The sequence below is a fragment of the Megascapheus bottae genome, chromosome 16 (genome assembly GCF_031878675.1).
Source record: "Megascapheus bottae isolate mThoBot1 chromosome 16, mThoBot2.hap1, whole genome shotgun sequence".
Classification (NCBI taxonomy): domain Eukaryota; kingdom Metazoa; phylum Chordata; class Mammalia; order Rodentia; family Geomyidae; genus Megascapheus; species Megascapheus bottae.
In genome coordinates this window covers 41,575,885-41,636,832 of record NC_143524.1, presented here as the reverse complement: position 1 = coordinate 41,636,832, position 60,948 = coordinate 41,575,885, and the positions used below count along the sequence as shown (strand labels likewise).

Genomic DNA, 60,948 nt, shown 5'->3' with positions numbered 1-60,948 from the left:
TACTCCACACTACAGTTTCCAGACATTCAATTAATGTTGCCTTGAATATACTTAGACCTACCTAACGTTTAGTATATTCAGATGACCTTTGATAAGATGTAAAAAGAAGCTATTTAATATATAATGTAAAAATATTTTACAAATATAGACTAAAAGTGAAAAGAATCTAGGAATCCTAAGCCAGAATGTTTAATTTTTGTTTACTAGAAATTTCAGAGTTTTTTCTTTCGGTGATGCTGAATAAAATCTTTAAGGACATAGTCATGGACAAAAGATAGAGGGTATAACTGCATAAAAATAGCCTTAGCATCCTATGATTTTGCAAAGTAATAAATACAATCAGTTAAAAAATAGCTAAGAGCTAAATTAGAAAGAAAAGATATCTGGGAAGTAGGGAAACTTGCCCTGAAATTTAAAAACTAAAGAAGGAAAACACAAAGAAAGAATTTCCTCTGGGTCTGAACTGGCATTAACTGCCACCAGAAGTAATAAGTTCTTTTGGCTATTTGGACAGGAACAAATAATGGTAGATGTGTCAGGCTGAGGGTTAAATGTCCTGTAATGTTTATAAAGCCCATGATTAAATATGTGCAGAAGGATGTGGAGAGAAAAAAGATAAAACAAGAAGGGCAAGCTGGGTACCAATATACACCTGTCATTCTAGCTACTCAAGAGGCCAAGAGCTGAGGAGGGAGGAGAAGAGACAGGAAGAGAGAGAGAGAGAGAGAGAGAGAGAGAGAGAGAGAGAGAGAGAGAGAGAGAGAGAGAGAGAGAGAGAGAGAGAGAGAGAGAGAGAGAGAGAGAGAAAGAGAGAGGAGCTCCCATAGGGCCTTGGGAGTGGCGGGCATGATAACAAGCCCTGAGCATCTGCCTGAGGGCTCAGGTAGGCCTTGTGGGGGCTCCACGGTGGTGAGTGGCAGGTTCTGTGAGATCGAGTCCCGGCCTGCTGCTGGCTGGTTAGGCATGATGTGGATCCTCTGGGCATGTGGAGACGCTCTGAGGGCTCTGGGGACATCTGGAGCTGAGCTGTGTACTGGCTGTGGGAGACGCCTGTGCTCACCCCACCTCTCAGTTTCGTGTATTTTCCAAAATGGTTTTCATCTATCTTGAGTATTTATCCCAAGAAACCTATGACTTCCTATCTTCAGTTTTCTCAAGTATTTAGAGCTCAGAACCCAGATGTGAAAAATAAAGAACTAATTCAACAAATTGTAGCGGCATGACAGGGACTTGCTGAGTCAAAAAACAAAACAAAAATATGAAGATGCTTATAAGACAGATGGGAAATATGCAAAGAAGAAATACACAGATTTCAAGAACAGCTTTCTGCAACTGAGTTGCTATCTTTAGAAAAAAGAAATCAAAGGAAAGCATAAAAAAAGAGGGAGTTAACATGTCTTGGAAACCCCCCCCAAAAAAATTCATTGAGCCTACAACATTTTTATAGCTGAAAACTTTCAACAAGCCGCAGGTGTTCCACCTAAGGAAAAACTGAGGACTTTAAATGATATGTGGGAAAATATGCCTGATTCTCAAAAGCAGGTATTTTCAGCTTTCTGAAGACAATAGCATTGGTTATGATAATGAAATGAAATCTTGGGAAGGACGAATGATAGAAGTTGGAAGAAGTGATCTTGTACGTCAAGGCAGGAAACAGTCATCCACATTTGCTACTGAGAAAGAAAACTTCAAGGAAGACTGAGTTGTGTTCATGATGATGAGGCACAAGAAGCCATAGGTCTCAATGCCTGATGTAACCTTAGAATAGATAAAGGTAGTAAGCATTTTGTATTCAGCTTCTTTTTCTTTAGCCCATGGATTTCAGCCAGTTGAACGTACTTTGTGTTAGTATTTGTAAAACCCAAACAGATGAAGGTCATGAAAAATTTTGTGTTTATAAGAGCCACAGCCTGGCACAGTGGCTCATGCCTATTTTCCTAATTTCTCAGGAGGCTGAGATCTGAGGATCACAGTTGAAAGCCAGCCCAGGGAACTAAAAAGTCCATTGAGAATCTTATCTCCAATTAATCACTAGAAAACCAGAAGTGGTACTGTGGCTCAATGGGGTAGGACGTTAGCCTTGTGCTGAAGAGCTCAGGGACAATGCATAGTCCCTGAGTTCAAGTCCCACAACCGACCAAAAAAAAAAAAACAGTCAAAATTCTTCCTGCAAATTTAGCAGGTAATTATTTTAGCTTGGTAAAGGTAAATCAGACTGTGAAGAGTTGTTTTTTTTTTTACACGGATGCTGATCATGTACAGGATAATCTCGCCTGTGCACCTCCCCACCATGGAGTCAGAGGCTTGTTTTCAGATAATTATATGCTTTAGACATAGACTGAAAGCCTCACTGCCCAATTGTACAGAAAGTACAAAGTGGGGGAAACATGGACTGTAGGTGATAGTTGAACCAGATGTTTGAAAGAGTTACTGACCCTGAAACAAAAACCTTTCTATTCACCATTGTAAAATATTGTTTAACAGTGAGGTGAATGCAGTCATCCAACTGGGTAGATGGTGCTCCTTGGATAGACATCCTTGGATAGACACCTGATTCGCCAAGAAGGATGTCAGACTTGAACAGCAGTGACAACGGCCTCCCCACCACAGTCTTCCTGACAGGGATCCCAGGCCTGGAGTCTGCCCACTTCTGGATTGCCATGCCATTCTGTGCCATGTATATCGTAGCACTTGTGGGCAACGCTGCCCTCGTGCTGGTCATCAGAACTGCCAGCACTCTCCACACCCCCATGTACCTCTTCCTTTGCCTCCTCTCACTCGCTGACTTGGCTCTCAGCTCCACCACTGTGCCCAAGACACTGGCAATCCTGTGGTTCCATGCCAGTGAGATTTCCTTCAGGGGGTGTCTGGCCCAGATGTTTTGTGTGCACGCAATCTATGCTCTAGAGTCCTCGATTCTTCTGGCCATGGCCTTTGATCGCTATGTGGCTATCTGCAACCCGCTGAGATACACGACCATTCTCAATCACACTGTCATAGGCCAGATTGTCTCCGTGGGGCTATTCTGTAGTATAGCTGTTGTCTCTCCCTTCATCTTTTTGCTGAGGCGACTGCCCTACTGTGGCCACCGTGTCATGGCTCACACATATTGTGAGCATATGGGCATTGCCCGGCTGGCCTGTGCCAACATCACTGTCAATATTATCTATGGGCTGACCGTGGCTCTGCTGGCTATGGGCATGGACTCCATCCTCATTGCCATTTCCTATGGCTTTATCCTCCGAGCCATCTTCAGTCTCCCATCCCATGATGCCCGACACAAGGCCTTAAGTACATGTGGCTCTCACCTAGGTGTCATCCTTGTCTTCTATATCCCTGCCTTCTTCTCCTTCCTCACCCACCGCTTTGGCCACCAGCGAGTCCCCAAGCATGTGCACATCTTCCTGGCTAACCTCTATGTGCTGGTGCCTCCTGTACTCAACCCTGTCATCTATGGGGTGAGAACCAAAGAGATTCGGGGTCGACTTCTGAGGCTGCTTCGTTTAGGAAAGACTTTAAGATGAACTCTGAACAAGAGTATGAGACACCCTCCCTGCCCCATAAAAATAGAACTGAAGATCTTGGCAAGGTAGTCATTACGAAAGTTAAACAGAGACCTCTGACAGGAGGTAGATGGCATCAGGTGGGAAAAAAATGCTGGACATTGTCATTTACATTTTATTTTTCATGTCACTCAAAACCTATTTCTTTTTGCCTACCAATCACAGTGGATTTTAGAGGGACTTGGCTTTAGTTTGTAGCTTTAATTTATTTATTATATTCAACCAATCTTTTCAAAACCCTCAGATTTACCAACAGCACTTGGCTGAGACGTCTGCCGAAGGTCGGTGCTGCTTTATGTCAGTAGCCTCTTGGAGCCTTGCTCAATCTTAGTTATGGACTAAATTCTTCACTGTAAAAACAAAGGTCATTCTGAAAGAAGTTATTCATGGAGCAAAGGAAGAAAATAAAGGTCCTATTTGTTTCATTAGAAAAATTATTTCTAAACATATTAAAATTATTTATGAAATGTATAGATTTTTCGCTTGCTCATTATTTGTGTGTCCTTACAAAAATTGTATTATTCTAGGATAGTAAGTCTTTCTAGGATATAAAATGGTTATATTGAAAATACTTATAAGAATGTTTAAATTTTCAATGTCAGTAGTTACAATATCAGGAAAATAATATCCATATTTCCCTGTTAAAATTTTTCTATTATGGTTTTTAGATGTCAAAATTTTTGAAGTCTTATATAACATTTTTAAATTATTTTAGGAAAACATACTTTTTTATATAGTATTGGAGTTTGACTTTGGGCTCTGTGCTTGCTTGACTGATGATCTACCATTTAGACGTATTACTCATACTTCCAATCCTGGTTTGTGTTTTTCCATTTTATTTTGAGGTTTACTTGTCATTGTTGTTATTGTTTGGGGTTTTTTTGTTTTATTTTGTTTTTGAGACCAAGTATCACAGACTTTCTACCTTTCAAACAAATATACCCTATGTCTCAGCCCACTGAGCAGCCAAGATTACAAGTGTGAGCCACTGGTGCCAAGCTCTTAAACATTTTTAAATGTCACTAGCTCACATTACTTTGAGAAGCTAAAATGTATTCCAACCTAACAAAATGCATTGTTCTGAAGTGAAAGATATGGAATTAGTTGATCCTCAAGGTATGCTTTAATGAAAATAAATCTTGAAACAACGACCTGATGGTTGACTGATGTCAAGGGAAACCAACAATCAGGACCACGTATTGCCTTATGAACCTGGAAGATAAATGAGCCATGGTTAGAAACACCCTGGGCTTTGCTTAATACCTGGTATCAGTGTCATGAAACCCTGCATTTCCTTGAACATGCACTTTATAAGTAAAGTCTAATTCTCTATATCCATGCCCAATACCATAATTTTTACTACCACTCACACAGAATGCTAATGCATCTAGAACAGGTAAGCAGTCATGAAGACTCATAAAAGGGAAGAAATCAGAAGGCAACAGGGAAAGAAGACAGAAAGTACCAGACCAGACTGAAAATATTTCCTTATTCATTTCTTCCTCATTCATGCATTAATCATTTTCTTTGTCTTCTATGACAGATACACTGCAAGTCAAATCCTTAGGGAAAGACACTTATGTTTTCACACCTTAGCTTTACATACAGTCAATAAATAACCCCATTGCCCAAGTCCCTTGACCAAAGGAGGAAGGAATATAGAGAGAGCTGAGCTGAAGGCATTCAGTGAACTCAGAAAACTGGGAAAGGAGCAGATGACTTAATACAATTGACACAGTACATTCGTGATCTTCTCTGCAAGGATACAACAGCATTTGTTCTCTTTCCTAAACTAGGCTCTGTGTTTAGACACAGAGTTGCTGCTATCGCACCAGCACACTCTTCCCCTAGACAACTCTGTGCCACACAATACAGCTTCTCTCAGAGCACCCGTGCATCTCCTAACTCAGAAAACACCACAGAAAATACGCGCCTTTCACACAGGTAAGTTCTTAAAATCGTGTTCCCTATGGTCTGAGTTCAAGTAAGTCAGAGTTCGGTCATGTATTGAATTGGAGGTTGACAGCTGAACCTTAAAAAGCCATCATTGTGACTAATAGGCAAGAGGAGAGAGTAAGACAAGTTTGGGAGAGTGCAGCCAGTGTGAAATGGCAGTAGCCAATACTCTTTTTCCACTGTTCCCAAAGTGAACATTTAAAAATTAAACGTGCTCTGACACCAATCATTCTGTTGTTTCCAGCTAAATAGATGCTGTCAGCATAGCAGGTATCTGGTGTTATCTGAAAATCTCCAAGCAAATAGGAAGGGGCTTCCTAGCTCTGTTTATCTCCTTGGAGTTCCAGTAATGTTGTATGTGGCATTAGAAACAGATACTAAATAAAAATGGTTGGTTTGGAAGAGATAGAAGTTCAGATATTGGGATGAGATGAAACACTGAAACCTGAATCTGAGCATATGAGACCCAGTTTTAGGTCTGCCAGTAACAAGCCTGAGGAGTTGCAATGGCATAAAGACATGGAGTCCACAGAGAGGGATTTCCTAAAGTATAGAAAAAATAGTTAAAGATCTCTGTAGAAAGGGACAAGAAGAATGCCTACCCTTAAAGAGAAAGACTAAATAATCAAGCAGGGGGAACCAAACAAAACAGAGTCCAAATCACAGGGGTCCATTCACATTGTTGTTGAATGATGAAAGAAATGGAAGATTCGTTTGATTAGATACAATAAAACTCTTCCCAGGTGCTTGAAAAAGCGGCAGATATTTGTGTCCATCTACAAAAATTATTTCCTGGAATGTTATTCTGATAAATCAGTCAGATGCCTAATGTCACAGGCAAGCATGCCCTCACCTGCTAGAGACCTTCATCTGTCAAGACAGATGTCAGCCGCTAACAGCAGTGACAACGGCCTCCCAGTCACAGTCTTCCTGACAGGGATCCCAGGCCTGGAGTCTGCCCACTTCTGGATTGCCATGCCATTCTGTGCCATGTATATCGTAGCACTTGTGGGCAACGCTGCCCTCGTGCTGGTCATCAGAACTGCCAGCACTCTCCACACCCCCATGTACCTCTTCCTTTGCCTCCTCTCACTCGCTGACTTGGCTCTCAGCTCCACCACTGTGCCCAAGACACTGGCAATCCTGTGGTTCCATGCCAGTGAGATTTCCTTCAGGGGGTGTCTGGCCCAGATGTTTTGTGTGCACGCAATCTATGCTCTAGAGTCCTCGATTCTTCTGGCCATGGCCTTTGATCGCTATGTGGCTATCTGCAACCCGCTGAGATACACGACCATTCTCAATCACACTGTCATAGGCCAGATTGTCTCCGTGGGGCTATTCCGTAGTATAGCTATTGTCTCTCCCTTCATCTTTTTGCTGAGGCGACTGCCCTACTGTGGTCACCGTGTCATGGCTCACACATATTGTGAGCATATGGGCATTGCCCGGCTGGCCTGTGCCAACATCACTGTCAATATTATCTATGGGCTGACCGTGGCTCTGCTGGCTATGGGCATGGACTCCATCCTCATTGCCATTTCCTATGGCTTTATCCTCCGAGCCATCTTCAGTCTCCCATCCCATGATGCCCGACACAAGGCCTTAAGTACATGTGGCTCTCACCTAGGTGTCATCCTTGTCTTCTATATCCCTGCCTTCTTCTCCTTCCTCACCCACCGCTTTGGCCACCAGCGAGTCCCCAAGCATGTGCACATCTTCCTGGCTAACCTCTATGTGCTGGTGCCTCCTGTACTCAACCCTGTCATCTATGGGGCGAGAACCAAAGAGATTCGGGGTCGACTTCTGAGGCTGCTTCATTTCGGGAAGCCTTCCGTGTAAACTGGGAGAAGTTGAAGAGAAGAAACCTAAAGGGTAAGATTACAACCATCTACATTTACCTGCATGGAAACCTACAATAGGAAAAGGCTAAAGCTCTGGGAGAAAGAGGAGTGGCCAGATTGTATAGAGAAAGGAATCATCTTAACACTATTTTGTTCTGAGACATGATTTACTAAGGACCCAGTTAGTTGTCAATCAAGAGAAGACTGAATATCATTATGTAACTGCTTTGCTGAGGGTCCAATGGGAAGAAAAATGAGTTGGGAGGGAATTTGATCCTGACTTACACAAATTCAGGTAACAGTTAAGAACACAAGCCATGGATGGTGTCAAAGTACCTAGACTTGAGTCTTACTTTTTTCACCAGTACATCTTTAATCTTGAGCATATTGCTAATATTTTTATACCTCATTTTGGCCAAACTGTTAAATGAGGATCAGAGTCCTGTCCATCTCTTTTTAAAAATGATATCTTTGTTATCTTTAAGTAGCTGTATAAGGGGATACTGAACTCTTAATGTTATAGTATGGAATGCAAATGTTGATTAGTGCAGAAAACTTAACACAGAGCTTTAGATATAAATTATTCAACAAAAAAATAAAATGAGAGGTCAAGGTAACATCTCTAAGCATTATGCATTATTATGCAAGTTATTTAACTTCCATAAAACTCTTAAAATACTATCTTGTATCACAGGGTTATTGTGATGAGTACCTTACTTAATGAAACTGTGTAATTAGTGTTCAGTGGAAATGTATTTTCTTCCATTCTTCTTCCAGACATGCATTTAGAGTTCTTTCTCTTTTGAACAAATAAAGTCATAATATTCAATGTACGTATGTATAAAAGGAAGTGGAAAACAATGGGACTGGTAGGGAAGCGGCATTTACGAAGGGAAAGGAGGGTGATGGAAGGGCTAAGTCTGATCAAAGGGCATTGTATATGTACATATATACATATATACACGCGTATATATGTAACTTTATTTTTATTTTAAGAGCCCGTAATTCAGAGAAACTGATTGTCTGAAGTGATAAAAGTCTACAAAAGAAGAAAAGATGCTACTAGTCTAAGGTTATACCCTTTAATAGACATTATTCTGCACAAATATCCTGCCTTTTAGATTGGAAATGATAGAAGATCTGAATCTAAATAGCCTTGAACTTAAGTATCATTTTTCTTTTTTCCTTCTTTCCTTCCTTTCTGCCTTCCTTCCTGATTTGGGTTGTTTTTTTTTTTTTTTGCCAGTCCTGGGGCTTGAACTCAGGGTCTGAGCATTGTCCTTGGGCTTTCTCAAGGCTAGAACTTTACCACTTGAGCCACAGCACCACTTCCAGTTTTTACTATATATATGGTACCAAGGAATGAAACCTGGGTCTTTGTGCAGGCTAGGCAAGCACTCTACCATTAGGCCACACTCCTGGCCCCAGTATCATCTTTCTTATCTACTACATTCATGAATTAGGTCATCCCACTTAACTATCTCCAGACTTGACAAAGTGTTTATTATAAGTAGCTGAAACAAAGTCAGTTCTCAGTGTTGGCAACCTATAGGTAGTAAATCTTTAATTCATAAAGTATATATGTCTCATTGTGTCTATATAACTTGGTATATATTATTTGTTTTCTGATTAGCTCATTCTTACTCTAAAACTTTATCACAGCAGACATTTCATCTGTGCCTTATACATCATTAGTAAACACATAGTAAATATTATGATAAAAATTATGGGTCAAAATGGTATGTATCATATTGTTTATTGAATTAAGAGTATCACTATTATGCTATTTTAATGAGTAATGAAAATGTATGCTCAGCATAGTGTCTGTTACTTAGGAACTTGTTTTGTGCTTGTTTGTATTACCCGGAGGGAGTTCATATAGAGGCATATCCATAAACTTGGGATAGAGGTTTGCCTGAGTTTTAATAAAAAAAAAAAAAAGAAAAACAAAAAAACAGGAAAGCAATGATAAATCTGATACCAAAGCCACAAGTGACTCAGGAAGTATCAGCTTTGGCTTTGCCAGTTCAAACTTATGCTGGGCTTTCTCCTTTGAGCTCTTTTGTGTGAAAACTCCTAGCTCTTGATGGATTCTTGTCAAGAATCTGCCCCTCCAGCTGACTTTGAACCACAATCCTCAGATCTCAGCCTCCTGAATAGCTAGAATTACAGAATTATGCCATTGGCACCTGGCAGAATAAAGCATTTTGTAGGATAAAGGAAACTTGAATAGAAGGAGAGAATGGTGTTCAGAGGACTAGCAGTTAACCAGGATTCTTAAACAAATACCAAAGAAAAACTCTAGTTCAGTGGGAGGTTACATGTATTTTCAATCCTATAAGAGACTGGTCTTATAACCAGAGAAATACAAATGCAAAACTGTGCCACAAAGAGGCCTTTTGGGGTGATCAACAACTAGGATTCCTTCCTGGCTACTCTGGAAGACAGTAGGAATGGCATTGCTGATTGAGCATGAGTAATAAAAACAAGAAACTTTAACTTTACCTGTGATTAAAACTTCAAGAAGATTCTGTTGTTAGAGATAGGATAATAGACAGAGCCCATTTTTGAAACCACATAACATGATCAATACCTCTCCATGTAATGTTCCCTTTGTCTACTCACCCCCCCAAAATGACGACACACGTGAGGATCCAAGCAATCTTTTTTTTTTTTTTTAATTTAGAACAGTCTTGGGCGATGTAGAGGGAGGAATTCCTAAAAGTGAATTCCCCCTCCTCCCTTTCCTCTCTGTCTTCACAGATTGGTGCACTGTGAGCACAGCCCTAGGCCAGTGGCACCCCTAGAAGCCTCTCAATGGCAGCATGGATGTCTCCATCTGTGGCTATGAGGGCCTGCAAGTTTGCGTCATGATCAGCAAAACCTAGGGCCTTCAGCTGCTCCAGTTCTTGTTGGTAGCGACTTTCAGTAAAGAGGAATGAAGGGACTGTAGATTGGGTAGACTGGGAACAGGCATTGGCCAGTGCATGGAGGAGCTGGAGAACAGCCAGTGTGGGTTGTATGGGGTCTTCTCTAAGACCTTGCCTTCTAGCCCTGGCTTCTGGGACTCCTCTAGCCACACGTGGTCTAGCTGGATCTCTAAAGAATGGTCCCAGTCCAGGCACCTCCTTGGACAGTATCTGGAGGCCTTGTTCAATCTGGATCAATGCCTGCAGTGCACGTGGGTTGGTGAGAATGGGAAGAAGTGGAATATGATGTAGCAGGGGGCTGCTGGTGGCCAGCTGGTGTAACAGAGATGGATTCTGCTGCAGGACATGTAAGGCTCGGCGCAGAACAGGGGGTGAAAGTGTCTGCTGACTGGCTAGGTAGCCTTTCTCTATGTGTTGCTGGCTGTCCTGGGAGGGAAAATCTTGCCCTGGGTATAAGTCTGGTATACCAATTTTGTACCCCGAACTGACCTGATTTGGGGCCAGGCCCCTGGCATGGGCGCCTCCTCCTGAACTAACCTCTTGTACCAGTGGCCTGGTAGGTGCAGAGGTGGTAGGGATGCTTGTGGTGGTGGTGGTGATAGTATCAGAATTGCTTTGAGCATTGGCTTCTCCTCTGAAAGAGTCAGAACTTGAAACGTAGCCTTTGGAGGCAACCAGTAGAGCCAGAGGAGAGAACATGAGCTGTTGTATATCAGAGTAGACAGGGTGCATAGCATTATCACCACCTGGTACTGCATTTAAAGAGTCCAGGCTCCGCTTTTTTTCCGGCAGTAGTACATGTTGCCGGATTGGCTTCTGAAAGGTTTCCAAAGTCTTGAGGGCCGGGTCACGTCTCTGGACCTGTCTTGAAGCTTCAGGAACATTGGCTTGTTTCTCACTTGCCAGGCCTTGAATTAAAGGGTCTTCCAAGAACTGCACCAAAGATTCTGGTGCCATCATCAGCAAGGGAGCCAGCTGGCAGAAGATATCAACCAGTTCGGGTAAATTCCGGGCCAGCCGGCCCAGCCTAGTTGGAATGCCTGCACTCTCAGAAGCTGGTGGTTCAGAACGATGGGTGCCGTGGCCTGTGGGACCTGGCAGAGTTCCTGGACAGGTTGGCCCTTTCAAACGAGTTCTCACCACCAGGTGAACTGTCGATCCATCCAGGATGCCACGCTGGCTCAGGATGTCTTGATCACGAAGGATCTTTCCAGTGAAGATGAGAACCAGTCGGTCAGGGTCACAGTGAAGGCGTTTGGCAATCTGCTTCTTAAAGTGGCAAACATTGCTATTTTCCGCCAGCAAAAAATCCTGATAGTCCTGTGGGGTCTTGACAGACACGCGAATGGTCTGTGATGATGTCTCCCGACCAGATACCAGCTGACTGTCTCCTGCTTCTTCTCTAGCCCGTGCCATCCTTCCTTGCAAACAGAATGCTGGGTTAGTTGAGGGTACTATGGAGCACAAACCTGTAGAAGCCTAGGTCTGGCACTGAGCACACCTGGGTGCAGGGACCAGTGGGTGTCCAGCGATGTCCTTTCACCCACGTCCTGCAGATGCCACCTCCCAGTGTAGCCCTGCAGCCACCTGGTTCCATAAGAGGGGCAGCTTGCTCCTGCCTTAGACCAGCCTTTGGGGGTATGATGTCAGTGATGAGGTCATAGTTAGAAGTCAGGCTTGAATGGGGGAAAGGTAGAGAGCTTACCACCAGCTTAGGGCTAGGCTCTCTTCATGGTTTGGTTTAAGCAGCAGGAGAAAAATGTCTCCACTGTCTAGAAACCTTTTGCCCAGAACTTTGTTCCACCATTGACAAGCCTAACATTTGTGTTTGATAAATGTTTGAACATGGTAGAATTGAAAAGGTACTAATCTGAGCATTCGGGAGCATGGATGCCAGTCATTAAGCCCTCAATAAATTACTGAAGACTGAACCGTGGTCAAGCCAAGTCCTCAAGTCCCTGTGCCGTCAGAGCAGTATGGAGATATGTATAATTAGTCCATACAGACTTAAAGGGGTCTATAGTTATCTTTCCTCTGAGGTCCTGTAGGCTGAAGACCTCTGTAGTTTTAAAGACATCAGTATATTCCCCAAAATTTGTCAGCCAGGTTGCTCTCAAAGGGAGCCGATAACCTTGACTCAGGTTCAAAGACAATAAAAATAATCTGAATTTGGCTGCCTAGAATGTCACCTTATAGAAAACACCTAGAATTCATGAGTGTCATGAGCATCTAGATCTTTCTGTGCTATCACACATTGATACATGCTCCTAAACATTGTTTGCATGAGGATCTCGTGTCCAACCTACATCAAGACCTGCAAACTTGTCATTTCTCAGACTGAAAGAAGTTCCCACTCCCAGGAGCTTTTAAGGCAGCTGGGCCTCTCCTCGTGGGCATACCTCAATGCAGCATCGACATGTAAGTATTCCTGCATGGCCAATTCCTTTGGAGATTCTCTTTGGATGGCCCTCCAAAGAATCAGATACTCTTAGTGTCTGGCTTTCTCTCAGGAGATACAATAGGAACAAGAATTAAGAAATAGTCCAGGTAATTGATCACAAACTACCTTTGCAGTCAGATGTTGGTAGCTCATAGTTGTAACTCTAGCTTAGGAGGCTTATATCAGACAATGGTAGTTTGAGTTTTCAGTCCATGCAGAAAAGTCCCTGAAGCGTTGTCTCCAAAATAACCATCACAAAGCCAGCCTGAAGGTATGGCTCAAGTGATAGAGTTCCAGGCAAATAAGCAATAAGAAGGACACATGCTCACTTCAAATCCTGAAACTGTCCAAAATATATTCATTAGCTCTTTAATTAATAAAAGCTTGGTTTATTGAATGTGAAATGACAAGAAACTTGACTTATATGTAAACATTGTATTACATGATATATATGAATATAAAATTATTCTATGCTTTTCATAAACCTTTTGAAACTCTGATAAAGATTCTTTGTTCATGACATGTGTCTTTGTTTATGATGTATATAGTTTTACAATTTTCTTTCTGGAAACATTTTTTACCAATTTTATTAAATTTATTCTCATAAAATGAAAACAAAAGATTTTTTTACCTTGCTAATTGTTCTTAAAGGCAAAATTGTTCTTAAAAGGCAGGTGCGGTGGCTCATGCCTGTAATCCTACCTACTCAAGAGGCTGAGATCTGAGGATGGGGTTCAAAACCAACCCGGGCACTAAAGTCCGTGAGACTCTTACCTCCAGATAACCACTACAAAACCGGAAGTGGCGCTGTGGCTGAAGGGATAGGGTGGTAGCCTTGAGCTGAAGACCTCAGGGACAGCTCCCAGGCCCACCTAGAATCCAAGTCCCCATGACTGACAAAAAAAAAAGGCAAAACAAACAAAAGAAATAGAATCACTTTTTTATTTTTGCAGGTATTATTTTCCCTCTTATAGATTCTAAGGTGAACCATCTGTCAGGTACCTTTTCTAAAAGGTTGCATTGGCAGAGCCTGAATAATTAAAAAGAAGCAGGTGATCTGACAGAAATGAATAATACCATCATGGCCATATTTAATTTGGGGTCTATTTTAGATTTCATGAATGCCTGTTCAAGCTAGAGATGCAGACCTGCTATTCCTTAGTATGCACAGGCCTTGAAAACCACAGAGTTACAGCAACTAAGCCTAGAGCCAAACCAAATTTATTAATCTTTTACCTCAATGTGCACTACAGAATTGTTCTTGTGCAAGTCTTTCCCGCTTCAAAGCTTACTGCTGACACTCTTCAAGTCTTATCCCTGCAAATACTCTGAGAAGACTTTTCTATCTCCCTGGGCTGGGCTAGCAACAACCTGTTTATACTGTTTGTGGCTTTTCATATTTTTCTTCATAGCACTTATAGTTTGTCATGGTGCATAATGAGTGTCATCATGCATTCAATTTGAACAATTCATGTTACCCTATCATAAATTGCTGAAGTAGGGTTGTCTCTATCTCATTAACATTAAATTCCTAATAGCTAGCAGATGCTGAGCACAAGAAAGGCATAGGATTTTGAACAGGAAGTTGCAAGAAATCAAATCTCTAAATCCTGCTACCAGGGCTGTTATGAACTAAGAGGTTTGGAAAATTAGAAGGCAGCTGTGTATCTATATACATAGAACTCGGCATGGAAGCTTGAAAATGACAGCCTTTGGAGGAAATAACTATAAGAAACTGTGTCAGTCATTCATTAAGGGAACCCCAAATTAAGAAAAACTAAACACAGACTACAAAAGCACTATTTCTACAGTATGCAAGGTCTGGAAGACTTCTAGAAAGAAGACCAAGAATTGCAGCAAAACATCTTCCTCCTCATCTCTGTTTGTCTCTTTCTCACTCCGTGTGTGAATTTTTGTGTCTCACTCAGCTATCTGATTCTGTGTGTGTGTGTGTGTGTGTGTGTGTGTGTGTGTGTGTATGTGAGTGAGTGTGTGTGTGTGTGCATGTGTATGTGTACGCATGTGTATGTGTGCTTCTTTCTGGTTTCTCTCTGTCTCTCACTCGGCTGTCTGACTCTGTGTGCATGTGTTGTGTGTGTGTGTGTGTGTGTGTGTGAGTGAGTGTGTGTGTGTGTGCATGTGTATGTGTGCGCATGTGTATGTGTGCTTCTTTCTGGTTTCTCTCTGTCTCTCACTCGGCTGTCTGACTCTGTGTGCATGTGTTGTGTGTGTGTGTGTGTGTGTGTGTTTCCCTCTGTGTCTCACTTGGTTCCATCTGTCTTTGTCTCTGTGTCTTTGTCTTCAGACTAAACATTTTACTAGAAATAGCCCTTATCACTAACTTCTCCCATATTCTCTTTTTCCTGTGTGCACACCAGTATTGGGGCTTAAACAAATTATCTGGATGCTGTCCTTTAACTGTTTTGCTCAAGGCTAGTGCTCTGTCACTTGAGCCACAGCTCTACTTCCAGATTTTTTGCTGATTAACTATAGTCAAGGGACTCTTGGACTTTGCTGCCAAGGCTGGCTTCTAGCTGCCATCCTCAGATCTCAGCCTCCTGAGTAGCTAGGATTATGGACAGGAGCCACCATCACTCAGTACTCTCCCCTTTTTTTGTAATCCCCCCCCTTTTTTTTTTAAGAATCAGACTCAGGCAGCAGGTGACACTGGAGAATGGATGTAATTGCATCTCAAGGTAAACACACACAGAGCTCAGACAGGGGCCCTATGGCAGGAAAGTGGAAGGAATGATTGGGTCACAAACAGTACCCCTACCCTATTTCTGGCTCTTTAGTCTTCCTCAATGACTCTGGACCAACATTGTCTCCTCAGTAAAGAGCATTATAGTAAATTTGGTTTATAGTACAGCTGTATTCAAGAGCAGGAGAGCTAGGTAATCGGATGAGGGATGGGGCAAGGCACAGAGGAAAAGATGTGGTCTGAGTAGCTAGGACTCCTATGACTGCCTCAGTTTCTCCACAGCAGCATCAATGTCACCCCCTGTAGCAATGAGGGCCTGGAGATTGGCTTCAGAATTCAGAAAGCCCATGGCCCTCAGCTGTTCAAGTTGTACCCGGAAGTGAGCTTCAGGTTGCAGCTGCTGAGGACTGGTGGTAGATAAGGCTTGGAACATCTGGAGGAAGGGAGAGGAATGAAGACCTTGCTCTGCAGACCCCTGTGCTGGGGACACCTGAGGATCTGGGGCTGGGTGGGGATCCTGAGATATAAGGATATCTTCTCTAGACTCTGTACCTCCTGCTGCACCACCAAGTCCTACGAGCCAAGGCATGAACCAGAGTAAGAGGCGAGGTGATTCGGTAGCCAGGACCTGCAGACCCTGCTCGATCTGCAGCAGGGCTTGCATGGCCCGAGGGTTTTCCATGGCTGCCTGAAGGTGCAGTAGTAATGGAAGCTGTTGGTGAATCTCATCCTGCAACTGTGGGACCTGATTCATGCCAGCTGTCCTCAGAGATCTTGGGTAACCCGATGAAGACAGCCAGGGAGATTCAGGGACTCTAGGAATGGCAGTCATAGGGGAAGATGGTGAAGGAACAAACGGGGACCTATTGGCAGAGTCTCCAGACACCAGATCTGGCAAGCTAGGGCTGTGGCCAGGACAGTCCTCCCCTATGCCATTTTGGCCTCCACCCTGTCCTGCATTGCTCTCTGGGGGGTACCTCCGGAAAGATGGGCAGGTGGACTTGCCCTTGACCGCTACTGACTCTGTGGGAAGAGGCTGTCCTGAGCCAGGTTCCTGGGGTGACGGTGACACTGGGGGACCTCTGGTAACTGGTGGTGGTAGTTGTCTTTGGATGGGGTTGGAGGAAGATGCAGACCCCTGAAGATAGGACCCCAGGGATGGGCCTGTCTCATGTAATTGCTGGAAATAATCAAACAGCCCTATATTACCCAGAAAGTTTGGAACCCTATTTCTAATTTCAGATGTCTCTTGGTCCTCAGGCTGCCTTCCTTGCCTACCACCTGAGCCTCCTCTGTACATGGAAGTCCAGGGGTTGGGGAGAGGATCACAGTTCTCTGTCCTTGAAGGTTGACTGCTACTGGGGGTGGCAGTTGCACTGGCGGTAGCAAAAGGGTTGCCACCAAACTGCTCCTGGACTGCATTCAGCATTGGGTCCATAATATCTGTGTACATGGTGCGAAGCACATTGTAGCCACCTGGGATGCTCTCCAGGTTACTGAGTGCCCGATCCTGGCTACGCATCATCTCTTGCATCATGGCCGGGTTACGTAGAAACTCCAGCGTCTGGCGCATGATTTCAGGGTTGTTGAGAATATGCCCAATCTCAGGGTTGTGCTGAATCAGCTGCTGTATATGAGGGTTGTCCAGAACCAACTGGCGCACCAGGCCCGTGTTGGAGAGCAGGCCTTGGATGAAGGGGTCATCAATGAGCTGAGCCACAAACTCGGGCACTGATACATGCTGCCACATCAGTGAGTTCGGCTGGTCAGGAAAGCTACCAGAGGTCAGGCCCAGCCCATTGAGGCCTGTGAGGACACCTAAGCTGAAGGTGGGTGGCCCATCTGTTGGGTAAATAGAGGTTGGCTGAGCGAGTGACCCAGGACTTGGGCCTGGGGCAGGGACTACAGCTGGTGGGCATTCTGTGCCAATGGTACGGCGCTGCATCTTGATGACCAGGTGAACGGTGAGACCATCTTGTACTCCACACTGTGCCAATGAGTCCGAGTCCTTGAGGATTTTTCCAGCAAAGATTAGGACCAGCTGATCGGGATGGGCCTTAAAGCGCTGTGAGATCTCTTGCTTCAGCTGCCAGATGGTGCATGTGTCAGTAACTGAGAAATCTTCCTTGTCCTTGGGTGTCTTCACTGTCACCTTGATGAGGTGAGGATCCTGGGCTGGCGCTGAGCTGTCCTGTGGCAGAGCCTCTCCACTTTTGGCCATGATGGGCAACAGAAGGCCCAGATCTGTGGGGACACAGCTGGGGAGGGGGGATGGGGATGGGAGACTGATGAGATCAACCCTTGGGGCAGTGGTTAAGAGCAGGGAAAATTGAGCACGAAGAGCGTCTTGACTCTTGGGGCTGGGAAAGCTATCAGGCTCACACGGAGGAGGCCACGCAGGTCCTAGGACAGGTTGTTTAGAGGTGTATGATGGGATTCAGAGATGTGGGGATCATGGGAGGAAAACCTGGGGCTAGGGACTTCAGTTGATGAATGAGGAGGCAAAGGTACAAAGAATGGTCTAATCCTGGGGATACGTACCAGTCAGCTGTGGCCCCGTCCTTCCTCTTATGCAGGGCTCCAAACCGCCCTCATCTTGCTGCACAGCCACCCCTTAGGCCTTCTGGGCCGGAATCCCCTCCATCAAGTCGCCTCTGTGACCTCAGGCCTGACATCACAGCCTCCTTCAATGGATTCTGGAAATGCCTGCAAGGTGTTCTGGATCCCTGGGAACTCCTACCCCTATTCCGTTCCCTGTTCCTCAACTGTCTTCTTTACAGAAGACAATTGGGCTGAACATTCCTCAGGCTAAGAGGCCTGACCCAGCTCCGGTGGTATATGGAGAGAGATACTGGGGTTGGATAGCTACACAAAGCTGCTTGAGGTTCGTGTCTCCATTAATAACTGAGTTCAGCTCCTTCTTGTTTTAGAGTTTTCTTCTGACATCCTGTGTTCCTAGTTTCTGCTTTGTCTTGGGGATTTGTTATTGTTGTTGTCATTTGTTATTGTTGTCATTGTCATCGTCGGTCCTGAGGCTTGAACTCACAGCCTGGGTGCTGTCCCTGAGCTTTTGTGCTCAGGCCTATCACTCTAGCACTTTGAGCCACAGCTCCACTTGATTTCTAGTGGGGAATTAGAGAAAAGAGTCTCAAGGACTTTCCTGTCCAGGCTACCTTTGAACTAGGAGCCTCAAATCTCAGCTTCCTGTGTCCCTATTTTCTGCCTCAGTGAACATTAACCATAGATCTCTTTCTATAAGCACAGGGAAACAGGCTTTTATGATATGGAAATATTTGTGCTTACAAAAGAGGGGGTGGTAGGTACGGGGCTGGCCCAACCCAATTCCTGAAGTGAGAAACTGGTTTTCACAATCTTTACAAAGCCACCTTCTGTGATTTCTCATTAACATGGTACCTTAGGATCCTTCTTTTTTTAATTAACAAAAAAAAAAAAACCATGAAAAAGCAGTTTAGGAATACAATGCATTTTGATCAGTGAAGTAAAACAGATCGAGAGTTACACAGGTTACCTGGATTCCTTCATTTGTGTCCAACGTATCCATAAATGCAGAGTAAACACTTGGGATGGAGTGAATTGCCTTTAGTTTAATATACCAGGAGGTGATACATTTATTCTGGGTGGGGCCAATAGGGTAAACAAAGAGGAAGAGGGCAAAATACAGTCAAGAATTCATTGCATATACCGCAAATTCAAAAACAAATTTAAAAAGGAAGGGAAGGAGTGGGTGGAAAGAGGTGAGAATGTTGAAGGAGGTGACATAGGTAAAGATGTATGAATCTTTATATGTTTTCAAAATATTGATTTGCTGATGAATAGAATTTGGGGGATCAGAGAGGGGTCAAGGATGACAATATGTTTGGCTTTCAAAAAATACTATTCCTGCTTGTATATCACCTTCATAATAACAATAAAAAACTAAAACATAAATTTTCCAATTAAAAAAACTATGCCCGTGGGCTGGGAGTTTGGCCTAGTGGTAGAGTGCTTGCCTAGCATGCACGAAGACCCGGGTTCAATTCCTTGGTACCACATATATAGAAAAAAGTCAGAAGTGGTGCTGAGGCTCAAGTGGTAGAGCTCTAGCCTTGAGAAAGTCCAAGGATATGGCTCAGGGAATATGATGAGGGGTGGGGGTGGGGGCGAGGGAAATAGGGACCAAGACCTGAGAAAGGATATCAATGTATGTGAATTAATGCACCTTCTATCTGGCAAATATAATGTAACTCTTCTATTAATTACAATAAAAATATATGAAAAAAATTATAATGCCAGAAAATAAGCAAGTTGCTAAGCAGAAAATTAAATGTTCTCGAACACACACACACACACACACACACACACACACACACACACACAAAATGTCTGCTTTATATAAAAAAATGCAAAAAACAGAAAAGAAGAATGAATTGAATTTGACAAAGGAGAGAGTAAACAACTGCATCAATTTATGCTGATGGGAAGGTAGAATGAGGACTGAGAATTAACCATGGCATTAAATGAGAGAGTAAAAGAATCCCTTAAGACCAGCTTTGGAACACAATGGCTGAGAGAGAGAACCTAACTGGAACGTGTTTAAGAGCAAGTGAGCTGAAAAACAAGTGGCTAAAATAGTATGGTGAATGAGAAAGTAGATGTTAAGTGGAATACAGCTTAAACATGTGGGCATGTGTGTTTCTGCTTTACTTTTTTTAATATTTAGTATATTTTCAATGTTTTTGAATATTTTATTATATTTAAGTAATTGTACAAAGAAGTCACCATTCACCAAAGCAGTTCAGGAATACAGTGCATCTTGATCAACCACCTGTTTCAACATTCTCACCCACCCTGCCTCAGTGACCTCCTTACATATCTTAATTTTAGGCTATGTGTTGACTTTTTGCCATTTAAAAATGCAGTTTCTATATAGATGCATTTTGATATGTGTCATCACTTCAACCTCTTCATCCTTTGATCGCAGCAATCCAATGAGGAGAAACAAATGATAGAGGAGAAAAAGGATAAAGGGGAAGAAAGCTCAGGGTTATGGCTCAGTGGTAGAATATTTGTATAGCATGGTCCTAGGTTAATCCTTAATTAAAAATAAGTAAGCAATTTGGATTATGTTATAAAAACTAAATCCCAGTGATTGTATATAGAGATTCCCTTCTTGAACACTTGTTTGTTAAACTTGTCGGTTGAAATATGATGTAAAAATCAATGTTAATAAAGTCTTTAATAAAATTAAAAAATAAATAAATAAGCTAAGTCCCTGAGTAAATAGAGGTAGGGAGCAAATGCCTAAATCAGGGGCTTGATGACTTATGAACATGAGTTTATTCATTAGAACAGAATCTGGGGCAAGTAGATAAGGTACAGATGTTAACCAGTTGGCCATTTGGAAGCGAACCCTTGCAGAAGTCCCTTTACTTTCTTTAACCTGTTAAAAATAGGCAAAGAAAAATCACCTACTAAGATATAAAATAGAAAAGAGGGCACCAAAGATTTGAGAATGGTAAAGATAGAAAATGGCCCTCTCCAAGAATAAGACAGTGAATTGACCAGATCAGTAAAATGTCATATGTGTTACCACACCTATAGCAATTCTATATCACTTGTTAATTTATTAGAAATATGGGGCCCTACTCTAGACTGACTGAATAAAACATCCTTGGAATGCAGCTCAGTAAGCTACACTGCCGGCCAGTGACTGGTGTGGATTCGGCTGAGAGTGGATGGCTGGATATACTCAGAATTAATAGACCAACCAAGTCATTGGGGAATCAAGTTCAGTAAAATCATTGGACATATCTGTGGGCTCTTCTCTGCCTACAAAGAGACTCAGCAGGGTTGACTATGATCATGATAATTTTATAGATACTATGCAGAAGGATTCCTGAATAGATTGTGGAACAGCCTCAAGCAGCAGCAAGATGGGAGGCATGGGTGAGAATGTTGGCAGGGGTGACATTGATAATGATATATTACTGTGTTAGAAGATAAGTCCTCTGTGCAACTACATAAAGATAATAATAAAAAAAAAAAGAAGGAGCAAGATGAATGAACCACAGAGATTTAAAGAAAGCAGCCGCTGCTCTGGAGCAACAATACCCTCAGTGGACAGACACCTGCTATTGCAAACCGGGAAGGGAAGCTTTGGAAAGATTTTTATGTACATAGGGATTTTTGCTGCTGCTGAGTTATAAGCTCCAAATAGTAAAAATGGAAGGTTGGAGAATAATAGTAAGGATGAGTGGAAAATCAAAGGATTGTCACAGCATAAAAGAAAAGGACGAAAATAAAATTACACTGTGCTGAGAGTGGTCACGCACGCCTGTAATCTAAGCATAAATGACACGAAGGCAGGAAGGAGAACTGTGAGTCAGAGGCCAGCCTTGCCTGTAGAGTGAGACCAGAAAAAACTTGTCCAGGAAGAACAAATACATGGATAATTTTGGCTTTAAGTGGATCAAAAAGGTACAAGACTTAGAGAAATAAACATCTGTGATCATAGCCTTCTTGACTTACCTTTATGGCAAATTGTGGTGGTGCCACAGTTTCTATGATAGCTTGTCAGAAGCAGTGGGCTCTTTTGGTACTGAGCATGTTCTTCACTTGTGAACTGGCAATGTCAAGGATGGAAAAGGTGGTGTGAAGAATACATAAATCTTTGTGTATTTCCTTGCGTCCAAAACCTATTTCTCGCTATTTCTACCTAAGTCCCAGACATTACCATCCCTTGACTGCTCTGCTGCAAAACCCCCCTCACCTGGTTTCCTGGTTTCTCTGGTCCTCCATTACCATAGTCTATTCTTTACCCAGCAGCCAAACTGAAAGATTGAATTACAGTACCCCATTCTACCACACAAAACCTGCTGGCACCTGATTTTATTTCAGATTATATTGTTTGTTTATAAGGTTTAGAATTTTTAAGGTACAATGATTTGATGATTTAAGGATCTCATTTTCCTTTACAACTAAAAGCATAAAATGAAGTGGATATTAATTTTAATAAAATTATACAATAAATTTCATAATTACATTAGAAGTTCCATACAAATGTAAAGATGCAAAGAGCAGCCAAGGAAGAACATCAGAAGACAATGTGATTTCTATGAATATAAACATGGAAAAAGGGCTAGATAGCAATTGTTTACATCTGTAATCTTAGCTTCTCAGTGGTTGAGATGTGAGCATTACAGCTCAAAGCCAGCCTGGGCAAGTAAGTCCTTCAGACTCTCATCTTTGAATAACCAGCAAAATGCTGGAAGTGGAGATATGGCTCAAATCATCGACCACCAGCCTTGACAAAACAAAATCTAAGAGCAGAAAGCCCTGAATTCAAACCCCCAAACACACACACACACACACACACACACACACACACACACACACACACACACACAGAGAGAGAAAGAGAGAAATACCTAAGAGTTGTACAGAGAGCAAAGAGAAGAACCACAGAAAGAGGTTACTTAATCCTGAGATTTTGTTCTCAGGAAGTTTTCTGATCTTGTGATATATTTGAATGCCTGTAATTAATGTGTGGCACAGAAGGCAAAATCCTCACCAAACCTACAAAGTTCTGCACTGTCTCTCTGATCCCCTGCCCTTTCTTGTGTGTTTTACTTCCACTTCCTCATTATTCTTCAAACACCATGAGGGAAACCCCAATCTTGGTGAATTTTTGACTCTCATGCAGCTTTCTCTCCCCTTCCTGCAGGAACTGCACATGGAGAGCCCATGGCCTTCTGATTTCAGCTCAAATATCACTTTTTTCAAAGACGTCTGATAACTTGAATTAGAATAATTTATCCCAGTTCATTTTTCTTGATGGCACTGATCACTACCTACTACATTTTTATTGTATTTTATTGTAGGGATAACATATAGAGGGGTTACAGTTACATTCTCCAGGTAGTGGGTAAATTATTTTTCGAACATTGATATCCCTTTTCATATTTTTGTCCCCCTTTACCTTCCCTCACCCCTTTCCAACCATTTTGTTTTTCCCCTTCCCTTCCCTATCTCAAATAAACAAACCTATATACAATATACCAGGTAACAAAGTCAGATACAGTAACCACATGAGATTAACTATAAGGGGAAAAATACCTAATACATTCATAACTTAATTTGAACACTAATCCATATCTGCACAAAGGAAATGTCTCCCAAATAAAAGGTCTTTGTTTAGTCACAATTCTTTCTTCAGTGATTGAAAGGATGTTGACTTATTAAACAGGGTCTCAAGCTCATGAAGTTAATTGGTTCTATAGTCTGCTGAGATACACTGAGGTGAAAACAGAAGTGGGGCCTTGGCCTTGGTGGACAAGACAAGCTGCAGACATAAGACACAAAGGGCATGGATGGAGCACCTACCTAGGAATGCAAGAATCTGAGTTCAAACCTTAGGACTACCAAAAACATTATACACATTATATATATGCATCGTGTTTATATATACATACATATGTATACATGGTTTGTGTGTATATGTGTATTTGTGTATATATAAACATGTGTGTATATGTGTGTGCGTGTATATATACATACACACACACAAACTGGTGCCATGTAAGGCTGAGTTTGACTAAGATATTCAGTGAAAGAGGCAGTAGCTGCATTTCTGCATTTAACCTATCAAAGTCTCATAATCATGTCAGTGACAATAAGAGACTTTGCTTCTGTGTATTTAAGACCTAGTCAATATATTCATTCTCGCCCTGCTAAAACATTAGGTCATTCTTTGACTTTCAAACAAGGTAGATTTGAGTAAATTATGAAGAAATATCAATATTTACACCTAAATTTATGGGTCTCTATAGCAATCCTCTTCTGACTTCCACACATAGGTCTGTTTCTGAGTCTCTAGATATTTATGTGTATCTGTGCATATGTACTTGTTCTTAAATATGTGAGTATTCTACATGTAACTATTGTTCTTTTTTTTGCTGTTAATGTGTGTGTGTGTGTAAAAGTTAAGAATAATTTGCACATTCAACTACATTTCTGCAAAAGAAACAAAGCCAAACCTCAGGTGAGGACAAGTAGCCATTTTATTGACAGATTTTCCAGCCATGATCAGTGGTCTAATAATTAAATGAGAAAGCATTGGTTAGTTTCTCCTGTCCCAGGACTTCTGGACAGAAGTGTTGGGGAAGATGGAAACAGCAGATGAGATGATCAAATGAGTCAGCAGGCAGGTAGAAAACAAACAGATGGGTGTGGTGGTTAGAATCCCTGGGACCTCTTGAGTTGACGAATAGCAGCGTTGGTGTCACCCTTGTTAGCAATAAGTGCCTGTAGGTTGGCCTGGTGATTCACAAACCCCATGGCCTGGAGAGTTTCCATCTGCTTTTTGAAATGATTCTCAGGTCCTTGTAGAGGATGGGAAGGGTCTCCGGAGAGGGACTGTAGACTGTGCAGGGTTGCTCCAGGTCTGGTGCAGCACTCGGCCTTCTTGGGCTCAGCCATCTCTGGCACATTCCAAGGCCAGGGCACTGTGTCTGGGTAGCTACAGCTAGGAGCAGGAAGCCAACCCAGGCCCCATAGGTAAGGTGCAACCCAGGGCAAAAGAATAGGAGTCTCTGTGGCCAACAGCTGGAGACCTTGCTCAATCTGTAATATGGCTTGTGATGCTTTAGGGTTCGCTAGAGCTATGAGCAGATCTGAAGTCTGGGACTGTTGCAGAAATATGGGCAGCTGCTGCCTCCAGAGTTCACTCAGCTGGGGCATACTCAAGAACAGCATCATCTGAGCAGCCAGGTGAGGGTGGTTCATAAGCAGCTGAATCATGCCTCCTGTAATATGGGTTTTGGTCTGTTCATCCAGTAACTGGAGCCCCTGCAACTTCTGATCTAGGTCCTCTAGAGAGATGGAGGCATTTGTGACCTCTTCCTGGGGCTTGTGAGTGATGGTTATGCTCGATATAGATGGTATCCCGACAGAATGCTGAATAGCACCAGCCTGGCTTTGACCCTCGAGTGTGCCAGTATTCACTCTAGAAGCACAATGGATCTTGCTGGCATTGGCCTTGGTTGAGGCGACTGAAGATACACCACAAGGATTCGTATTTTTGACTGGTATCATAGGGTCTCGTTGTTCCTGGAGTGGCTGAGGTGGTAAGGGTATTGACTGGCTAGGTTCCTGCACTTGTTGTGCTGGGACAGCTGTAAAAGAGTTATCTCTGAAAGGATCTTGTATGCCGTTAACCATTTGGTTATGGAAATAAGCGTACGTGGGACCCAGGGCATCGATCCTATTTGGAATGATCTCTGAGTCCAGATAGGGTAGTGGGTTGAGTGGAGGCTCCAGGTTCTGGGCAGGTTGCTGAAGCTGCCTTATCTCTTGCATCATCGCCAGGTTCCGAGCCAGCTCAAGAGTCTGACCTAAGACCTCAGAATTGTCAAGGAGATGGGAGATTTCTGGGTTCTGCTGCATCAACAGATGCATGTCTGGATGACCCAAGACAAGCTGCTGTATGAACTCGGTATTGGACAGAAGCTGCTGGATGCTGGGATTCGCCAGAACCTGTGTGAGATACTGTGAACTATTTGCTTCCAGATTCTGCACCTTGGATGCGTTGGGCTCCACAGGGAGAGCTGGCTGTACTGGGGCTTGACTCACAGCAGCAGGTTGGCACACTCCACTGCTGTTTTCTTTGGTGTTTCTGTCCTGGTGGCAGGCCTCCTTGGTCAGCAGATTCTGAGGGACATTGGCCGGGGATCTGGAGCCATTCTTGGACTTGATGACCAGGTGGATGGTGTGGCCATCTGCAATGCCCCTCTGGCTCAGTGTTTCCTGGTCTTTGAGAAGGCGGCCCATGAAGACTAATACTATTTGATCCGTTCTGCAATTGAAGTGAGCTGACAGCTTCTCCTTGAGCTGCTTTATGGAGGTGTTGTCAGCTAAGGTGAAGTCTTTCAGTTTACCTGCTGTATTCACTTTCACTCGGGAGACACTTGGACCAATTTTCCTGATGGCCGGCAAAACAGGAGGCCCGATCTGGGGCACCCTGGGCGTGCGAAGGGCAGCATGCGGCGTGACCCCCCCTACTGGACAGGCCGATGGCAAGCAGGTAGAAGCAGGGGCAGAGGGGTGAGGGGGGACAATTGTTCCTGTGGGCCTTCGTTTTCTTGTTGCCATGGAAAGGGATGAGTGACCCCAGGCTGGGGGTCAGGAATTTGTGGTGGTGTCCCCTCACCCCCAGTTTTCCAGATGTGGCCCTGCTAAGGCCTGTGGTGGCTACTGATTCATACTCGACATAGGATGGACTAAGTGCTGACCTTCTCTCCTCTTGCCCCGCCCCACCCAAGTGCACTGCATGTTCAGAAAGGGGATATTGTGATGTCAACTCAAGCCTCATAGTACATCAGGACAAGCCAGGGAGGGAGACAGATTTGGGAGGAGGTGGAAGTTTCAATGAGAAAATATGACTGCTTTTCAGTAGCCAAAAATAATCAGAAACCAGATCTCTTTTGTTTTTAATGTGGGATCTGTGTTGCTGTAGGGTGCCAAGCATAGGCACCTTGTAGAGTTGGCAAACCTACTGTAGAAAAGGTTGGATTGCTGGGCACTGGTGGCTCAAACCTGTGATCCTCAGCAAGCTGAGATCTGAGAATCAGGGTTCAAAGACAGCCTGGGCAGGAAAGTCCTGTGACTCTTATCTCCGATTAACCACCAAAAAAGGGAAAAGGAAAAGAAAAAAGAAGGAGGGAAGGAAGGAAGGAAGAAAGGAAGGAAGGAAGGAAGGAAGGAAGAAAAGAAAGAAAAGAAAAGAAAGAAAGAAAGAAAGAAAGAAAGAAAGAAAGAAAGAAAGAAAGAAAGAAAAAGACAGTAGTCTGGAAGGGAAAAAAAGCTCAAGAAGCTCAAGAACAATGCTCAGATTGAGTTCAAGCTCTAAGAGTAGCATGTGCCCACACATGTGCATGCACACACATGCATACACACACACACAAAAAAAAAACCACTCTTCTGAGAGTACAAATGGGGTCTGTGCCACAGAGTGAAGTTGATTGGTTTTGCTTGTGGTCTGGAAAAGGTAAGGAATAAAAAAGAAATAAGAACGAAAGGTCTTATGTGGAAACCAAGGTCGTGAAAACATGACCTCTGGGTCTAGATTGTGGGATGGGATTCTAGATTTCTTTGAGAGTGTAGTAGGTTCAAGATTTCCACTTCAGGAAGCAGAATCATGGATGCCTAGGAAAGTTCCCGGTAAGGAAACCCCAAACTAAAGATGAGAGAGCTGTTAATCGTGTGTGTGTGTGTGTGTGTGTGTGTGTGTGTGTGTGTGTGTGTGTCTGTGTGTGTGTCTGTGTGTGTGTGTGTGCCCATACTAGGGTTTACACTCAGGGCACTCCTGCTTGGCTTTTTCTGCATACAGCTAATACAACTTAAATACCTCCAACAACAGCTTTTTGCTAGTTAACTAGAGTTAACTAGAGAGAAGAGACTTCTTTCTTTCTTTTTTTTTTAAGTCCTAAGCCTTGAACTCATGACCTGAGCACTGCCCTTGTACTTACTCAAGGCTAGAACACTACCACTTGAGCCACTGCACCACTTCTGGCTTTTTTTCTATGAATGTGGTACCAAGGAATTGAAACTAGGTCCTCATGAATGCTAGGCAAGCACTCTACCATTAGACCAAACTCCCAGCCCTCAATGATTCTTAACCTCCTGAGTACCAAGGATAACAGGTATGAGCCACCAGAGCCATTTCACAAATAGTGTGGTGTTTTCTGCATGCCATCCTAACAGAACATTCAGAGTGTTTGCCTTTATGTGAAATCGTTAAGGGGAAGAGAATCATACAAATCAAGAGGTAGCAGTGGCAGTGTTAGTAGTATCACAGTATGGAGGGGACGAACAGAAGCAAGAAACTACAAAGTCAGATTGCCAATGACTTGAAAACTTGAAACAAGTGTTTGAGTGATGGGAAGCTGATGAATTATTAATGGTATGTTAAATTATCTATGTTGATGTTTGTATGAAGATGGGAGAATTGTATTTGATGGTTGTTAGTTTGGTTTCGTTTTTGTTTTTTCACAGTCCCGGGGCTTGAACTAAGGGACTAGGCTCTGCTCCTGAGCCTCTCTGAAGGCTAGCACTCTACCACTTGAGCCACAGCACCACTTCCAGCTTTTTCTGTTTATGTGGTATTGAGGAATCCAACCCAGAGCTTCATGCATGCTAGACAAGTATGCTACCACTAAGCCACTGAATTGTATGTACCAGAAGGAGGCACTGTTTCAGTGGGTATAGATTTGCAAATGCATGTCACATCAAAGCATGTGCTCTATGTGACTGAAAGGACTTTGGTTCCTTATATATTTCATTTACCTGCCATTTTTGTTTTATTTTTAGTGCCAATCCTGGGGCTTGAACTTAGGGTCTAGGTGCTGTCCTTGAGCTTCTTTTGCTCAAGGCTAGCACTGTACCATTTGAATCACAGTGCCACTTCCAGCTTTTTTCTGAGTAGTTTGTTGAAGGTCAGAGTCTCTGGTCCTTTACTACCTGGGCTAGCTTTGAACCATGATTGTTAACAAGATCTCAGCCTCTGAGTAGCTAGGATTGTATGTATGAGCACCAGCATCCAGTTCCCCTGTCTTCTTATGGGCAAGAAGCCCTATGCAGATAGAAAAGGGGCATGAAAAAAGTTTAAACCTCTATGCTTGCAGAAGAAGAAAAACAACAACAAAAGTTGAAGCAGTTTAATAGGATACTTTCTGCAATCAAACCTTGGATTGTTTATTGAACATGTCTGGATCACCTTCCTTCCAGCCCAGTTCATATCAGATGCTACTCATACACCCCTGCCTACTAGTAACTACTAGTTACTCATTTCTTAAGAAAGAATTTGGGCTTACACACTTCCTTCTGCGGTGTTCAAAGTAGATACTAATTGCAAACAATAAAGTATGGGTCTTCAGACCAAGCTGATCTCCAGGAATCCCACAGGAAAGTGAGGCACTCGAAGGGAACCTCATACCCCATGCTAGTGGATCAACTTTTACAGAGCTTCTGCACTGGACTCAGAAGCTCTCAACTTGTCACCGAATTTGTGTAGCCATGATCCTAAAATCCTAGAAAACACATTGGCAGCCTTAAACGAAAGAACATGAGATGCCAAAGTATCAGAAAGAAAGGGGAACATTTCCCTAGCTAATTTAATCCTTTGGGTACTGGATAATTTCTTCTCCCACCCCCTGGGCTGGGTACATAACTTTATATTTCTCAATCAAATCCTCACAGATGAGTATTACAGAGAACCTTAATAAGAAGAACCTTACATAAGAAGCTGACTAGATAGAATCAATATCCCTCAATCATGAAGGTCAATGGCCATTTGCAAGAGTGACCCTTCTAGAAACGATTAAAAGGACACACTTCTCACACTGCCCTGTCCCAGCCCTGATGTGTCAGCCCTGGAGGGCTAATTGAGTCTGATAGATTTTTGAGGAGCATGAACCCTAGACAGCCTTTTGGCTGGTGTTCCTATGGGTAGCCGGGACTTAGTAGTCAGAAAGGTAAGGTCATAAGTGATTAGGAAGCCATCATTGTACACATAGAGCTTGTGGTCCCACGGGCAATAATTGATGCCACGCAGCGTTTCCAACATCTTGTCCAACAGGATGCTGAGGGTGTGTTCCTGCCCCGTGGCAGTATCAAATGCATAGAAGATCTCCTCCTGACGAGTGCTCAGTGAGCGCAAGGCATACAACACCCCACAAGCCATAAAGGCCCCTGACAAGGCTGGCTTGTACTGGCTGGTGTGCCAGGTTTTCTCTACTTCTAGAGTGCTGTCATTGAGACGACTTATCACAAGATTGCCTTTGCTCTGCTCCGTGGCATAGAGCACCCACAGTCCTTTCTCATCGCCAGAAAAATCAAAGTCCGTCCAAGGCACGCCAGCATAGGAGAAGCGGTTATCATAGGTGGCGCCAGGCAATGGGCGCCTCAGCACCAGGGTGTTGGAGGACAGGTCTACCCTGGCCATGTCATTGGTGCCGTAGTAGTTAAAATACATGAAGTTGTTGTACACTGTATTGCCACTGCCATCACCATAGCCCATCTTCCACTGCTTGTAGTTCTTCAGGAGCATCAAGTCATCGTAGGATTTGTATAGCCGATACAAGTCGAAGTACCTAAGCCAACACACACACATACACACACACATTAAAATTATTAACCACACAAAGCAGGATAATTGAAGTGCTATAAAAATAGATGGTTCAAATCATCCAGAAACAAGGACATACTAAATCCACTAGCACAACAATGTTCATTGCAGCACTATTTACCATAGCAAAGATATGGAACCAACCCACATGTCCCTCAGTTGATGAGTGGATCAACAAGATGTGGTATTTATACATCATGGAATTCTATGCTGCTGTCAGAAAGAACATCACCCCATTTGTAAGGAAATGGAAAGACTTAGGAAAAATCCTATTAAGTGAAGTAAGCCAGACTCAAAGGAACATAGGCTCAATGGTTTCCCTCATTTGTCATAATCAGTAGAAACCTTGGGCTCTCCTAGCAGAGATTTACAGTAGAACAAAACCTTGATACATAAGGCCATATAGTATGACGCTAAAATGAAAGGACCTCCAGGATATAGAAACAAAAGCCATATAATGAGTGATTGTTGTTCTTAATGTACTATGTTATCTCTCATGTCTTTTGCTGTCCCTTGGTTATCTCATATTGTTACAGTATTTCACCTGGTTATCTGATATATTGTATATATGCGTAATTGGCTATTTGAAATAGGATAGTGAAGGGGGAGGACAAAATGAGGGGCAGGGATGGGGGAAGGGAAATGGGCACCAAGACCAGAAAAAGGGTTTGTGAAGCAATGAACCTTCTATCTGGGGAATATAATGTAACCCTTCTATTAATTACAATAAAAAATATATGGAAAAAATGAAAAAAATTGATGGTTCATTAATATGTATCTATGACATACAAACCCTCAGCCTAATTTTAATTATGTTGTAAAATCTAAGTGCCAGTGATTTTATATAGGGTCCCTTCTTGAATACTTGTTTGTTAAACATGTCATTTGAAATATGATATAAAATCAATGTTAATAAATTTTTAATAAAAATAAAAAATGGACAGTTCTATATGCCCTTTAAAAACAAGAACTTTAGGGGTTAGGGGTTTGGCCTAATGGTAGAGTGCTTGTCTAGCGTGAATGAAGACCCAGGTTCAATTCCTCGGTACCACATACATAGAAAAAAGCCAGAAGTGGTGGTGTGGCTCAAGTGATAGAGCTCTAGCCTTGAGAAAACCAAGGACAGTGCTCAGGTACTGAGTTCAAGCCCCAGGACTGGCAAAAAAAAAAACTTTAAAAAAAGACACAATTCAGTTTTAATGTCACTGCTTTTTAACCACTATATATTGCAAGAAAATAGTTGTGGAAATAATAGTAACAGGGGATGGTGGCACCATTCTATTGATAGAATGCCTCCCTAGTAAAAATGAGACCCTGAGTTCAAATCTCAGTCTGACCATCGAAAATAAAAACAATGTAAAAAAATATATCAATAGGGCCAGGAGTTTGTCCTAGTGGTAGAATGCTTGCCTAGCATGCACAAAGACCAGGGTTCATTTCCTCAGTACCACATACATAGAAAAAAAAAAAAAAAGCCAAAAGTGGTGCTGTGGCTCAAGTGGTAGAGCTCTACCCTTGAGAAAACTCAAGGACAGGGCTCAGGCCCTGAGTTCAAGGCCTGGCAAAAAAAAATACCAAAAGCTGCAATGTCTGTTGGGCCTTATATGTAATTAATTTTTTAAAATGTAATAAAGATTTTATTCTTACAGACAATGGTCTAGATCTCAGAGAGGTTAAGTATTCTTTTGGGGGGGCGGGGGGTAGTGTGTATGCCAGTCCTGAGGCTTGAACTCATGTCCTGGGAACTCTTCTTGAACTTTTTTGTCCAACACTAGTGCTCTGCCACATGAGCCACTGTTCCACTTTCAGCTTTTGGTTGTTTTGTTGTTGTTGTTGTTGTTTTTGATAGTTTGAGATAAGAGTCTCATGGACTTTCCAGTCCAGATTTGTGGCTTCAAACGACAGTTCTCAGAGCTTATTCACCTGATTGCTAGGAATACAGGCAGTGGAGCCCTACATTATTTTCTTTTCTTAATACTGTGTGTTTGTGAAGTTTTAAATTAATAACTGCAACTTTGAAAGAATTCAGAGGGCAAAGGTATATTGATGTGCTTCATATTCTACAGAGTGTTTGCAGGAATTGTGCATTATTACCACAAATATTAACCTTTTTTGAGATGAGCTTCATTTCAGACTCTTGACAGCCTGGTTCTACCCACCGTACTCCCTCCTTCCTATGACCTTTTGCTCAAAGGAATCCATCCCATACTATCATGGAAACACTGTAAAGTACTCCTACTTTTCTAGCCAGGTTGGAATTGAAGGGTGGCTTGTCAATTCACTAAATCATTCAGCCATTCTTTTAACCAACAAATATTTGTCAGCACCTGTTATGTTCATCTAGACTTTCCGATTTCATGCACTCTTCCCATAGATTGAATATCCTCACTTCACAGATGGCAGGTCCTTTTCCCTTGACTTGAGTGAGAATCAAACTTAAATCAACTCCAAGTTTCAAAATAAGCGAGGGTTGTTGTCTAAACATCTTATCAGTAGGAAGTTAGGTTGTTCAGGGCAAAGTGATAGGATTAAACTAGAGACTAAAATCAACCCTGTCTCATAATATTTAAAATTTTCAAATGGGGTATTTAGGAGAAACTTGAGGCCCTCTAGGCTTATCCCACAAGAAGAATGTTAGGAAGAGACCTATTAGGTTAGATTGGCCTTAGGAACATGCTTAAAATGGGGAGAGGAATTGGGGATGTGCTACAAAGGCTAGGGCAAGGGAGGACACGTGGAATGGATCTGGATACAAAAAATATAATGTCATCTAGAACTCACCTGCCATCCGCACGCAGAGGGGCTACCCAGTAAAGAGAAGAGGCTGGTTTGGCTGCTGAGTCTCTGCCCCAGGAACCTGCCTTGTATGTAAAGCCCCTCCAATTGAGCTTCAACACAAGGGGTCTGCCAACTTTCTGGAGTCCTCCATGGGCACAAGAACCTTCAGGGGAGAGCAAGCAAGGTCTGAGCATGTTACAAAACACACAAGCCACAGCAAGCAGAGTGTGAAGTCTAATAAGGTACATTAGAGAGATATCCAGGCATATGAGTGCATACAAAAGTATATAAACAAAGTGCATGCACAGGGATGAGTGTGTATGTTTATGAAATGCTCTTATGTCTTCTACGTGAGACTATGCCAGCTAGAGTGTGCATTTCTCAGTGACACATGAACCAAAGAAATTAAAGATGAATTCCCATCTAAGACCTTTATTGCCCTCCCAGGTGACTGTGGTCAATCCTGTGCTTACCCAGGCCGTGGGGAAATTCTGTCGGTGAACTCACCCGGTGGCAGGGGAGGACCAGCATCTCTGGAGGCCTGTCCTTGCTCCTTTTCCCTCTCACACTGGCTTAGCTGGCCTTCCAGGACATCCACTTCCTGTTGGAGAGCACTGGTGCTGTGCTGTTCCGAGTCAGCCAGGAGCCTCAGGGTGAGGCTGGCATTCATCACCTAAGGAAAAGAGATGCGGGTGAGATGAGCATCCTAGCATCTTCTATACACGTGGCCTGAGGATGTATCGACTAGGTGAGGTAAACTAGGACAGGACACGGAGAAAGGCAGGAGGAAGGGTTCTTTTTATCTATCCTCCTACCTTTTCTTGGAGTTGGTGGAGAAGGTCTGCAGCCCCGAGAACTCCTCCTCGCTCAGACTTAAGCTGGGTTGCCAAATGCCGCGCTCCTTCTAGCTCCCTTTGTAGTAGGTTGAAGGCTGGGATCTCAGAGTGGGAAGGAGCAGCGCTCGGATTCCTGAACTCAGGGATGAGGCTCGTTTCCAGGGCCTGGTTGTCTTGCTCTTCAATGACATGTGCATAGTCACTGGCCTGGGTGCAAGAGGGTGGACAGGCAGTCCTCCACAGGTCCTCATGGCTCTTCCCATCCATCCAGACCCTCCCAGCACCTCACAAGCTACACAGCAGTCTCATATTCTCCACTTTAGCGGTTTTATTTCCAATGGCCCTTGAGGTGAGACCCCATTTCATTATTGATTACATTTATATGCCTTTGTTTTCACTAAAGAAAAAATCTAATATTCATACCATCCTTTTTACAAACCTTCCTATCCTCTTTCCACTTCTCTAGAGTGCACTCTCTCCCTCCCTCCCTCCCTCCCTCCCAACCTCTCTCTCCCTCCCTCCCTCCCTCCCTCCCTCCCTCTCTCTCTCTCTCTCTCTCTCTCTCTCTCTCTCTCTCTCTCTCTCTCTCTCTCTCTCTCTCTCTCTCTCTCTCTCTCTCTCTCTTCTCCAGACTGGAAGAATAAATGGCTATAAGCCATCAGATTTCTCCAGCAGCTCAACAAGTGAAGATATGCTAAACTACTGCCCTCTTTGTAATACTGATGTGACATTTTCTGTTCCCTTGTTACAGGAGAAGCTCCAAGCTTGCCTGCATGGAGCTCGCCTTCCACACAGTGCACTGATTTTAGCTCTTCGGCTCAGACCCATTCCTGCCACCTTTCCTTCAACTACCCCACTTTCCCACTTTGCAATGTTTGATTGATCTATATTTATGCCTAAATTCACCTTTTTTAAATCTCCCAATGGACTCATACCCTTAATTGTACAAAGCATTTCTATCTTTCATAATTCTTTTCTTGTTGCTATTACCATTGGGAATCTTAAAAAAAAAAAAAGTACCTAATTTTGCACACACACCAATCCTAAGGATTCATCTCAAAGTGTTTCCTTTAGCCTCTGCTTTACTAACAAGATCTGTTCTTATGTTAGGTCTAATCAAGCTGTGCTCAGCTGACACCTGGCCCCATCCCCAGACTGAACCCCCAGTTGCAACACTTACCCTGGACGCCTGTTGCTCATACTTGCCTGCAAGCTTCTGCACTGAACTTCGCAGCTGCTCCAATTGCTGCAGTAGGATGGAATTGTTGGGCAGATGGACCACACAGTGGCATGTGCCATTCTCATCCTTCAAACTTGACACACTTCTCACCAGCTGCAAAAGCATGGCCAGAGGGACACTAAGATAAAAGGATACATGCTAGACCACAACATACTATTTGCAAATATAAGGCAAAAGAAGAGACACATCCTGATCTGGAGTACAAGAAAGGGGTTCTTTTTCCACAGGATTTTGAACTATTTTTCTCTGTGTTAACCGTTTGAGTTAATTTCCTTTGAATGTCCCAGAATTGAAGCTTTAGTCTCCCTTTGGCTCCTATATACTGGGCCACTCTCACCTGACCTCATCTGATCTGGTTGTAGTTCACATAGTGAAAGCAACTTTTCCTTCAAAGCTGGCCTGCAGAGAAGTGTTTGGGGACATGCCTAAGGATCTTTACTTCCCTACGGTGTCCTCGCTCTAGGAATATGGCAAATTCCTGCAAATGCATCTGAACTTGAAGGAAGTAGGTACACAGAGTTCCTAACCAGAAATCCAAGAAATAATGACAGCCTAATGATTTAGCATACTCTGACGTAAATATTTATGATCCAAAAAATAACATGACATAAGATGAGTTGAAATCCATATTTTGGGGGCATGCTGCTACTGAATTCAGGGCTCAGTGCTGCCCCTTAGCTTTTTTTGCTCAACATCGATACTCTACCATTTGAGCTATACAGCTACCTCCAGGTTTCAGTGGTTAATTGGCAATAGGAGTGTTATTGTCTTTTCTACCTGGGTTGGTTTCAAAATGTGATCCTCACATCTCAGTTTCCTGAAGTATCTAGTATTATAGCATCCAGCCTAGTTTGGTTCCAGACATTACACAAATTCATCCTTCTGTGTCCTGTGTCTTCAGGTGAATACTGGTGGAAATCATACCCTTACTAGTTTACTTTGAGGAAGAAAGAGGAGAAAAAGGGAGAGGAAGAGGGAGAAAGGGAAGGAAGAGGAGAAGTGGGAGAGAAAGAAAGGGGAAGAATGAAAGAAGGAAGGAAGGAAGGAAAAAGATTCATAAATTCATAAATTACTTGAACTTGTGGCTGTTTACCTATGATAAAGTCATCTAATAGTTATAGTATTCTAAGTGTATTTCTAGAATCCCATTCTGAAGCTAAATGAGCCAACACTAGCTTAAAAACTTTCTGATTTTTAAACCAGCTGGAATTAATTTCCACATAAAATCATCAGGAATTCAATATGTGGCCTCTGCATTTCTCTGAAAAATTCCCTTTTCCTACTCCCATAGCTTTTCTGGCCCTGGCATCCTTAACTCACTCTGAATATGTCTTTCGCCTGAAACTTCTCAATACTTTGGATTTGGGTGAAGCAAAGATTCTATCATGTATAATGGCTACCCTCTGTTCCTGTATTTTTAACCTGGGCAGAAAATACAACTTTATAAATGAGTAAGGTGAATAGCCCAGAGCTCTTTGTTCTAGTGTCTTTCCCCTTGAGTTCTCTCCATGGCACAATCCCTGAACCAGCCAAGAGAAATAGCAGAAAAAATACTATCCCGTCCTCCTTCTTCCTCTGATTCTCTGTACTATTACTCTCACTGAGGACCTGGGATTACTTGCACAGGATCAAAATGGAGAAGGAAGGTAGCTAAATCACAGAACCATTTTCCCCAACCTGATAGCAATCCCTCCACCCTCTGCCTGTACCTGAGGCTGGCCTCGGAGGACCAAAGACAGCCACAGTAGCGTGCGCAGAGTTAGAGAAGGCTGCATCTTGTCCAGGTGCAAGAGTCGAACAAGCCCTTGAGGATCCTCTGGGCTTTTATTTCTACTGCAAATATTTGAATCTCTGTAGGAGGGGACACTGCTTTCAACATATGAAAGAGCTGAGAACCTGAGAAGTGGGGAGGGTCTAGAGAGGTGAAGGGGATTGTGTGTGACAAGCTAGTGCCTCCAAACATGAGGTGATGTCCTTTTATCACTACAAAAATAGGGTCATCTTCATCCATGCCCAGGCCCCTCTTCCAGCTTGCCAAGCCCTCCTATGCAAACAGATTAAGGCAAACCTGAGACATCTTGGGATGAGTTCCTGTCAAGAGGGATTATGGATTTTCCTTCCACTTTAAGGAAAGAAAGAGTGGAGAAGGAAATGCGATCTTGCCTGCTCTGATAATTTAGAGGACAGAGGCTTAACTGTATGTTTTTGGATAAGGGCCACAGCATATAGCTGGGGGCCCCACCCCAGCAGTACTATACTGGATTGCTCTGCCAGGCAGCTTCCCTCACCCCCTAACCCTTTTCCTCCTCCACGACCCTAGCTACTCTATCCAGTTACCCAAATACTCCTCAACCACCTCTAATTTGGATGCCCACAGCCTCCACTACTTGTTCTTTAAGTCCTGGTCTAGTAGTTTATACTCTGTATTAAGAGACACAAATTCTCTGGCCTCAAGAGTTTATTTCCTGCAGTATGGAGGTTCCTCAAAAGACTAAACATGGAGCTCCTCTGTGATCCAGCAATCCCACTCCTGGGCATTGACTCAAATGATAACAAACAAGGCAACACTAAAGCTACCAGAACAACTATGTTCATTACAGCATTATTTATCATAGTTAATATACAGAACCAACCCAGATGCCCCTCAGTAGATGAATGGATTAAGAAAATATATAATACACAATGGAATTCAGAAAGAGTGACATCACACCCTATTCACAAGGAACTGGCAAGACTTGGGGAAAAATCATATTCAGTGCCAGTAAACAAGACCCAAAGAAGCATAGGCGCCACAGTTTCCTTCATTTGTAATAATTAGTGTATGTGTATGATACTCCTAACAGAGAATCACAGTAGCTCAATAGCTATGTACATATGACCATATAAAATGAAGCTAATCAAAATTAACTCCAAGATTTGGAAACAAGAGATTTTATTTTATCTTTTTTTTTTTACTTTTTTAAAAATTGTATTTTATTGTCAGGGTGATGTATATAGGGGTTACAGTTACATTCCTCAGGTAGTAGGTACATCACTTCTTGAACATTGATACCCCTTCCCATGTTTTATTTTTTCTCCCAATTTCCTTCCCCCTACTCCCTCCCAATCATCTTGTTTTTCTATTTCCTTTCTCTATTTATTTTGTCTTTTTTGGTTTTGTTTTTCTTTTAATGTACTATATGAAGTTATTTTTTTCTTTCTCCCTCCCCCCTTTCTCTTTGGTATATCACCTGTGTGATGGTTCTTTTATCTTAATATCTGATTTGGGAAAAGGAAGGGAATAACAAAGTAGTGAAACAAAGGATAAAAGGTGAAACCAATGCAGCCACAATACTCATAATACACTATTTTGGAAATGAACTTTACAACTGAAGGGGAGGAAATCGGGGGGGGGGGGCAAAGTAGGAGAAAAATGAGGGGAGGTAACAATGTTCGACAATAAATGCACTTATTACCTTACTTATGTAACTATAACCCCTCTATACATCACCTTTACAATAAAATAAAACATTTTTTAAAAAGAGTTTATTCCTGAGGCCTAGACAAAAAAACTTACCACCCAGTGTTCTTAGTTCTGGCTACCCTAAATCACTCTCTCCTTCTGTGCCATGTCACTTGAGTACTTACCAGGCAGGAAGAAGTGCATGAGGGATATCCGATGTCCTGTCAACTTGTGTCTCATTTATTTCTTATTAAAATGTATGTCACGGGGCCGGGAGTTTGGCCTAGTGGTTAAAGTGCTTGCCTAGCATGCATGAAGACCCGGGTTCGATTCCTCAGTACCACATACATAGAAAAAAAGCCGGAAGTGGTGCTGAGGCTAAAGTGGTAGAGCTCTAGCCTTGAGAAAGTCCAAGGACAGTGCTCAGGCCCTGAGCTCAAGCCCAGGACTGGCAAAAAAAAAAAAAATGTATGTCACTTCATTTTTCTACTGTTTAGTCTCTGTAGCACTACCATGGTACCATGGTACTTCCCTACCTCTCCTTGTCTCCCTGACTTCAGATACTTGTGGCCATTTAACATAAAGGCCCTCTGCTTACTTGTCTCTTCTTTTATGGGGGGAGGAGATGGTCATTCCTCTGAATGTATTGGGAAAGAAAGACATGGATTTTCCACCCTTCTGGTGAAAGCTTAGGTGAATACAAGTCTCCAGGAAGACATGTATAAGGCTCTACTGGGCTTCCTTTATCCTTGTATGGATAAAAATCCATGTGTTCATCTTGGTGGACATCTTGTCCACAGCCAGACTCCTCCACTAATTCATGTAGCCTGGTCTTGGTGTAATGGTGAGATGTAGAGAAGGGTTCCAAAGTTGCTGATTGGGAAACCTCAGTGCACAGATTAGAAAAACATCTAGAACCACAGTCCAGGTGAGTGTCGGTAACTCAACAGTACTTTGTGGAGGAGGATAGGCAACGGGAGTTATCTAGCGTGGACTTCTTCCCTACTTCAACGAGCTGCACCTAGCCAGTGGCAGGCACAAGGCACAGGAGCAGCCATACCATCTGATCAACTATGTAGGGGAGACAGCCCAGGTGGACAACCACAGGACTGTCCAGCCTCTTCCCAGGTACCCAGAGCCCTAGGTATAGATCACCCAAGGTCAGAAACCAAGTCAGTTTCCAGAACTGGTTTTGTTGTTGTTGTTGTTTCAATTCACATTATACCACCTCCCACACTGTCCTGTCTTCACCTTTTGAGCAAACACAGAGCTCCTGATTAGTACCAGACACTATACAAAGGCCCCACACAGAGCTACCTTTATTAGTCTGGCTCTGTCTGGGTGGAGTGATGGAGACAGACAACATCTTAGTCTTCGGTATGTGTCCTGGGCCTCTTGCTTGTCAGAGTCCAAGTGCCACCTGCTATATTCCTGTAAATTTTCTATGGATGCAAGAGTTGACTATGCAGGAACAAAACGGGCAGGGTTCTTCAAGACAGGACTGGGCCCGGGTAACTATGGCTGCCTACTAACAATATGAACCCTGTAGCATCCCTTGGCCAGAGAACACAGTGCCTTCATGTATGTGTGGAGGTTCTCTCAGAGCCCACCTTCCTCACTGCCCCTGCCCAGAGGAGTCGAAGCCCGTGCTGAAGCCTCTGAGCAATCTGCTGGGTCCGTACCCCATAGACCACGGGATTGAGGGCGGGGGGAACCATCACGTAGAGGTTTGCCAAGAGGATGTGGATATGGATGGGGATGGTGTGGCGGCCAAAACGATGAGCCAGGAAGGAGAAGAGCGCCGGTGTGTAGAAGAGAGCGATGACCACGGCGTGAGCCCCGCAGGTACCCAGGGCCTTGGGGCGGGCACCATGGGAGGGCAGGCGGCAGACAGCACGGAGAATGAGGACATAGGAAGCGCCTATCAGCACCAGGTCCAGGGCTGGGGACAGCAGCGTGGTGGCTAGGCCATACCAGACGTTGGGGCGCGTGTCACCACATGCCAGGCGAGCCACCCCCATGTGCTCACAGTAGGTGTGGGGCAAGGCCCTCTGCCCACAGTAAGGCAGTCTCTGGAGCAGGACCACCGGGGGTGCCATGACACAGGCACCTCGGGCCACGGCGGCTGCGGCCACGATACCCACCACGCGCTGCGTCAGCAAGGCCCCATAGCGCAGAGGCTGGCAGATGGCCACATAGCGGTCCACAGCCATGGCCAGCAGCACGGAGGACTCGGCAATGAAGGCCACGTGGGCAACGAAGAGCTGGGCTAGACAAGCCCCGAAGGAGATCTCAGCCGACACACCCCACAGCACTGCCAGAGCTTTGGGCACGGTGGATGTGGCCAGAATCAAGTCAGCCACTGCCAGGAGCCCCAGAAACTGATACATGGGAGATCGAAGTGCTTTGTCAACTGCAATTAGCCCAAGTAGAAGGGTATTCCCTACCAAAGCCGCCACATAGAGCAGGCACACAGGCACAGAGAGCCAAGCATGTAGGGCCTTCAGGCCTGGCACCCCCAGCAGAACAAAGGGCCCGGGCCCAGAGAGTAGTAAAGTCTGATTGAGAGCAGGCAATGCCAGATCCAGCTCCATCTGTGGGTTCCATGTGGCCATGTTCCTGGAGGACATAAATCAGGCAGAGGTAGCTACCAGCTGCACAGAATTTTTAGCACGGACTGCATAAGGATAGCCGATTAAGATGCAAAAGTATTTTCCTAGCACCAAATAGAGCACCTTTGTAGGGATTTATCACATCCTAAATAATGCACTTCCAAAGAGCCATGTATGTTTGCTCACACTGTCACATAATCACATAATGGATCAAAAAATTCTTTTATTTTTGTTCCTGAGTGGTTAATAGACTCCTATATCTCATAGCAGATAAGTGGAGAAGCTAGAATTTGAGCCAAATGTCTTCAGACTAAACACACCCTTCTGACAGTCCTCTCTTCTAGACTGAAGAATGTTCTTCCATCCGCCCAAGGAAGCTTTTGTTTTCTAAGCCTAATTCCTCCAATGACACACAGCTTTGTGTTGATTCCACCCTAGGAGAGACGTAAGCCTAGCCGCAAGATAATATGGAATATTCATTTTCCGGTCCATTAACTGACAGATGCTTCAAGCTCCTGTTGAACTCTACATTTCCTGAAGCATTATTTAATTAAGTTCTGGACTCTCCCCTGCCCCGCCTCTGTGACATTCATTCTCAGTTTGTTCAATCTGTCCATAGGACACCATCTCTCTATATCTACCAGAGTTCTAAGCATCTGGTTCAAGAAGCTTAACTGTTTTCACTTTGACTAGTATAGACATTCATCCTCTGACCCAATTTTAAAGTTCCTCTTCCATTTGACCATAGTGTCCCATGTGGGGAAATCCCACACCCTCCAAGGTCATCATTGCCATGTCCGCACTGGGCTTGGGATTCGATGTCTCAGTGACAGTGAAGCTGGCAGCAGGTAAAGATGGTCATGGTTGCCGGATGCAGGGGCTCATGCCTGTAATCTTAACTCCTCAGGAGCCTGAGATCTGAGGGTCAAGGCTCAAAGCCAGCCCAGGCATAAAAGAACCCGAGACTCTTATCTCCAATTAACCTCTAGAGAATGGGAAGTGGGGCATGGCTCAAGGGCAGGGTGGTAGCCTTAAGCTGAAGAACTCAGGGACAATGCCGAGGCCAAGTTTAAGCCCCATAAACCACCAAAAAAAAAAAAAAACTTGGTCATGGTGCAAGGAGAGAGCAGACTCCACTTACCTGGGTTCAAGTAGCTAAAGAACGGCCTGGAAGAGTAGGTGAGTATTCTATGTCCCATCCACAGTTATGTCTTTACATGTCTTGAGAAACAGAATCTCATCTTCTAACCTGGTGCCAAAGATCAAGGAATCTAGAGCAGATGAGCAAAGGCTAGAGCCTCTGACCCTGGATGGTAGGCATGAGGCTCCCATGCGACTCTGGTGTCAATACTGCCCTCCTGGGGCCTTCGTGTCTATCCCCACACTCTGGCTCCTACAAAACAGAGACAATAAAACACAGGCTAGACTTTCCCACCGACAAGTCATATTGGTTTAGAGGTTTAGGAACCATGAGGCTTTGCCAAGTCACCGAGCCTTGCCCTGCTGTCCTCCTCATGGGAGCCCCTCAGAAGCCTGGGAACATGTTGGCAAGACCCTGAAAACCCAAGGGCAGGCCTCACCTATTCAAGAGAAGGAAGCTATCAGTACCAGGGTGCTTCTTCCCCAACGCCACAGGGCAAGCATAATCTGCACCCAAACAGGGCCTCTTAAGACAGTCTTGTACTGGAGATGTGGAGGCCTTTTGATGAAAGCCTGTATTCAAGGTATGGGCTTTGCTAGTACACTTCCTCTTGGCCTGATTCCTCCATATCTATAGCATGCATTTCTCTGGAGGAAGAGGGTGAGAAGGAAATGGGACCTTCCCCACAGGCCCTGTTACCTGATTCTCTGCAAACATGGTGACACCTTCTCATTGTGCACATGCCTGTTCTACTCTCTTGACCCCTCACTCCTTATACCACACTTAAAGACTCACGAGCTCAGCTTCATCTCCACTTAACAGTTGAGCAAGGGGCATAGAGAAGGAGAGGGAAAGAGCCACCTCTAGCTCCCATGTGTGTTGCCAGGACAGGATTGCCTCTGGGCTGTGATTCAAAATCCTAAAGCAAGGTTAAAAAAAATTAATTAAGTTGAATTGAATTAAAAAAAAAACAAAAATCAGTCTGTCTGGAGGCAAGACACCCATGGCTCATGCCTGCAATCCTAGCTACTCAAGAGGCTGAGCTCTGAGGATCCAAGTTCAAATGAGCCTGGGCAGACAGAACTCAGAGACACTTATCTCCAGTTAGCTAGCGAAAAAGTGGGTGTGGGAGTATGGCTCAAGGCAGAACACCAGCCTTGAGTAAAAAAGACTAAGCAATAGTAAAAATGTCCTGAGTTCAATCTCCAGTGGTGAAGGAGAAGAGGAGGAAACAGGACTGGAAAAAGTAATGTGGGTTTTTCGTGTTCCACCCGAGGACCACAATTATGTCTTTAAATATCTCAAAATAGAATCTGATAGTCTAACCTGGTGATGGTGCTGACCTATCATGTTCCATTTTCTTCTACCCCCTTGTAGGATCGTGAAACCCAGGTGCAAATAGGATTGGATCACATGGATCTGGGGCCAACAGCAATCCAGAACTGTCCTTTCCAATTCTTAGCCTCACTCCTCACATGGCAGCCATTTTCTTCCTGGCAGAAGTGGCCTCTGAAGTCAGTTTATATTAATTTGAATTCTACCTCTGACACATCAAACTTCTGTGGCAACTTTGGACAAGATCCCCACTCCTCTGTACCTCTATTTTTTATCACCTCTAAATTGAGGATCTCATAAATATCTCCTTTTTACATGGAACACATTGTATGAATGTTTAAAACAAAACAAAACAAAAAGTTATACCAGATTCAACGATGACTGTAACACAGCAAATGTCCCAACACATTTTCAATGTTTTCATTGTCGTTAGCACTCTTATTATGCCTCAAATTTGCCTTTTCTGAGTGAGACCCTTTCCACTGCATACTTAGCCCTCAGTTTCATAAGCCCTTGAGTATGTCTTAAATATTTGTTTTTTTGGTAGTCCTGGGCTTGAGCTTAGGGCCTGAGCACTGTCTTTGGACTTTCTCAAGGCTAGAGCTCTATCACTTGAGCCTCAGCACCACTTCTAGCTTTTTCTTTCTATGTATGTGGTACCGAGGAATCAAACCCCAGTCTTCATGCATCCTAGGCAAGCACTCTACCACTAGGCCAAACTCCCAGCCGTTTCTTAAATATTTATTTTAAGTAAAACCAAATTGGGGACTGAGTAAAAATGATTGGAAGCAGGCTGATCTTAAGGTTATTGTTTTATGATTTACTGAAATGCCAGGGGCCTGTGTTTCTTGAACTGTGATCCATTTATTTAGGAGGAGTTAGGAGGATCTCAGTTCTGAATTAATCACATGAAAAAATGTGTCTGACACCCTATCTTAACAGAAAAAGGTAGGCCTGGTAGTGTGTGCATATCATCTCAGCTATAGAAGGTATAAACAGCAGGATCACAGTCTAAATAGGCCTAGGCAAGAGCCAAGAACCTATCTCAAGGTAATGCACAAAAGGTCTGAAGGCAATGGCTCCAACAGATAGAGCATTTGCCTAGTAAATGCAAAATCCTGAGTTCAAACCCCAGTATAGCACCTCCTGCAAATGAGACTGAAAAAATCACAACAAAAGGTTCTAGTTAGACCAAAGAAAGAACTTCCTTTGCCAATGGAGCTGGAAGTGCTGTGCTAACTACTGAAAGTGAGAAATCTAGTGCTATCTTATTTTTTTTCACCTTTCCTTATTATTCTGACCCCAAACCATGAAGACACTTGACTGTAGTTCTCGAGTGTGATAGCACAGAGCCCATGTGCATTTAGAAGGATTCCAGAGCCTATGCAAGGCCACACAGCAGTGAGCCTTACTCCTCTTCCTCTGCTCTGGTTATCCAGTATGGATTTAAAAAGTCTGAGCAACTCATCAGTTCAAAGGGGGTCACTTACTTGGATATTGACCTTCAGAGAAGAGCTCCATATGGAATTAATCCAGGTAGGGAAAAAGAGGGTAGACTTCTTCAGGAGTCCCCAGACATGGTCTGGAATCTGACTGATCTTGACTGAGAAGAGACTGGTGTGAAGGGACAGGGACTTCTGACCATCCAGTCCTGCTGCTGTCTGGGCTCCTCCAGCTTCACCTCCATGTAGCTGATAGTGTATCTGACATGTGTCTATAGCTATTTCTGTGGCAAGCCTGGGGGAAAGGCAGGTGAGGGAAAATAGGATTTGTGGACTCCTGTGGGTACTTCAGGGGCCCCTGGCAGGCTTGATTCCCGTGAGGTGTAAAGGAGTAATTAGCAGAAATCCTAGGCTATCTCTGGTGGCTTTCTTGGACTCCAGGTTTCCAGGCTGAGGACCTCAAGAGGGTAGAGACTGAGAAGGGCAGGGTGGAGTAGCAGGGGGATGTTAATACTCTATAGAGCCATCGGATGGAGACTGGCTTTCTGGCTACACAATGTCCACCCCATTCCCTTCTGGAAACTGGCAACCCTTGTTCTTGAGTGCTGTTTCCACTCTTAGACCTGCAAAGGGGCCAAGCACTTTGATTGAGAGAATCTGGGCCTTTGAATAAAGCTCCATTAATCCACAGCCTTGGGCACACTCCGAAAACTATATGAGCTTCATTTTTTTCCTCTATAATGAAGTATACAATTGAAAAAAAAGTGGCTATAAAGCTTAATTGAACATGCATCCAGCACTTGCTGAGGTGCCTTGAGCTCAGAAGTAACACTATATCACACAAGGTTGTATGGCTTGGAAAGAGCTAACTTGAGCCAGTCTGAGTGGCTTACACCTGTGAGCTAGGGTACTCAGAAAGTTGATATTTGAGGATCCAAGTTCAAAGCCACCCTGAGCAGAAAAATCCATGATTCACTTATCTATAGGTAACCAGCAAAAAGCAAAAGTGGAGGTGTGACTCAAGTGGTAGAGCACAGCCTTGAGTGAAAATACCAAGGGAGAGGGGCAGCCTCAGAGTTCAAGCCCTAGGAGAAAGAGAGAGAACAGAGAGAGAGAGAGAGAGAGAGAGAGAGAGAGAGAGAGAGAGAGAGAGAGAGAGAGAGAGAGAGGACAAACTAGAGCTACATGAACAAACTATTGCATAAAAATAATAGACAACATTTGTTTTACAACACCTCCCCTGAAAAAAAACACCCATACACACACACACACACACACACACACATATCTCTTTAAACGCTTTCACCACATATTACTCACCATTGACATTTAGTTTTAGTTCCTGGATTGAAATAAATTTTGCTTGTATATACATGCATAGAACCAATTCATAATTTCTTAATTATGTTTATTTTACTTGTCTATCTTCCTGTATTTTACAAAAGTACTAACTCACAGTTTTTTGTTGTTGGTTTTTTTTTTTTTTCCAGTCTTGGGCTTGTGCTTAGAGTCTGAGCACTATCCTTGGGTTTTTCCTCAAGGCTAGAGCTCTACCACTTGAGGCACAGCACCACTTCTGGCTTTTTTTTCTATGTATATGTTATCAAGGAATTGAACCTGGGTCTTCGTGCATGCTAGATAAGCACCCTACCACTAGGCCAAACTCCTGGCCCTAACCCACAGTTTTTGTAAAGCTTTCCCCATCTAAAGCTTAAATCTTGTGCCATGTGACAGTTTTATACCTGCGATCCAAGCTATTCAGGAGGCCTGAGAGCTAATGATGGAGGTTTGAAGTCAGCTCAGGCAGACAAATCCTAGAAAGTCTTACCTCAAATTAACCATCAAAATCTGGAATTCAGCCTGGGAGCTTAGCCTAGTGGTAGTGTTTGCCTAGCATCCACAAAGACCCAGGTTTGATTCCTCTGTACCACATACATAGCAAAAAGCCAGAAATGGTGCTGTGGCTCAAATGGTAGAGCTCTAGCCTTGAGAAAGCCCAAGGACAGTACCCAGGCCCTGAGTTCAAGGCCTAGAACTGGCAAAAAAATAATCTGGAATTCAAGGTTGGCCTTGAGTAAAGTAGCTGTGAAAATGTGAGATGCTCTGATATACAGCACAAAAATAGATAAATAAAATAAATCTCATGGTTCCGTTTTTATCTGTCTGATTCTTATGCCTGTCTTTAAGTTTCTAAGAGAAAATAAAGAGATGTGCGATTAATCATAAATTCTCAGCTACCAATGATGGCATCCAGCTGTGAAACTGCTTATATCTATCTGCTTGTTCATTTATTTATTGATGTGATACTGGGATTTGAACTTCCACCATTATACCATCTGACTGTCCCAACCCTCTGAACAATGCCATCATTGATATGGATTATTCTTTTTTTATTTTTGTGGATCATGAGGCTTGAACTCAGGGTGGGCACTTTCCCTGAGCTCTTCAGCTCAAGGCTACCACCCTACCCTTGGGCCTGGGCATTGTCCCTGAGCTCTTCAGCTCAAGGCTACCACTCTACCCTTGGGCCTGGGCATTGTCCCTGAGCTCTTCAGCTCAAGGCTACCGCCCTACCCTTGAGCCAAGTCCCACATCCCGTTTTCTAGAGGTTAATTGGAGATGTGAGTCTCAGGTCCTTTTATGCCTGGGCTGGCTTTCAACCTTGATCCTCAGGGCTCAGCCTCCTGAGTAGCGTGAGCCATTATGCCCAACTGGATTATTATTCTGTTTGTAGATTTCTAAAGCATACAAGCCCAAGTAATCCTTTTGCCTGGCATTTCTGTTCCTTTTATTCTTGTGACTCAAACTTACTGAACTTTTCAAGATATATCATGGAAAATGGCTTTTTCAAATTTTCTAGACTGCAAGAGTGAGTGAGTAAATGTCCTTTCTTGTTTCCATATAGTTTTTAATCATTGCTATAGAGACATATTTATCTACATAGATTATCTTCATATTCCATTTACTGCTCTTGCTAAGGTAATCTATTATAAATAGCAATAGCTTGCTGTTCCATCTCTACTATTGCTTTGTAAGCATTTACTTTCCTGTAACAGTTACTTTGTGAAAGTTATTGCATGAAATTTTTAAGAGACAAATATAACAATATTATTTTCATAATCCAGGTTCAAAATGGCAGATATAAAGCATGAAACATTATAATTGCCTCTTTTTTTCCTCTTTCTTTTTTCTTTGTCAGACTTGGGGCTTGAACTCTGGGTGTGGGCACTATCCCTGAGCTCTTCAGCTCAAAGCTACTGCTCTATCACTTGAGCTACTATGCCACTTCCAATTTTCTGGTGGTTAATTGGAGATAAGAGTCTCAGAGACTTCTGTGCCAGCGCTGCATTTGAACCGCAGTCCTCAGATCTCAGCCTCCTGAGATCTAGGATTACAGGCATGAGCCACCAGTGTCTGGCTTCTGTTTTTCTTTAGTTTTTCAGTGCTGAAATCAAATTCAAGACTTAGTGCATGCCAGGCATACACTCTACCACCGAGCTACATTCCCAAGCTCTTCATTCTTTCTTTTGGGGGGGGGGTGGGGTCATGGTGCTTGAACTCTGGGCCTGGGCTCTATCCTGAGCTCTTCAGCTCAAGGTTATCACCCTACCTGTTGAACCACGGCCCCACTTCCCCTTTTCCAGTGATTAACTGATGATAAGAGTCTCAAGTGCCCGGGCTGGCTTTAACTGCCATCCTCAGATTTAAGCCTCCTGAGTAGCTAGGATTACAAGTGTCAGCTACTATGCCAGACTTATTCATTTTTAAGAGATTCTAAATCAGTCTGCAGAATCCAGAGGCCACATATAATTGATATTTGACAGAAAGCATATGCACAGACTTTGGTATAGATAAAAACTTGCAATGTCTGAGTTAAGATGGAACAAATGAGATAGACCATTGTGTTAACAATAGAAATGGAATGACAAAGACATAAGTATAGTTCAATGTGGAAAGTCTGGAAGAGACTACAAGGGACACATTCATGAATTCCTACTATTTGTAGAAAACTTTTGCTAGATATGAAATGGGAAGATATATAACAGGTTTTATTAGAACCTCTAGTATAAGAATTTCACAAAAGCAATGTATATATGCATATAAATGTGTGTATATATGTATATATGTGTATATACATATAGTATAAGGCATTTTGAGCCCTGCTTAGCTTCTTTACTCAAGGCTAGTACTCTACCACTGAAACCACACCTCCACTCACAGGTTTATGCTGGTTAAATGGAGGTAAGAGTCATGGGGATTTTTTTCTTCCCAGATTGGGTTTGACTCTCAATCTTCAGATCTCAGTGTCCTAAGTAGCAGGATTATAAGCATTAACTACCAGTGTCTGGCTTGTTGTTGTTTTTTTTTCCAATAAGAACCACAATATGTAATTCCATTCATGGTCCAGTGATGGAACAGAAAGTTTGTAATCTGTCACACCAGAAAGAGCCAGTGAGCAGTTGAATCTGTAAATCTTGACTGAGGGCAAGAAAAATGTGGCCTGATCTGCTTTCTCCTCTTATATAAGGTGAGGAGAAGGGAGAATTTTAAATGATAAAATGATTAGCTAAATTTTAAATATTATGTTGCATTGAAAATCAGTGGGGGTTACATTGATACTTACTAAAGATAAAGGCATAATGTGAAAATCACATTTTTCTACATTTTCATTTTACTATTAGCTCAAAGAGTCCAGACAGCAAACAGTAAGATTATTTAAAAGATCATATTAAGTGAAGTAAATCAGGCCTAGATAGACAAAAGACACATTTTTTCTTTAATGTGGGGAAGCTAGACTTAGCTTATAAACTTATAAGTAAATACATTGAGTGGCATAAAAGAGTAAACAAATGTATTGACTGAAATATGGGGGATTCAGAGGTGAACTCTAATAGTGCAATTTCTTATAAAGGTAAAGCCAAGTTGAACTAAATGAACACCAGAAAGTGGGTCCATGGAAAGTGTGGGGCTGGGTCAAAAGGAAAAAGGAGAAGAGGCAGAGGAGTGAAACAAAAAGATCATTAAAAAAAAAAAACTATGCTGCATAGAGAGTGGCCAGCAAAAAAAAAAGGCCATTTAGATAGAGTTGTCATGAGAAGGGTCTGTTATTAGCAAATTGGCAGAGACAGAAAATAGTGGAAAGCAAAGGAGACACACGGGAGTTCTGGGAGTCCATTAGTCTTTCATGGAAACCATCCATGCGTGTCTGTGAATAATCTTCGATTATCAAGATTATCAAGATGAATGGAGTATATTCTTTCAAATGATCTCAGCTCAGAATCTATTTATTCATTATATTCTTTAAAAAATATATATACCAGCTCTTGGCTAACCCATGTTCTCAGTAAAGATTAAAAATGACAAAAAGAATGAGAATCACCAGAAAACATGGTGCTATCTGTCAATATTTTTGGCAAGCTGGCACAGAAAGTAGATCTCTCATAGAGATTGAAGGATTGAATCCTGTCTTATTCCCCAAGGTCAAGCAAAGCACCAGGTGCCTGCTCACGTGGTTTTCTGCAGGTAGGTCATTCTGACTGATCCCCAGGGGATAATGGCCCCCACGCCCCAGGTAGAACATTCCATTGTGGGCCTAGCCAAAAACAACACCCTGGGCCTCCCAAGAGACCGTTACACATCTTTAAACTTTTTATTCCTTGTTAAATCCTATGTAAGCCTACCCAAAATCCAGTCCCTAGCGCAACCTCCAATCCAGAGGGAAGGTCTATTCCCCTTGCTGTTCCTCACAAAGAGTTCTCATCTGTTGATGACTGAGTCCGGCCAATTCCTTTTCCATTCTCCTCCATTTGCCTTACAGTATATATGTATAATATATAATATCTCATTACACTCCATTAATGTATGTAACTGTCTCAATTAAAAATTAATTACAACTTAAAAATTAAAATTTAGAGAAACAGGCTGACATAATTCTAGATATTTTCCCCTTCCTTCTGTGTCTATTGTCACAAGCAGGAATTTGTCTTCAAAGGGATTGGGTTTAGAGAATTTTAGTCTAGTTCTTCATTAATAGCTTGCCTGCAGTGTGCTTTGTAAAAGTCATCTGTTCACAATGGGATTCCATTTCTTATGGGAATGAGTCTCCAGGACTGCCCACCCACTGGGTCTGCCCTCCCCTCCTTCTACCTCTCCCTACCTCCTCTCCCCACTCACCATGGCTCCCTCTGCCACAGCTCTAATAGCATTATTTCTGTCCTTTGTTCCTTTCAGGCCCTTTCCAACCCAGAACTATGTTCACTCACTGTCCTTCATGCCTTTTTTCTCCTTGCCCAGTTTCCATCCAATCTCACATTCAGCCCTACTGTGGAGCCCTAACCGCGGTGAAACCATTTTGAACTCAGACTCCATTTTACAGGAAGCCTGTTAAACCCACAGTGTCTCAATCATATTTTCCTCAACTATGCCAGTCACCAGGTGATGTGACCAGCCCCCTTGCTCCAAACATTGACCAAAGATAGCTTTGTTGAAGTTCTTCACTGTTACTTACGTCCCCCAGCCCATAAGACTGTGATAAGACTAGTTTGCAAAATGTTAGCCAATGTTAGTAATTTAGCTAAAAAATGCCCCTAAACCTGATTTTGTGACCCATGAAAACCCCTCCAACTGGATGGTAGGGACTCTCAAACTCAGACCTGCTGTGTCGGTGTCAGTGGTGAGTCCAGACTCGAGCTTGCAATAAAGACTCTCATGCTCTTACATCGGATTCAGCTTCTTGGTGGTCTTTGGGGACCCCAAAAATCTGGGCACAACACAACTTCTTCATGTTTTATGCTACCACTTTATTTCTTTGTTTTTCTATATGCCATTTTCCGTGGAATGTAAGAGTTCTATGGAAGCGGGTAGAACCTGTTCTGTATTGTCAGCCTTTATATCCGTAAGTGCTAAGAATGATTTCTGGAATAATTCAGAACTCCACATGTCTTTCAAAAATACGAATTATTTTATTCATGTGCGTGTGTGTGCGCGCATGCAGGCTAGTGCTTTACCACTTGAGCCATGTCTCTGCTTGTAGATTTTTTTCTTTTGTTGGCAGTAGGGCTTGAATTCTGGGCCTGGGTGCTGTTCTTGAGCTCTTCAGCTCAGGGCTAATGAGCTACTGCACCACCACTTCTGGCTTTTTCTGTTTATCAAGGAATTGAACCCAGGGCTGTGTGCATGCTAGGCAAACTCTCTCCCACTAGGCCAAACTCCTGGTCCCTGCTTTTAAATTTTTGTTGGTGAACTGGAGATAAGAGTTTCTTAGATTTCTCTGCTCAAGGTTTTCTTGGAAGCAGGATCTTCAGATCTGACCCTCCAGAGTAGCTAGGATTACAGGTGTGAGCCACTGGCATCTTTCATTAAATGGATCGTTTTTAAAGTAAGTCCTCTCAAAACAACTTTATTTTTTAAATAGAGGATCACCTAAAAACTTGATACACAAACTAGATAATGGAAGATTTATGTGATTCGGGTTCAAAGAGCCAGGACCAAGAAGTTTCTCATCCTGTGTTTTGAGATGCACTGTACCAATTTTTCAGAACCCAGGATGGAATTGAATAGAGCTGGGATAGAGTTAAAAGCCACTGGAGGGCCGGGAGTTTGGCCTAGTGGTAGGGTGCTTGCCTAGCATTCACAAAGACCCTATTGTAGTGTTCCCAGCCTCGTTGATCACCTGCACAACTGATGCGACATCTTGTCATTGATTCTTTCTTGTAACCAAGGAGTCACAGTCTCTAGAACAGAAACAAACAAAGCTCCACAATCTCTCCCAACCACTGTGGTTATATTTTCACTTGAATGTCCAAATGAATTAACTTGAGGTTTGTGGCAATTCTAGCCTTCCCCCCACCACAAGATCTCCAACTATGCACAGCAGCCACATTTTCTTTTTTTTATAATATCTTTATTGTAATTAATAAAAGGGTTACATGATATTTGCTAGATAGAAGGTGCATTGATTCACATACATTGATACCCTTTCACATGTCTTGGTCCCCATTACCCTCCCCCTCACCCCCCATCTTGGTTTTCCCCCCATCCCTATCCAATTTCAAATAACCAAATACAAATATATCCAACATATCAGATAACAAAGGGAGATACTATAACAATATGATATAACCAAGGAACACCAAAAGAGATGAGAGATAACATAGTAAATTAAGGACAACAATCATTCATTATATGGCTTTTGTTTCAATATCCTGGAGGTCCTTTCAATTAGCTTCATACTATATGGCCTTATGTATCAAGGTTTTGCTCTATTGCAAATTTGTGCTACTAGAGCCCGAGGTTTCTACTGATTATGACAAATGAGGGAAACCATTGAGTCTAAGTTCCTTTGAGTCTGGCTTAATTCACTTAATATGATTTTTTCTAAGTCTTTCCATTTCCTAACAAATGGGTCGATGTCATTTTTTTCTGACAGCAGCATAGAATTCCATGTGTACAAATACCACACCTTGTTGATCCACTCATCAACTGAGGGACATCTACGTTGGTTCCATATCTTTGCTATGGTGAATAATGCTGCAATGAACATTGTTGTGCTAGTGGATTTAGTATGCCCTAGTTTCTGGATGGTTGGGTAAATGCCAAGTAGTGGAATTGCTGGGTCATAGGGGAGTTCTATGTTTAGCCTTTTGAGGCACTGCCATACTGCTTTCCGTAGTAGTTGAACGAGTTTGCACTCCTACCAACAGTGTAGTAGTGATCCCTCCTGGCCACATCCCCTCCAGCATCTGTTGTTATTAGTTTTCCTGATCCTGGCCATTCTAACTGGAGTGAGGTGGAATCTTAGTGTTGTTTTGATTTGCATTTCTTTTATGACCAGAGATGTTGAATGTTTCTTCATGTGTCTATAGGCCATTTTTGTTTCTTCTTCAGAGAAGACTCTCTTTAAGTCTTTGGCTCATTTTTTAATGGGATGGTTGTTACTTTGGAGATTAGTCTCCACTCCTCTTTAACATAGTATTAGAATTCCTAGCCAGTGCAATAAGGCAAGAAGCAAGCATAAAGGGGATCCAAGTAGGGAAAGAAGAAGTAAAACTATCCCTCTTTGCAGATGACATGTCTGTATTTAAAGAATCCTATAGACTCTACTCCCAAGCTCCTTGAGCTGATTCAAATCTTTGGAAGGGTAGCAGGGTATAAAATTAACCCTCAAAAATCAACTGCCTTCCTCTACGCCAACAGTGAGAGGACCGAGGCAACAATCAGGAAAGCAACGCCTTTCGCAATAGCCTCAAAGAAAATCAAGTACCTAGGAATTAGCTTCACTAAGAATGTAAAGGACCTTTTTGATGAAAACTTTAAAACCCTGAAAAAGGAAATTAAAGCAGAACTGAGGAAATAGAAAAACCTCCCATGCTCCTGGATTAGAAGACTCAACATCGTGAAAATGACAGTCTTGCCAAGGGCTATCTACAAATTCAATGCAATACCCATCAATATCCCAATGGCATTCTTTAAAGAAATAGAAGAGGCAATCCAAAATGTCATATGGAATAATAAAAGATCCCGTATAGCAAAAACACTTCTTAGCAGAAAGAACAGTGCTGGAGGAATTTCAATTCCAAACTTTAGACTCTATTACAGATCTATAATTATCAAAACAGCTTGGTACTGGCACAAAAACAGGACTGAAGACCAATGGAATAGAACTGAGGACACAGATATTAAACCACAGACCTATGGCCACCTAATCTTTGACAAGGGAGCCAAAAAAATAGAATGGAAGAAAGATAGCCTCGGGGCCGGAAGTTTGGCCTAGTGGTTAAAGTGCTTGCCTAGCATGCATGAAGACCCGGGTTCGATTCCTCGGTACCACATACATAGAAAAAAGCCAGAAGTGGTGCTGAGGCTCAAGTGGTAGAGCTCTAGCCTTGAGAAAGTCCAAGGACAGTGCTCAGGCCCTGAGCTCAAGCCCAGGACTGGCAAAAAAAAAAAAAAAAAGAAAGATAGCCTCTTCAACAAGTTGTCCTGGCCGAACTGGTTAAGCACCTGCAGAAAACTAAAGTTGGATCCTTCTTTGTCACCCTGCACTAGAATTAACTCCAAATGGATCAAAGACCTGGAGGTAAAAGCTGACACACTGAAAATTTTACAAGAAGGAATAGGAGATACACTAGGCCTCCTTGGCACAGGTCGAAACTTTCTTAATAAGGACCAAGAATCACAACAAATCAGAGAAAGGCTGGATAAGTGGGACTGCATTAAACTGCAGAGCTTTTGTATGGCAAAGGACATAGCTAGTAAATTAATTAGGAAGCCTACAGAGTGGGAGAAGATCTTCACTAACCATACAGCGGACAAAGGCCTCATATCTTAAATATATCAACAGCTCAAAAAATTGAATCATTCCAAAGCAGCCACATTTTCCTAGTACTATTTCTGCAGTTCACCTTCCCCAGCTCCTTTAAAGCCCAGAAACAACTCTTCCCTCCCAGCATCAGAGCCAACCCTCCTGGCAGTGGTACAGGTGCTAATACTTACACTCCTGCGAGAGCCTGCTGACAGAATTCATTCATAGTAGATGTGGAAGAAAGAAATGGAAATCACATGTAAGGGATTTACATGGAATCACAAAACATACAATAGTCAGCATCAGTTATTATCATGAATAACCTAAATATGTAACTCTTAAATTATTTATTTTTCATTTTTAGTTTCCCTTTGCCAGTGGCTAAACCTTCCTTTCCAATTCTTTATGGATTTTCTTTCCTATTTAGAGTAATTCAACTCTTTTTCAGTAGTTTCCTCTTGATGGGGGTCCCCTGTCCAATGTCATGTTCCAAAAGCAAGGGCAATCAAGGGTTGATTTGTAGTTGTTGTTTTAATTTATACATAGGACTCTCGTTTATATAGATCCACTTTTCTGCAACAACAACTATGGGTTCAGAGAGAATTTGTCCAGGCCCCATTTCCATGCACTACAAATGAAGCATCATTCTGTACAGAACTATGATCTTATCTCTGATCTGCTTGGTCTTCACTCCGTAGACGATGGGGTTCAGTGCAGGCGGGATAACGATGTAGAGATTGGCAAACATGATGTGGAAAGTGCGGGAGACATTGGGCCCAAAGCGATGGGCAAGGATGGAGAAGAAGGCAGGCGTATAAAACATGAGAATAACACAGACGTGGGAGCCGCAGGTTCCCAGGGCTTTCTGGCGTGCATCTTGGGAAGGGAGGCGAAACACCACGCGGAGGATGAGAGTGTAGGAGACAGCAATGAGGACCACGTCTGAAATCACCGTCATGATGGGAACACAGAAGCCGTACCAGATATTGATGGAAATATCCGCACAGGCCAGTCGGGCAACACCTATGTGTTCGCAGTATGTGTGGGGGATGAGGATGCGCGTCCCGCAGAATGGGAGGCGAGTCAGCAGGAATACATCCGGCAGGATGATGCAGAAGCTTCGAAAAGAGAGGCCCGCTGCCACCTTCATGATGGTCCTGGGAGTTAAGATCGTGGCATACCGCAAAGGGGAACAAATGGCCACGTAGCGATCAAAAGCCATGGCCATCAGAATGGCCGAATCCAGGACAAAGCTGTAGTGCAGGAAGAACATTTGCGTAAGACACCCCGGGAACGTGATTTCTCGAGCATCTAGCCAGAAGATACTGAGGGTTTTAGGCACACCAGCTGTAGATAAGAGAAGATCGGTCATGGCCAGCATGGAGAGGAAGAAAAACATGGGCTCGTGCAGGCTGCGCTCCACTGCGATGAGGTAGAGAAGGACACCATTTCCCATGAGAGCCACCACATAGATCATGCAGAAGGGAATCCCAATCCACACATGGAAGTGCTCCAGGCCTGGGATCCCCACCAAAAGGAAGAGACCCGGGCTGGGAACGCTCAGGTTGAAAGCCACCATAGCGTCAAAGCCTCTGGTCCTGAGGAGACAAGATGGTAAGGATGGTTAGGCTGGGGTGAGTCACTCTCAACCCAATCATGACTCCTGAAGTTAGGGTGGCAGTGTAATCTGTCATCCAGGAGGGACTGCCCTTGATGTGAAAGAAAATTGCCATGAATGACAAAGGCAGCAACAACATACTGGAACTGTCTCAGACACATGAAGATATACAGTCACCCTAACTAAAGAGAAGCTCCTCTTCCTTCCAACCACTTCTCCACCAGTTTACACAACCTTCCGGGTAGCTTTCCAGAGAGGTTGTACTCTTGTACTCTTTTTGTGGGTTTTTTTTTTTTTTGCCAGTCCTGGGCTTGGGCTCAGGGATTGAGCCCTGTCCTTGGACTTTCTCAAGGCTAGCACTCTACCACTTGAGCCTCAGCACCATTTCTGGCTTTTTGCTATGTATGTGGCACCGAGGTATCAAACCCGGGTCTTCAGGCATGCTAGACAAACACTCTACCACTAGGCCAAAATCCCAGCCTCTTGTACTCTTTTCATTACCTCCTGTCCTCTGACAAGTGACAGGACACACCCTTGGTCTTACAAGACTTTGTAAACATCATAGGTGAAGACCTGACTGTTCTGCCATTGTAGAATATCTACTTCTGTCATAAGAGAACCACTGGCCCCCAAGTTTTTAGTGTGTGGTACCAGGCCTGGGGCTGGGCCTAGGGACTGTCCCTGAGCTATTCGGCTCAAGGTTTGGGCTCTACCACTTGAATCACAGTTCCACATCTGACTTTTGGGTGGTTAGATCAAGATAAGAATCTCATGGACTTGCTTTCTCTGACTGGCTTTGAACAATGATCCTCAGGTCTCAGCCTCCTGAGTATCTGGTATTGAAAAGCATAATTATATACATATTTAGGTGGGACCGTATAAGCCATCTGTATTTTTACTTGTATTCATTTACACTTGTACAAGGTCGGACTTGAGGGCCAACGAACTAGGCACAGGCCTGTTAGCCTGCTTGGCCCCTTGTCAGTTTTTCTCCACTGATCACATAGTGGGTCTGTCCCTTCACCCGTTAGTCAGGCCCCTTGTCAGTTTTTCTCCACTGATCACATATTGGGTCTGTCCCTTCACCCATCAGCCAATCAGTTCAAAGCGCAACAGCTCGCTAAACTGACCAATGACTAGTCACGACCCTCCTCCCGTTTTGTATTGCGCCAATCATTTAATAGAATCAAAGTGTCAGTGCTTACTGGGACCTGCCCCCTACCAAAGAATGTATTAAAGGTGCTGTAATTTTGTGCATGGGGCCTCTGGTCTGCACTCGACTATCAGTGCCCAGAGACCCGTGCTCAAGCTCGTCAATAAACGACTCATTGCAATTTGCATTGATCTTCTGTCTCTGGTGATCCTTCCGGGGGGCTTCAAGTTTCTGGGCATTATAGTATAGGATGTATGAGCCACCAGTGCCTGCATCTACTAGACCCTTTAAAGGATACCTGAAGTGATTCTTAGATTTGTGAGATCAACACAATATATCATTAACCGATAACTTAATTTAGCCCAGCAAACACTCTTTCACTGTGCTAGATAAACATGCGTAATTCAATTTTAAATTAGAAAATTTCCTTATAGCTGAAGGTCATGGACTTTCTTCCTTAGAAGTTTCCAATGCTGTACACACTAATATCTTAATACTTGGGACTTAAAATTAAAGTAACATAATATCTTAACACTGTAGGCTTAATGACACTAAGGAATACTTTTGTCCAAAAGAAGACACTTCTCTGTGAGCCCAAATTTTATTAGGTAGAACCATTGACATAAGACATATCTCTCTCAGGAATGTGTATACAATTAATATTAATATTCATGGGAATACCCTGATACACTGCCACATGTGTTATAAACTCCTAAAAGCTTTACTTTGAGAATGTATCTTTTAAAGAATAGGTTCTACACCTTCTTCTTTCTCCAATCTGCCCACAGCACTGATCTTATTTAGAAAGCTTCTTGTACTGTAGGGGACCAGAGCTGCAGCAGGGCCAGGGACCCCCCCCCCAGAGTCAGGACTACAATGCACCTTGTGACATCTAGACATCTCCTGCTTCTAAAGTCATAGGGGCAAGAATCACATTCACTCTTATCAGTACCTTGCCTATTATATTAGCATAAATTGATTGTGCAATGGTAACAGTTCTATACATGTATTTAATGTACTTTGATCAAATTTGCCTTCCATTAACCTTTCCTAACCTCCCCTTCTTTCTTTTCTACTTCTGTTGAAATACTTTTCCATGGGTTTATTATACTGTTCTCATACATATAGAGTTTACTTCAACCACACTGCCCTCTCCTTTGCCCCTTCTTCCTCCCCCTGGTTCCAATAATCTTTTTTTTTATACATTTATACTGTTTTCAGTCTAGCTTATACATAGAAATGAAATATGTGACATGTTTTTTTCCAAGTTGGCTTTTCCTGTTCAACATGGTAATCTCCAGTTTCATCCATTTTCTTCCTGCTGTTGTAATTTCATTATTTTGTGAGGGGTAAGAGGGGGCACTGGTATCAGTTTTTAGACTTAGACTTTTGGGTTCTCACTTAGCATTCGTGCTCAGAGCTGGCACTCTGACATTTAAGTCACATCTCCAATCCAGTATTTTACTGCTTAATTGAAGATGAAGTGTTGCATATTGCATACATTTCTGCCCTGACTGGGACTGAATTTGAGTTTTGGTCATATGTTTATTTGTTTATTTCGTGCCAATCCTGGGGCTTGAATTCAGGGCCTGAGCTTTCTCAAGGCCAGTGCTCTATCACTTGAGCCACAGCACCACTTCCAGCTTTTTCTGTATATGTGGTACTAAGGAATCAAACCCAGGGCCTCGTGCATGCTAGGCAAACACTGTACCACTAGGCCACTCTCCCAGCGCCTCTTTGTTTGTTTGCTTGTTTTTTACGGAATCTTGGAGAGTTTTCTGTCGGGCTGGCTTTGAACCATAATCCATAGAACTCAGCCACTTCAGTAGTTAGAATTTCAGGTAGGAATTATGTGTGTTTAAGACTTCATTCTTACTCTTAACTCACTCTAAGCTCATAGTGCTTTCCATTTTCTAGACCAAGTGTTAGTTCCTGTTCTCCTGCTTTAGACAGAGAAGAAGTGGGATTCTCTTTGCCTTTGTGCTTCATTTTATTATTTTCTGATCCTTCCCTATCTATAATTTAAAGCATCTTTCTGAAGCCTCCTCAATGCTGTCTCTGTGACTTATATTTCCTAGGTTCTAAAAACACAGTCTAGACTTTGGAATACAATCTAGCCTTCACCTGCAGAAAGTGAGGCAGTCAACTTCCCCTCTTCTACTTGCTCACCTTCATTTGGATTCTCTGATCCACAGGGGACATGGAATACACCTTATATAATCCTGCTTATTCTGAAGACTTCATTATGCTATTTAGCCTTCAGGCTGAAAATTCATCTTTTAATTGTTCTAGTATGGAGTATCTAGAATCAGAATACCAGAACCTTTGTTCATACATATTCATACATATTCTGTAGGCTCTCTAAGTCCTTTACTCAAATAGAAGTGAAGTTCATACTTAAACAAAAGCACTCAAAAACACACATAGGTACCCAAG

The 60,948-nt window shown here is 43.1% G+C and overlaps 7 protein-coding genes and 1 pseudogene across 10 annotated transcripts; 3 read left to right on the top strand and 5 right to left on the bottom strand.

The window, feature by feature from the left end:
- Window positions 1-846: 846 nt before the first annotated feature.
- LOC150053345 (transcription factor A, mitochondrial pseudogene) lies at window positions 847-1,702 on the top strand (annotated as a pseudogene).
- Window positions 1,703-2,567: 865 nt separating this feature from the next.
- On the top strand, window positions 2,568-3,524 carry LOC150053344 (olfactory receptor 52D1-like). The gene has a single exon (XM_090348608.1). The coding sequence runs from the start codon at window positions 2,568-2,570 to the stop codon at window positions 3,522-3,524; it is 957 nt and encodes a 318-aa protein (XP_090204734.1).
- Window positions 3,525-6,401: 2,877 nt separating this feature from the next.
- Window positions 6,402-7,358, top strand: LOC150053343 (olfactory receptor 52D1). Its single transcript, XM_090348295.1, has one exon. It carries the CDS (start codon window positions 6,402-6,404, stop codon window positions 7,356-7,358), a length of 957 nt encoding a protein of 318 aa, XP_090204421.1.
- Window positions 7,359-10,022: 2,664 nt separating this feature from the next.
- On the bottom strand, window positions 10,023-13,596 carry LOC150053342 (ubiquilin-4-like). Of its 4 annotated transcripts, none has more exons than XM_090348292.1 (3): window positions 13,505-13,596; window positions 12,857-13,073; window positions 10,023-11,711 (listed from the first exon to the last, which is right to left on the bottom strand). In XM_090348292.1, exon 3 carries the CDS (start codon window positions 11,704-11,706, stop codon window positions 10,147-10,149), a length of 1,560 nt encoding a protein of 519 aa, XP_090204418.1. In that variant the 5' UTR covers window positions 11,707-11,711; window positions 12,857-13,073; window positions 13,505-13,596; the 3' UTR covers window positions 10,023-10,146. The 4 variants fall into 4 exon arrangements, with proteins under 4 accessions (XP_090204418.1, XP_090204417.1, XP_090204420.1 ...); XM_090348291.1 differs by having other exon boundaries at window positions 10,023-11,707; XM_090348294.1 differs by lacking the exon at window positions 12,857-13,073 and having other exon boundaries at window positions 10,023-11,707; window positions 13,505-13,593.
- A 1,796-nt stretch (window positions 13,597-15,392) lies between these two features.
- Window positions 15,393-18,326, bottom strand: Ubqln3 (ubiquilin 3). The gene is made up of 2 exons (XM_090348290.1): window positions 17,973-18,326; window positions 15,393-17,689 (listed from the first exon to the last, which is right to left on the bottom strand). The coding sequence occupies exon 2, from the start codon at window positions 17,650-17,652 to the stop codon at window positions 15,688-15,690; it is 1,965 nt and encodes a 654-aa protein (XP_090204416.1). The 5' UTR covers window positions 17,653-17,689; window positions 17,973-18,326; the 3' UTR covers window positions 15,393-15,687.
- A 6,146-nt stretch (window positions 18,327-24,472) lies between these two features.
- Window positions 24,473-26,733, bottom strand: Ubqlnl (ubiquilin like). Its single transcript, XM_090348289.1, has one exon. The coding sequence runs from the start codon at window positions 26,577-26,579 to the stop codon at window positions 24,666-24,668; it is 1,914 nt and encodes a 637-aa protein (XP_090204415.1). The 5' UTR covers window positions 26,580-26,733; the 3' UTR covers window positions 24,473-24,665.
- Window positions 26,734-29,865: 3,132 nt separating this feature from the next.
- Window positions 29,866-37,241, bottom strand: LOC150053339 (olfactomedin-4-like). The gene is made up of 6 exons (XM_090349039.1): window positions 37,176-37,241; window positions 35,407-35,559; window positions 34,206-34,433; window positions 33,898-34,063; window positions 33,394-33,553; window positions 29,866-30,577 (listed from the first exon to the last, which is right to left on the bottom strand). Exons 1-6 carry the CDS (start codon window positions 37,239-37,241, stop codon window positions 29,866-29,868), a joined length of 1,485 nt encoding a protein of 494 aa, XP_090205165.1.
- Window positions 37,242-56,369: 19,128 nt separating this feature from the next.
- Or52h1 (olfactory receptor family 52 subfamily H member 1) lies at window positions 56,370-57,320 on the bottom strand. The gene has a single exon (XM_090348607.1). The coding sequence runs from the start codon at window positions 57,318-57,320 to the stop codon at window positions 56,370-56,372; it is 951 nt and encodes a 316-aa protein (XP_090204733.1).
- Window positions 57,321-60,948: the final 3,628 nt, after the last annotated feature.

Coding starts and splice junctions, on each gene's coding strand:
- LOC150053342 (XM_090348292.1), bottom strand. CDS start 11,706: ATGGCACGGGCTAGAGAAGAAGCAGGAGACAGTCAGCTGGTATCTGGT.
- LOC150053344 (XM_090348608.1), top strand. CDS start 2,568: ATGTCAGACTTGAACAGCAGTGACAACGGCCTCCCCACCACAGTCTTC.
- Or52h1 (XM_090348607.1), bottom strand. CDS start 57,320: ATGGTGGCTTTCAACCTGAGCGTTCCCAGCCCGGGTCTCTTCCTTTTG.
- Ubqlnl (XM_090348289.1), bottom strand. CDS start 26,579: ATGGCAACAAGAAAACGAAGGCCCACAGGAACAATTGTCCCCCCTCAC.
- LOC150053343 (XM_090348295.1), top strand. CDS start 6,402: ATGTCAGCCGCTAACAGCAGTGACAACGGCCTCCCAGTCACAGTCTTC.
- Ubqln3 (XM_090348290.1), bottom strand. CDS start 17,652: ATGGCCAAAAGTGGAGAGGCTCTGCCACAGGACAGCTCAGCGCCAGCC.
- LOC150053339 (XM_090349039.1), bottom strand. CDS start 37,241: ATGCAGCCTTCTCTAACTCTGCGCACGCTACTGTGGCTGTCTTTGGTC. Junction 35,560..37,175: donor TCCTCCGAGGCCAGCCTCAG/GTACAGGCAGAG, acceptor ATGCTTTTGCAG/CTGGTGAGAAGTGTGTCAAG. Junction 33,554..33,897: donor TGGTCCTCCCCTGCCACCGG/GTGAGTTCACCG, acceptor TCTCCCCTGAAG/GTTCTTGTGCCCATGGAGGA.